General features: G+C 54.3%; 1 protein-coding gene across 1 annotated transcript; it reads left to right on the forward strand.

Annotated features, from left to right (window-relative positions):
* Window positions 1-46,335: 46,335 nt before the first annotated feature.
* On the forward strand, window positions 46,336-56,586 carry SMPD3 (sphingomyelin phosphodiesterase 3). The gene is made up of 7 exons (XM_068528991.1): window positions 46,336-47,655; window positions 52,644-52,719; window positions 52,836-52,991; window positions 53,787-53,876; window positions 54,136-54,199; window positions 56,075-56,237; window positions 56,485-56,586. Exons 1-7 carry the CDS (start codon window positions 46,336-46,338, stop codon window positions 56,584-56,586), a joined length of 1,971 nt encoding a protein of 656 aa, XP_068385092.1.
* Window positions 56,587-60,193: the final 3,607 nt, after the last annotated feature.

A 60,193-nucleotide genomic window follows, 5' to 3' on the forward strand; every position in this document is an offset into this window, starting at 1 on the left:
CACTCTGCTGAATGGCAGCCCCCACTCAAGCACTGCTGGGCTCCACAGACACCCACATCAGCCTCCATGACTTGCTTCATCTGTGTCAGCCTATTCCTCCATGCTCAGAGCTCCCCACAGAGCCTGGAATAGCACCAACCTTAGGAAATACTTGTTAGTAGGTAAACAATGGGGTGGGCCAAGGCCCCTTGTCCAGGCCTGAAGCAGAGGTCAGCATGCAGGGATAAGACCCCTAGGTACAAAGGCCCAACCCAGTTTGCTGTTAGCTCCCTGTGGTATGTCAGGAAAAGTCTCGAGCCTCGCTGAGCACGGTCACAGAACAGGGGTGAACACGATGATATCTGAGCTCCCTTCTGTGTCATAAAGGAGGCCAGAAAAGCTCAGTCAAAATCCTGCCTCTGACAACAAACTTGAACTAACCATGTCACCTCTCTGAGCCTCAGTTTGCTCAACTGCAAAATGGGACGATACCAGTTCCGGCCTCAGAGGTTGGGAGGATCAATGAGCTCATAACCTTGAAAATGACCACAAAGCCCCCCAGGACTGTATGAATGTGAGCGATCATAACTAAAGTCGTGTAAGCCAGGGCGGGTCTGTGTATATGTACAATGGTTAAAGAAACTATTCCTTGTCAAGGAAAATCTGACACTTTAAGCTAAAAAGGGGGTACTGCCCTGGCAGACCAATGGTTAAGACTCTGCACTTCAAATGCAGAGGACACGGGTTTGATCCCTGGTCAGGGAACTAAGATCCCAGATGCCGTGCAGTGCGGCCAAAGAAAAAAAGGAAGAATAAGCTGAAAAGGAGCCTCAGTGAGGCTCAGCCCAGGTGCTCCCAGCTCCGCCTCCCTCTCTATGGCAGATTCGCCCACAGGATGCAGAGATTCACCCTCTGTTCCCTGGAGGTTAAACTGAGGAGAAGCAATCTGCATTCATCTCAGATCTGTGCCTCAGGAGGACGTTCCCTCCCCTTTCTTCCCAGATCATCAGCGTCGTCCAACTACAACAGAAACCCTCAGCAGGAGGCAGAATTCCTCCCCACCCCTTCTCCCCTCACCGGGTCCCTCAGGCCGCTGGGGCTCCTACTTTTGTGACAACAGCGAAATTCTTGTTTTCCTCCTCAAGCACTTTCCTATCCTCTGCCTCCCACACTCTTCCAGCCCCTTTCCAGGAGTCTCATCCCTCTGTCTTGCTCAGGTCACAGCTTAAACAAGGACTGCACCCGGCATCTGTGGCTTCCCCAGTTCTGGACGAGGAAAGAGGTTGGTTCTGATTTTGTGAGGGCCTGGGCAGAATCAAGACAAACCTCTTCCCTCGCCCAGAATAAATTATACCTCCTACTGAGAATTTCTGATGTAGTTGGACGATGCTGAGGAATTTATTATCTTACAGTTTTGGAAGTCAGAAGCCCGAAATCAGTTTCACTGGGCTCAAATCAGTGTCAGCAGCCTGGCGTTCCTTCTGGAAGCTCTAGGGGAGAATCCATTTGCTTGTTTTGTCTAACTTCTAGAGGCTGCCTGTATTCCTTGGCTTTTGGAGCCTTCCTCCCTCTTTAAAGCACGTTGCTTCTGCTTCTATGGGCAAATCCCCTTCTACCTTTGGCGTTCTTGCCTCCTCTTATAAGGACCGTTGTAATTATTACACTGGGCCCACCTGGATAATGCAGGATAATCTCCCCAGCTGAAAATCCTTAACTTAATCACATCTGCAGAGTTCTTTTTGCCACATAAAGTAACATATTCACAGGTTTCAGGGATTAGGGCATGGACACCTTTCAGGGGCCACCATTCAGCCCATGCAGGCAGGTCACTTAACCCCTGAGCCTTGGTTTCATCAGCCAAGTGGGGAACAAATGCCCACCCCCAGACTCCCGTGGGTCAACTCAGTGGTGGCCTGGCATGTCTGTGGCCCAGGAATGGAGGCTGAGCTCTCAGTGTCAGGCCTTATTCCCTGGCCAAGCCAGAAAGGATGGTTCCTGGGAGATGGAAGGGGAGAGTGAGGGGTTTGGGTTTGGTTGTTCCCTCTGACAGAGCTTCTCCGGGGAAGCTGGGAGAGCCCGTCTGCACTAACATTGCCAAGTCGGTCACAATTTTACTGGCCCAGTGCTGGACCCAGAGGGCATAACTGCCCAGCAGAGTGGATCCAATAGCCGGGAGGGTCGTCTAGGGCTCCTCCTTCTCTCCCATGCCGCCTCCGGGTAGTCACCAAGTCCTGTCAATCTCCTCTAAACGTCGCTCAAGCTCCTTCTCTTCACCCCACTGCCACAGCCAGCAGGAGCCCCATCCGCGCTCCCCTGGCTCATTGCCTCCTCCTGGCCCCACCGCCTCAGGCCTCCCCATCCCGCACCCCACATACGCATCTCCCTGAAGCATCATCCCAAAGCACAAATCTGACCATGCCCCTCCCTTTTGTGGTCCCCCCACATCCTTGGGTGGAAACCCAAGCTCTTTACCCTGAGTTACGCGGTCTCTTCCCACCTCCCTGCAAGCTCTGGGACGTCAGAGCCGCAGCAAGCAAGTGGCAGATGTGTGAGGGCAGACCTGGGAATGGAGGCGAAGCAGATGAGGGATGGAGGATGGCGGATACTGTGCAGATGGTGTTGCAGGGACCAGCCTGACCCCAAAGGCCCCACATACGGGTACAGTAGGCTTTGCTACACTGGCAGGTGCAGGCCGTGAGCTACATCAGCTGCTATTTAACCTAGGTGGGCCAGTGGGTGGGCACCAGGTAAGGCCCAGCCATGGAGCTGTAGGCCTGGACCTAACTCAAATGCGAAATGGCTTCTGAGTGCTGCTTATTATTCTGAAGTCTGGAAGAACACGTAGGAAGTCTTTTCTCTGCGAATGATTTTGGCCAAACTCCAGGGATGAGGAATGCCCATTGGGGCCTGGCTGGGCTGAAGGCCATGGCTTACTGGGGGAGTGATTTGGTCTCTTTCTGCATCAGCTAAAGGCATGTAAACTGAATCCAGGGCCCCCACGTACCTGAGCCACAACCATGAAGCTTAATTAATGCTTGCAAAGTACTCTGAGGCCCTGGCTGAGAGGCCTCCCGTGAACGCAGAATATCCTTATTAATCACTGCTGCGGCGCCAAGTGGGCTGGCCTGTGGGGCAGTTGCCTCCACGCACAGAACAATGGACGCAGCGGAGCAGTTAAATTGTGATTTTGAAGAGCGGTCCTGATCAGCTGGCCCAAAAGTGGCTCAGCTGGGGCAGGCAGGCCTGTGTGGGAGCCACTTAACTCACCTAGCCGTTATCTCCGTGCATTAAGTAGAGGTGGTAGAACCTCCCACCTGGCTGGGCAGGGATAAAAGGGATAAGGGTGAAGCGCCGCTTATCATCCCGGGTAACCAGGCTGTACAGCTCTGCAAGGGTTAGACAGGCTCCATATCAGGCTGGGTATCTTTGGGCAAGTCCATCAACCTCTCTGAGCCTGTTTCCTCATCCGTAAAGAGTGATAATAATAATATCTTATCCGTTATAGGATTGTGAGATTCAAATGACACAGTACATGAAAAAGCCTTGGCCTACAGCAATGATATCAATAAAATAAGAATAATAATAGCAATAGCTGGTAAGAACGCTACCACGTGCCAGGCACCCATCCAAATACATCCCATAATTAGCTTCTCTGAGTCCCAATTTACAGATGAGGCAGCCTGGCACAAAGAAGTCAAGTGACCTCCAGTTTCCCATAGTCAGTGAGAGGTGGAGCCGGGATTTGGGCCCAGGCAGTCTGGCTCCAAAATCTGTTCTCTCCCCGACTCTCTGATGCTGCCTTTATCATTATTGTCATTATACTTATTTTAGGAATAAGGCTGTGTACTTCATCATCATCGTCATCATCATCATCATCCCACGGGGTAAATGCACTAGCCAGTGCTTGGAAACTGGACCCTGAGGCATCTGCTATGTGGAGCATGAGGGAAGGGTCCCTGGTCGTCTCTGACCCTCTATCTTCCATAGGAAGGGAAGAAACTTACTGTTATTGAGATGGAGGTGAAGTACGTGGATTTTCTCAACTCATCAAAATTCTGGAGGTGCAAGGAAATGTGTAGATAACAGTTTTTAAGGAGAAAAGTCAATAGATGCTGAAAGAGACTGAAAATGCAACCCTGCCCCGCCTCCTTCCTCAGGCTATGCACTGAGGGGGACATTGTCCCCACAGGGGATAGACAAGGGGCTGCCTGTGGGTGATAGAGTAGGAGGTCCCTGGTCCCCCAGGCATCAACTGTCCCTCTTGCATTGGTTGATCCCAGAAATGAAGGCTTCTGGGGCCTGACTTGAAGTCCTGAGGCCGGTTCATGTGCTCAGCCCATGTCCCAGAACTTCAGCTGGCCCAGCAGGGGGACCCTGGCTCAGGGCTGTCAACCCCGAGCCTCTCCCTCTCTCACTGGTGGCCATAGCAGCTCTGTGAAGCTTCCTCCCAGACTCACCTGGTTCCTCCCAAGCCAGCCTCAGAGGTGTGGCCTAGTACCCCTTGCCCCTCCAGGAGTAAATGCCCAGCCAGGCCAGCCTGTTCTAGATCTGCCTACAGATGGTTCCTGCTCCAGACCCCTCATCTCCAAGAAAAACCAGCAACTCCAGTTTCACACCCATTTTTGGATGAGCTCCAGGCCAAGGTTCAGGCCCATGTGGCATTTACGAGGGGACAGAGCCAGGGACCTGTTGACTTTAGGAACAAATAAAAGATAGATTTTCCTAAGCCACCACCCTCTTGAAATGGGCTTTTCTGTTCTAATACGGGTTCCAAACTGGTTTGCAAGGTGACTTGTGACATATGGGATGCTAGGACAGACTATAAAATGCGTAGGATCCTCCTAAGCTGGCTGGAGGGGGATATGATGCCGACATGGATTTATTCTTTGCCTTTTCCACTTGCCTTTTGGGGAACATGTCCCTGCAGGAAAGTGAGTCTCTCACCCGAGGAAAGATCTCAGCTTTAAAAAATTTAGTGCACTTCTTTTTATATCAGATGGTTATATTTAAAGTATTCAAAGGCCTAGATTTACATCATCTTGGTTAAATTACTCATCATATATCTCTCATCTACAACCTTTTTTTCATTTTCTGAAGGCTCAGTTTACATTAAGAGTTTTACTTTCAGTTTTTCTCCAGCCAAGTATGTGCTCATTTATATCATGATTGTTTTGTGTGTCCACCTGCGTGGATTAACAACCCGTGAACACCTCCACTGCCCCTGCTGCTGGTCCACACAGCCTGCTGGGAGCCGTGGATGCCTGGGTGGCCGTCCTTCTCCCACGAGAAAGTGAAACCCAAGGGCCCAGAAATGCCTCTTGGCTAACAGGCAGCATGTGACAGGGAGGAAGGAGGGAGATCAGACCACCTGACAGGGCAGGTTCATGAGAGCAACACAATTTCATTTAAAAAGTGTTATTAATAACGTCTTCCATTTATTGAGCACTTGATGTGTATCAGCCATGTGTTTACTGTATGTATCTTCAAAATAATCCTGTGATGCAGGCATCAGGCCCACTCCCTGGCTGAAGAAACTATGGTTCAGAGAAGTTGTGACTTGGCAAATGTCCCAGCTGGTAACCAGCAGCCAGGTCTGTCTGACAACACAGCCCTAACACTGTATGTATGTGTTTTCTCATTAATACCTCATCTCGTTCCAAACAGACTTTGAGGCAGCTCAGAGGGAGCTGTGTGATACAGCAAAGCAACACAAATAACAGTAGTGAGGAAGGTGTGTTAAGGGAACTCAGAAGGCACCAGGGTGTCTTGCAACACGGACTGAGCTCCAAGCTTCCTAGCAGCCAAAGCAGAAAGCCTGATCTCTTCCCCAATTGTTGGTGTAGGTAGCATAAACACAAATCAAACACAGACCAAGGTCCCAAAGAAGCACAATTTTTCCTAAGTTCTAGTCCAAAAACAAATATCTCCCAAGTAACCCTTAGGAAGGCTTGAGTGTAACAGTAGAACAATTGAGACATCTCAGCAGCCCCGGCACAGCATAGCCAGGCAGGATAGCTCTGGATTGGGAGTTTGAGGGGGTTGGGGGGTGCTGGGTCAGCCCTGCCTCTCTCTGAGCTCAGCCACGGCAGCTGTCTTAGATTGGTTTCCCCGAGTTGTGTGCAGACTTGACGGTGAGTGCAAGGAAGTGACGAAGGCAGGATTGGGGAGAGGGAGAAATTGAGCCAGACTGTGGTTGCACCTGAGGCCTTAGCAGTTCTACAGGGAATTCAGGAGCTGAGATGGCCCCTCAGAGTTGTCCCAAATGGAGGCCAAGGGGCCTGGCCTTGGTGCTTCCTCCCCAGGCCAACCTCTGGGAAAGGACTTAACCTTGAGTGAGGCAGTTCACCTCTGCTGAGGGCAATTCCAGGAAGGGACGCAGCTGCGAGATAGTCCCAGCATCTAAAGGATAGATGTGCCAGCCCTGAAGACAAGGTCTAGGCAGGCACCACAGCAGCCACTACAAAGAGCCCTTGGGTATGGCATTTGTTTGTCTGGCTTTTTTTTCTTCTTTTTGGCCGCGCCGTGCAGCATGTGGGATCTTACCCTGACCAGGGATCGAACCCCATGCCCCCTGCAGTGGGAACGTGGAGTCTTAACCACTGGACCACCAGGGAAGTCCGGGTACAGCATTTGTGACTGAGTGCCCCAGAAATCCGTAGAGAGCTCTCCAGCCATGGAGCTCTTACGGGGACTGACACATCCTCCAAGGACACAGGCCTCCCGCCTGGACTTGGACAAAGCAGGCCCTCGGACCAGCCAAGATGCCCCTGGAATACAGCATTGCCTGTGCTCTGGCACACCAAGTGCTGAAGCCCTAAGGGCTGTTCCGGTTAGCGTGGGGAGTAATAACTTCAGCCTGGAAACTGCTAAACACCCACCGAAGGCACACCTACCTACACACACACAACTTCAGAAATAAAAGATCCACCAAGCGCCGGGCTTTAGCAGTATTATTGCTTCCTGGTGAACTTGCCAAGGTAAACTGTTTGCTAGGCATACAAGGAGGAGGCAGAGTGAGGGGACGAGTTGGGTGATGCCTATAAGAGGAAACTGCCAGGGTTAGGGCAAGACAACAATGGCCTTAGACTTGCAGTTTGTTGGTGACGTGCTGCAGGAGGGATTGGGAGCAAGCCCTGCTGGGGCGGCTGCAATGACTTGGGGAGGGAACAGTGGGGTGGGAGTGTAGGCCTGGGACAGCTCAGGGTCTGAGGCCCCAGGGAGGGGGAGATGGGAAGGGGCTGGCAGGGGACAAGGGAGAGATGGGGGAGGGGAGGAGTGAGACAGAGCAAGAGGAAAGGGTCCAGGTCTGAGCCACGCCCCGTGACAGTTTTCATTCACAGCGAGGAGTCCTCCCTGACCGGGGCCCAGCAGGCAGCATCTGGCACCTGCCTGATCACCAGCAACCTGTAACTTTTCTTATTGGAGGTCTGCTCTCAGAGCCTCACGGAAGGCGGAATCCACAGCTCCATTCAGATTCCATTTGGTTCTGCCTGGCCTCACCTAGCTGCCCTTCAGCGCAGATGTTGTTGGTTTGTAGCTGATTCAATGAACTCTTTAAATAGCCACCCTAATGGATAACCAATCATTTCAGAACTTTAATACTAAATCAGGCTGTTGGACACATCTGGGGGCAAAGCTGCTGTATCCGAGCCAAAAACAGCCCTTTCTCTTTTACTTTGCAAAGCAGAGCATGTCACATTAAATACCTAATGGTCTAAGACAGGTCTCTTGTGACCTGAAAAAAAAGCTGAAGAGGTAGGAGGTAGACTCTCTCCAAGAGCCCACAAATTACGTATGTAATTTGTAGATCTTTTAAAATTAGGCACTCCATTTGAAGAGCATAAAGGATAGTAAAATAGAACCTCATGTTAACGTTTAAAATAAGTGTTTGCTGTAAGTATTTTGAAAGTCAAGATTAAAATAACATAAACACAGTAGCCCTGGTTACACTTTTATATAAATTAAAAAGATCCTGTCAGGGAGAAAATTTAAGATGTGGGATAAAGTTTCCACAGACAGATCTCCTGGAAACTCCCAAGGAGCCCACTTTGAACCTTCTAACCAGGAAAACAGACCATCTGCAGAGCTGGCTGAAACCACAGCATGAACCTCGGCATTGCTGGTCAGGCTAAATGCCTTTCAGTCACCCACAGGTTAACCCAGCCAGGAGTCCAGTCTCTCAGGCAACGCTCCCCATGGCCCTGACCCCTGTAGACTCTTGTCTCCGGGTCCCCCTGACTCCACATTCTCCCAGTCACCCCTCTGTCCACTCCTTAGGCTTCTCCATGGAATCTGTTTCCTTAAGCTCGAATGCCTGTCATTCCTGGAGCTTGTCCTGGCCCTCTTTGGGCCTCACCCTACACTCTCCCTGTGGGATCTCATCCGCTCTTTGGCTTCAGTTACCGGCCACCCGTCTGCTGGCCTCATCCACTTTTCTACCTCTGGCTTGACTTTCTCTCTAACTGCACACTTTTATGTCCTACAGCACCTCAGTCCACCTGGATGTCCCTCGGGCACCTCAGTTTCTACCTGCCCAACTCTGACTCACCGCTGACACCCACATGCATACCATCCCTCCCCCAGCTCATCTCATACCGAGCCCTCACATCCACCCAAGTGCCCAGGGCTCCTCCCAGGCCCACCTGTCCCTTGCCCTCCATGGCACACCAGCCCACCAGCTCTCCAGATTCATCATCTGTGCTTCCCTGCCACCATGTCCCTGGGTGACCAAGGCAACCGGGCCCTGCTGCCTCTGAGCCCTTCCCCTCCCGCAGCCCGTGTGACCTTTGTAGGACACAAACGAGACACGTCACTCTCTCCACCCGATGTCTGCGGGATCTGGCTGCTGCCAGCCTCATCTCCTGCCACGCCCCTGTTGGCTGGAGCCGAGAGCCGGCACTCTCCCCTACAGATTTTTACCCATGCCATTTCTTCTGTTCCTACTTGGACACAAATCAAGAAACAAAAGCCAGCTCCCGTTTGTGGGAGCCTCCCACGTCTTAGAGGGACTGCCACCAGGAAACCTGACTGCATCCCCCGGACCCCATGAGTCGGGCTGCTGGTGTGGGAGACCGGGCTGAGCCTACTCCACAGGCAGAGCTGCACAAAGCTGAGCAGAGAGGGAGCCTTGATTTGATAAAGGGGGGACACAGCTGTTCCTTATCTTCCCAAAGACGCCCTTAAAGATTTTCTCCAAGGTTTTAACAAAGAGGAAAGCCAGGATTTTCCTGTCCAGGCCGTGTTTTCAAAATACTCTCTCATTCCCCCATCACTTGCTCAGCTTCACAAAAGCAATTAAATTACCAAGTGCCCTTTAAAATGTCCTCATGACGGGAATCTCGCAGATACTTGTTTATCTTCCAGAGGCAAGGCCTTCACAGGTCACGCAAGTCCATGCGGCAGAGCCCTATCAGAGTCCGGGAATGTCCTGGGGCCAGAGGCGGGGAAGGAGGCTGGAGCAGGGGATCTGTCTCCGGGATGGGCCGTAGTCCGGCAGCGCCCTCCGCCCTCTGCCCTCCGTATGGCCAGCAGACGAAGCCAGGCCACACCTGTCCGCCTCTCAGGTGGAAGGCATGGATGGGCTGTTGGGAAGGTTCTCAAAGGCCCACAGGCCTACACCTTGCCAGGCAGCACCCCAGGCCAGTAGGAGAGCACCGAGACCAGAGATCTTCCCCATTTTACAGGCGAGGGAACTGAGGTTCAGGGGGTGAGGGTACTTGCTCCAGGCTTCACACTTGGTGTGGAGCAGCTGGTCAGGGATTCTGAGCCAGGACCCCAGTCTGCACAGCCCATGCTCCACCCACTCAAAGTCACTTGCTTCGTGTCCTTGAACTTAAAAACAGAAATTTAACACGCATAGGGGAGAGTAGAGAGGGGATTATTATGAGCTGTTTCCAAAGGAGGATTAAATCTTTTTTGGATTTTAATACACTGCCACGTTTTCATGACTAGCCTGGATTTCTCTGAGTCCACTTATCTTTTTACAGTTCGACCTTTAAACAGGAAAAACCTCAATGATTTTCCACTGTTTTGAATAAACTGAAATGGATGTATTTTTCTGAATGATTAGGGAATGAAAAACAGAGCCTGTCAGCATTAAAGTCCTTCAGGAGTGATTTTCCCTGGAGGACGGGGTTCACAAAACTACCCCTCATGATGGGGCTCTCGTAGCTATTTGTTTGCCTTCCAGCTGCAAGGACTTTACTGCTCATGGTCTACCCAGGAGGAGAGGAGAGCTTCGTCCTGGATTCAGAGGCAGGAGCGGGGCTGGTTCCCCCGCTGCCACACCTCAGAGTGACCAAAGCTGTGGAGGGTGAGGCAGGAACATAGGGCTCCAGAGTGAGCTGATGGGGCAGTGCCAGCATCAGCACTACCCTCAAGGGCATCACCGGGCTCCGGGCCAGTAGGTCCACCTGTTGTCAGAGAGCAGGCTTTCCACACAGGACACTGCCAGGACACTGCAGGGAAGCAGAGGGTGACGTGGAAAAAGCATTCTCAGTGTGGCTGGCACAAATCACTTCAGCTTTCTAAGTCTGTTTTCTTTTCTATAAAATGGTAAAGATAATAGTTACTTGCAGGACTGTTAGGAGGTAAACGTATTTAAGTTGGTGAATACATAGTAAGTGCTCAGTAAATCGGGTTCCATTCCCTGCTCAAGAGCCTAAACTTTTAAAAACACTACTTCCTAACATGTACCATACACTGCCCTACCTTCTTAAGCAATGGAGATGGAATATTATTCCACAATGTCTTCATAACTCAGGGATCCTCTTTACAAAAATGTGGGAATCATAGAATATCAGTCTTCAGTGGGAACCGAGAGCCTGTCCAGGCCAAGCCCTCCCTGCAGTGATCTCACACATTTGAGATTTGCACAGCCATTTACCTTGTGCTTTTTTTCTCGATTTTGATTTTTTTAAAAATTGAAACCAGGTTACAATGTTGATCAGAACTGTGTGTTAAATAAAAGCAAGTCGGCTCTGAGTGAGGGCTTCAGGGTCTCTCCTTACAAAGCAAAGCCCAATAGTATTGGAGGGGCGGTGGCAGCCATTTCTACTGCTTTCTGTTTACTTCTGGATTCACAGCTATGTTTTGGGAGGTAGACGTGGCTGGAAATCTGTTGAATGTCCTGATCTTGACCTTTTATATATGTTTGGTGTTAGGCGGTTTGGTCACTTGTGGGACTTGGGGGCTGTCATCCTGGCCATGGGCTTCCTCCCTGCCCACTCCCAAGGGCTGTGTCTGGCAGCCAGGAATGGCAGTGTATCTTGGCACTGGGCATTGGGCCAGTGGGGACTCATGGTTCCGAACAGGTTGCTGGTGGGGGGGACCTTGACAGTCAGTAAAATTTTCTTCCATGTCCTCACCATCCACTCATTCCTCGTAATCTGCACTTCATGCCCTCCCTTCCCTATTCCTTTTCCGGGAAGGTGCCTCAGTCTCATCCGACACTGCCTCTGCCACCCTAGCCTCCACGCAGTGTACTTTCCCAGCGTCCTCCCGCCTCCTCTCCTCCATCCTGTCACCTTGCTGCTTCTAGATGCCCACTCTCCCCACAGCACTATCTTTGGCTTGTTTCTCTGCTCAGCAAATGCCCCTTGGCTGCTCATAAACTTCCTGATGCAACTGACCCTCACCGGCCTCCTGCCTCTGGCTTCCCTGGTCCAGGCCCACCTTTGCAGCTGCTAGCCGCCTTCTCAAACTCAACACATTACAAAACACACATCCCCCATGCCCTCATTTCTGCTCAAGGCACACTGGCCTCCCAGCCACCCTGTCTCCAAACATGATGATCAGACTCCTGAATTCCTCTTGTCTATCATTTCCACTTCTACCCCCCAACTCCCACCCTCAGCACTTCTTGATGGCCATCCCACTGCCCTGGGGTCTCCAGGGTATCACAGCCACTTCCCCTGGGTGCCACCAGGACAAAGCAGGGAGGGAGCTCCATTTTACAGAGTCAAAAACCGAGATAAAGTTTGGGGCTTGCTTTAGTGACCCAACTGGTTTCATAAGGATGCTCTGCATGTCGGCTGCACCTTCCTCCACTGCTGTGCTCAGGCCTCATCTTCTTTGATCTTTATCCATCATCACTTCCACCTGCCCCGCCTTGATTCTTGTGGGCGGCCCAGCTGGCCATCAGCTCAGCCTCAGTCCATCCCCCGTCCCTTCCCCTCTAACCTTTCACTCCCCACCCTTCCATCCATGACTGCAGGGGAGGCGGGAGCGACTAAGCAGGGAGTCGAGACAGGGGCTCCTCTGGGCCCCACAAGCCCAGGCCGCCATCTTGAACTGTAGTGGTCACTTTCGCAGAGGATGGTGGAAGGTGTCAGGGAACTGCCCTTGCCCTCAGACCCCAGCTCTCGGCCCCCATCTGGCCAGGCAGCATGACCCCCGTAACTGGAGCTCCTCGCTCCAACCCCACAGCAGTGCCCCAGTACCAAGTACCCAAGGAGTTTGCCGGTTCTGATCACTGCATTGAGGTGGTCCTGGCAGGAGGACAGGCCTGGGGGAGCAGGGGGACTGGGTTGACCCAGGGGCGGCACACAGGCCGGCGCTGTCTGGACGCTGCCCCCCCCCCAACCATGCCCATGGGGGCACTCAGACCTTAAACCAGTTCAGCCACATGGTCTCCTCCTGCTGGCTTCTCGTTCTGGTCTCTCTCTTCACACCTTAATGCTGACAGCAGCCCTCACCCTCCCGCAGCGGCAGCCAACGATGGCCAGCGGGCTCCCTACTTGGGCAGAACTCACCAGCATCTGCTGCAGAGTCTGAGCGATTCCTGACCTGATATTTCAGATGCCGTGGTCCTGCCATTAAGAGTCTGCTCTGCCTAAATTCTCTCCATCCATTATAGGCTCAGGGCCCACCAAAGCTGCTGGTATCCCTATTACTGTTTATTTTACCTAAAGTACTTTTTGGGCCCTTCCTCTGACTTATAAGTCCTTTTCCACGTCTGGGAAACTTTGGAATTAACAAACAAAAAAACTAGGATCTATTCCAGTGTTTCCATCCATGGTGATGGAGAAACAGATAAAATGATTCTCAGTCAAACCTTGCAGCAAAATAAGGATTCATAGTTGGGAATGCTCGTGCACGCACAGCTGTTTTGAGTCTCGAGTGTCCAGTGTCAGGCTGATTTAAATCCTCTAGCCCACCCACTGTTTATTCTTAACCCCTTCGCTTAGGGATGCCAGATTTAGCATGTAAAAATATAAGACAGTCCTGCCCCTGAGGCTGGGGTGGCAGTGGTGAGACCCGCTGGGGAGTGGAATTCATGCGTCATCTGTGCCTGAACCTCAGAGCGGCAGCTGGGGTGACAACACCAACAATGTTCAGGTTGGTGGGGCCATCCGAGTGTGTGGACAGCAAGGGCCGCCCCGCAGCCCTCCCCTTCTCCTTCCCCCCAGGGGCATCTGCCCCCCCCCCCCGCCCCCGCCCCGGAGCCCCGTGCTTCCTAACACCCATGGAGCAACCACAGTGGCTAATACTAACACCGGCCCTCGTGGGGCATTTGTGTGTCCGGCTCTGGGCTGCGGACCTTCCGGGGACAGCACTTGATTCGCAGCCCTCGGGGGACAGGCGGAACGATCAGAGCTCCCCACTTCTCACACGGGGTCAGGCAGGCCGTGAGGCTCGCCCGAGTGGGCGATAAGCTCAGCGTCCTCTCCTGAGGGTGTAAAACTTGCTTCGAGGGAGTGAGGGCTTGGGGGACGGAGCTCCTTCAGCCTCCAGGGCAGGATAATCAGCCCAGGAATCACAGCCACAGGAGCACGTGCTCCGAGCCAGGCACTGCGACGGGACTTCGAGTTGCCTTTTACCTCAGGACACCCTGACCTGGTGTTACTGAGCTACTATTCCAACCCTCACTTCAGAGATGTGGAAAACTGAGGCCCAGAGAGGAAACCTGATTAACGCAGAGTCCCCCTGCCGTCGTGCCCGGACCAGCGCTCCTGCTGCTTCCCAGCTCCTCACTTCAGACACAACTGCCCCCAACACAGGCCCAGTGTGGGAGGACGTGAGGGACCCACACAGCCTGCCTCCGCCACACGTGATGTCTTGTGTGCAATGCATCCCCCCTCCTGGGGACTTGACGTCCAGGCCACGGCGCTCTGCCCTCACCGCACTGCCCACCCCGGCCCCCCAGCCCCCCATCCTCCCCGACCTCAGGAGCCTCCACGAGACCCTGCCCCCCTGAGCCCAGGGCTCCATCTCTCAAGAAAGGCATTCTCTGCAGGGCCGAAATGAGCCCTCTAGGGACATTTCAAAGAAAAGCGTGAAATACAAAGGCTCTGTAGAGAAGCACAGGAATCTGCACTAAGTGAGGATAAAAGGCAGCTGCAAACCAGCTGGTAAAATGCAGTGCCTGCTCGAATCCCACCCTAAAGCCTGCTGGGAGGACAGCTAGAGACAGGTCAGCATTGTCACTGAGGGTCCCTCCCCCACCTACCCACTAGCAGGGCCCTATGAGACCCGACACAGCCCGCAGAGCCCCACGGTGAGCGCGCCATCAGAAGGGCCACGACAGAGCCTTCTAAAAAGAAGTCCAGGACTTCCCCGGTTGGTGCGGTGGTTAAGAATCCACCCGCCAGTGCAGGGGACAGGGGTTCGAGCCCTGGTCCGGGAAGATACCACATGATGCGGAGCAACTAAGCCCATGCGCCACAACTACTGAGCCTGCGCTCTAGAGCCCATGCTCCGCAACAAGAGAAGCCACCACAATAAGCCCGCGCACCGCAACAAAGAGTAGCCCCCGCTCGCCGCAACTAGAGAAAGCCTGTGCCCAGCAATGAAGACCCAATGCAGCCATAAATAAATAAATAAATATATATATTTAAAATAAATAAATAAAGTAAAAGAAGTCCAACATCACAACTGTACCCACTCATCCAACACATCATAACTGCCCACCTGCTCCTGGGCAGGTCCATCCAGGAGTTCTCCACAATGAAAACCGGCAGATTTGATCATTGCCGGTTGAGTTATGAAAATGCTCCCACTAAGTTGCTTCCACTAATAGTGCTTGGCATTTTATGGTGCTTCTCCCATCTTTAGTTTGTGAGCTATTAGCATACAACTCCAACTGAATGGCTACTAGGAGCTGGCAGACACCCTGGGGTGCTGGGACTGTGTCCTTGCCCTCCTGGGGTTCTCAACCCAGGGGAGACAGAGCCATGGTTGAGTTCTTTATGTGCAAAATGTACCAGGCACTGGTAAAGAGAAATAGGACACAGCCTCTTCCCAAGGACGGGCCAGACACGCCAAATGCCTGGGTCCTGGTCATGGCCTTGGCTGGCTCACCAAATCACAAATTGTGATTTATTCAGCAATAAACTGATCGCAACAAAGCCACCCCAGTTTCACCCACCCAGATCTCAGTGAATGTGTCTGCCACTGTTGCCTAAGCTTTGCCTCTCACAAAAAAATTTCGATATCCATCTTTTCTTTTCTAAATATTTAAAAAATCTCTCCTCCATTTTCCTAGTTTCCTCTGCCTCTCTTGCTTTTATAAATTCACAAGTAATTAAATACTCATGAATTGACATGCTTTGTCCTAAATGTAACTGAACCTACATAACTGACTGTTTTCCCTTTTCACCTTGGATTCCAGGAAGCTCAAGGCTAAATTTAGACCTTGATCACAGAAGAAAGGTTAGTCATTGTAGTTAGAAATTTTGTATTCTCTTTTCTGACTGGGTTTTAATTTCCCATTTCTATTTTAATAACCTCACTGTCATATCTTTTGCTATAAGCCTCCAAAATCCTTTTTTGATAAGAGGAGGAGAATAAATGAAGTCAATTTTTAAAAAGGCATACTCTCCAGGTATTCTTTCAAGAGGTTATTGATCATTGAAATTATCCTTTTCTGAGGAAGATGGCTTTAATTTATGCCTATAAGCAGGGTTCTCTGCCCTTCCAGGATGCTGTCTCAGATGTGAATTTTACAAATTGATGGAGACAGTTCTCATTGCCTACGTTGTTTTCCCTAAATGCCTTTAGCAACCTGTGTGTGAATCAACGCATCCCCCCAAGCTACATTTATGATTAAGCAATAATTATAATGTGCCTGGACCTGCACCTCAAATGTTCACCTCAAGTCAAGATGTGTGTCCCCTTTAATCTTTTCCTGATCAAGCTTCTGCCTCATGTCTGGCCCCCACACCCCATTCTCCCTGGGAAGCAATCAGAAGACCACGTTAATGAACAAACAGGCTGGAACACCCATCTGATTTTAGAAGATTCCCTCAGGCAAACATTAAATCCTGTCTCCACCTCCCTGCCCCCCATGCCCTGTTGTGCTGCTGTGAGCGACTTTCATTCCTAACAGCTGATTCTGTTCAGCAAATGTTTGTAAATGTCGGTGGTGTGTCTCCTCCACGCTACAGTGAGCTTCCGCCCCCTGCAACTGTGTTTTCTGAGGCTTTTGTGTCTCCTAATGGTGCCTGGAACATTTTGAACATGATAAGGAACTCAAATAAAATGAACAATAAGCGTCCCCAACCAGCTAGAGCTTTCAACAAGGCCCTTAATGAAAACACTGAACCGCATCGACGTCTGATAAAGGCAAACATCTGGAGATGCCAGTGGCAGATGCCCGATTCTGCTGAGGCTGATGAATGGGCACCGAGTTATCTGGGGCTCAGTAGCGTCACTCAGCTGGGCCTGCTGCTACTTCGACGACAGGCTGCCCCCTTCCCAGGACACAATCCCGCCTGGAGAGAGTTGGGAATGCTTGCTTGTCCATTCACCAGCCTAAGCCATGCCAGCTGACCACCACCATGGGTCTGTTGCCCTGTCCGCACGGAAGAGAAGGACCAGGTTAAATTTATTTTCTCTTTCACTTTTCCATTTCACAGAAATACCATATTTTCTAGACGAAGGTGTTAATTATACCATAGGCACCATCACATGGCACTAAGTGATAACTAAATGTTCAGGAGGTTGACGTGTATATTGTTTCAAGTAGCTCTGTGATTCATTATCTAATTTAGATAAACGGCAAATAGTGGTATCATAATAGCCCCCTTTTATTCTGGTTTACTCCTCACTGTCTCTGGGTGTAGAATAAGAAATGAGTCATCAGACAGGCCCCGTGGGAAAAATGGCAGGCTGGCTAAGAGCATAGGCTCCAGCATTAGACCCATGGGGCTCGAAAACCCAGCCCTGCTGCTGACCAAGGGCAAAAGCTGTGACCGCTGAGGGCTTCTTGGATGGGATCAGGGTTGAGTACAGAGTGGGGTAAACCCCTTGGCACTGTGTCCAGCATAAAGAATGGGCTCCACCTGTGTTAGCTGTTGTTAAGTCCTGGGTTGAGGGCAGAGGGATGTCTCTGGATTTCCACTCTCAGGGGTGAGGGGCATGTGCCCACATGAGCCTCCAAACTGTACCCAGCGAGAAGGGGGTGTGAACCGAGGGTTGTACTGTGAAAGGGCAGCCCCTGAGGTGTGCCATCCTGCAGCAGAGCTGGCATCTCTCCAGGGCCCAGGCCATGTTTACTCACATTTCTGAAAGAGGAAGAGGGCTTTCAGCCTATATGTTTTACTCCAAGTCACCATTTTCTTCTGAGTGTAGCTTGGCTCTTCATGATGGGAGAGGAACATCAGGCCTCCCAGACAGAATGATTCTGTGCATCTCCTTTCATGAAGGCCGGCCAGGAAGCCAGCAGAGTCTTGGGAACAATGCAGTCCTGGCCAGTAGGACAGAAGCTACAGGGCAGCCATGAGTCCCAAGGATGTGACCCCAAACCTTTATCAAAACACCTGCCTTGGGGGAAGAAACCCAGCTGTCCCCACTCATAGTGCCTCAGAAATAGGTCTCCACCAAAAGCTACAGATTCCATAAATAAGTTAAAAATCAAATTATCAGAAGAGGAAAACCCCATTTTCCAAGAGTTACCAAATGTCTGGGTAAGAGCCAGGGTCTACCCCAGCCTGGCCCACAGGGCCTGGCAAGTCCGGACACATGTGACTAGGGTTACAGAGGCTGCCCCACTTCTGGTGTCGCCAAGAACAAGGTCTCCCACAGAGTGTGCCAAGTCACTGGAGTGGCCCCGCCAAGTACCAGTGCCTTTTCGTTTCCAGTTTGGGCAGAAAGCTTTCTTTTCTATGTTCTATTCTTAGAAACAGTGTGTCAGGCTGTCGTGATAGCCCCTGATTCTGCCCTGGGCTGGGCCACAAACAGTCTCTGGGGGCTGGAGCCTCAGTGACAGGTGGGCCAGGGACACAGGTGACTCCCCTCCTGCTCCCTGAGGGACCCTGACTCATCCTGCAGTCCTGCTACTAAAGGTTTCCCACCAGACCCTCCTTGTCTACCAGCACTGCACACCCACCCTTGCGTTTGCTAAGCTGTGGTCACGGGGATTCCGGGAGAAAACACAGACTGGTGCTCCCGGCAGAATAAAGCGCACAGGCTTTCTGACAGCTCCTCGAGGGCCTTGGCCCCTTTAGTCACAGGCGTTCTGTAAAAAGGGGAATCTCCTCTCCTCCGTTGTAGGAGGATCCAGTGGTGTATCCTTCAGGGTGCTGGCCAAGCCTCGGGGTTGAAGTGAGCCAGGGTAAATTATCCTGCAGGCGATCAAACATCAGCAAATCCATCCTAATTCACTTCATTTAAAACTTTTGTTTTCCATAAAGGATTAAGCCAGGAAAGAATTTAATCACATCAAATCCACTTCCAAAATGGTTACAGATCCCCCGATCAAGAGTAATGATTAGGGGTTTCCCTGGTGGTGCAGTGGTTAAGAATCCGCCTGCCAATGCAGGGGACACGGGTTCGAGCCCTGGTCTGGGAAGATTCCACATGCCACGGAGCATCTAAGCCCGTGCGCCACAACTACTGAAGCCCGCGCGCCTAGAGCCCGTGCTCTGCAACAAGAGAAGCCACCGCAATGAGAAGCCTGCGCGCCGCGATGAAGAGTAGCCCCCCACTCAACGCAACTAGAGAAAGCCCGCGTGCAGCAACGAAGACCCAACGCAGCCAAAAATAAATAAATTAATTTATTTATTTTTTAAAAAAAAGACTAAAAAAAAAAAAAATACCCGGATGTTGAGAACTCGTGTTTGGTACCTAATTGATGAAAGTAGCCTTCCTGACACCAAGAAGTAGCCTTCCTTCAGGTTAGGGGCAGGAAGACAGAGGAAGAGGTGAGGTCAGGACACTTTTCTTTACACCGAGCTCAGTTCTGACCTGCAGCAAATTTGCACTGGTGTCTGCTGTGAGCCGGGTGCTGTTCTGGGGGAGCAGCAGGGAACAAGACAGACACAGTCACTGCCTTTGTGGGCTTTACTTCCTAGTGGAGGAGGAAAGACAACACAGAAATGCATACTGTGTGAAGTGGTGATATTCAGGAAAGAAAAATGGAGCCGGGTAAGGGGACAGAGGGTGATGGAAATGGCGTTATTTTATACGGGGTGGTACAGGCTATGCCAAGGTGGGGGGGTGCCCTGAATAAAGCGGACGAGGGAGCCATGTGGATAGCAGAGTGTTCTGTAGGCGCAAAGACCCTGCTGGAGGCAGTACCCTGATGCGGCCGCTACAAATCCCTCTCCAGCCTCAAAGAGGCAAGCCTGGGGCTTCCCTGGTGGCGCATTGGTTAAGAATCCGCCTGCCAATGCAGGGGACACAGGTTCGAGCCCTGGTCCGGGAAAATCTCACATGCCGCGGAGCAACTAAGCCTGTGTGCCACAGCTACTGAGACTGTGCTCTAGAGACCTTGAGCCACAACTACTGTGCCCATGCGCCACAACTACTGAAGCCCCCATGCCTAGAGCCCGTGCTGCACAACAAGAGGGGCACCGCAATGAGAGGCCTGCGCACCGCAATGAAGAGTAGCCCCCGCTCGCTGCAACTAGAGAAAGCCCACACGCAGCAACAAAGACCCAACGCAACCAAAAAAATTTACAAATAATAATAAGAGCAAAGCTAAGTAAATGTCTTTAAAAAAAAAAAAAAGAGGCAAGACTAGCTCCTTATCAATCCAGGAACAAAGCCTCCTCACCAGCAAGTCAACAGAGTGGGCCTCAGTCCCAACGAGCCATTCTTGCCCTTCTCAGCAACTTCCTGGAAGCCTCCTAACTCAGCACACGCTGGCTTCCCAGGGGAATGACATGCCAACTTGGGGGTGCGTTCTGGACTGAGATACCAGCAGGAAAGGCTCTGACCAGCCATTGCTTTAAACTCTCAGTCACGGTACCCACCAGGCTGTACAACCAATCAGACCATTAGAAGAACACCCCACGCCTTCCAACACCAGCATAAACATGTCTGCTGACCTCATGTGGACCCTGCTCTGTGGGGCTCCCACCGCTGGTGCCAAGACGAAAAGCCCGACTAAGTCATGATTCTGGCCTAAAGCTTATCCTCAGATGATGACAAATGTACCTGCCAGGATCAATTCCAGGCTCACAGCCCTTAGCACATGGATGCAGTCCCCTTCCCAGGGCTGGTATATCTCACATCACCCCCATTTTATGGGGGAGACAAACTGAGGGTGCTGTATTGCTCAGGGCTCAGTCAGGGAGGCAGAACCATGCAAGCATGATGGCATAAGGAAATTATTATAGGAGTCAGACCTTACCAATTGTGAGAGGAGCTGGAGAAGCAATGGTCCAAAAGAGGGACTTGATGGACCAGAGGAAGGTCACTAGCTGGCCCTGGTGTGGGTGAGGGCGTGTCGGAGCTTGCAGAGAGGTCTGGAAGGCAGGCCCGTGCAGTGAAGGGAGGCTGTGGTAGGAGTCTGCGAAACGTTGTTGGCTCTTAGTGGCCACCACCTCCATGAGTTTGCAGAGAAGGGTCTGGGATCTCTGTTGGTCAGCTGGGCTGGCAATCGAGAAGGAAGAGGGGACAAAAATTTCAATCCAATCTGAAAGTAACAGATCCAATCACAATCCCCAATAATCTGATTATTATTTGGCCTATGTGACTCCCAAATCACCAGTTAGAAGAGAAATTCTCTCCCACTCAGAGCTGGTCAGAAGTTTTCCATGTCCATGAGCTCAGTGGCTGAGAGTTTTATGATCCTCAGGCACAGAAGGGGAAGGAAGGGCCAGCCGCACTTACTGGTTGATCTCCCAGCTTCGGTTTTGAACAGGGCAGTGTTCCAGGTGTCTAGGCACTTTTGTCAGGCCTTGAAAGATGTGACCATGGCAGGATGAGGCTGGCGGTGTGCACGTGGCCAGTCTGAAAGTTGCCCCCATCTATGTCTGGGACACATGACTGTGTGTACCTGTAATGTATGGTACTGAAAAAGTTTGTCTCTTCCACTTGATTTTTTCTTAATGCTGTCAGAAAGTACTGGTTGGTCCTTCTTGTCTGAGTCTAATCCAACCATCACTGTTGTCTAACTCACTGGACCAGCTTCTATATCTTGATAAATGTTGACAGAACCACTACATTGAATTAGCAGCTGATTATATCTGATTTACCCTGTAACAGGGTTAGGTCCATTTCCTGGGATGTAGCAGAAGGGCCCGATGGTCACCAAGATGATCCACAATTGCCTCTTAAAATTGCAGCCCAAATGGGTCATGCCAACAGGTCCCTCAACTAAGGGGGACACCCAAGCAGAGCTGGGCAAGACTGGACAAGAAGCACCATGGCTGCCAGTACCTCCATAAAGCCCTTGACCCAGGACACATCACCCCTAATGCTTCTGTTTGAGGGTGGCCCCTTCCAGAGGCCACTTGCCAAAGGCAAGAAATGAGACCAGGAGGCTCTGTGACAGGCTAGATTGAGAAGAGCTCTGGTTTCAGAATCACATGGACCTGAGTTCAAATCCCAGCTCCTCCACTGTGATCTTGGGCAGCACGCTTTACTTCGCTGGGCCTCAGTTTCCTCATCTGTAAAATGCTAACGACAATAGTAGCCACCCTGCTATGGTGTGGAATGGGGAGTTGTGATGATGTCAGGAACTCAGTGTAAGCCCCATGGAGCCGAGGGCTTCGGGGTATCATGGGTGTCACTGATGTGACTGTGTTTGTCACCAGGCACTCCTCTCTGGACGTGGGCACTACAGAAGCGATGTCGATACCTGGCAGCTGGCCAAGTCCTCTAATCAGTGAAGACAGGGAACCTGGCGGTCTGGGCAAGAAGCAGCTGACCGGGCTCTGAGTCACCCAGGAGGAACGGGGACCACCACCCTCCCCCCATATTGCAGTCAGCTACGTCTGGGGGAGCCTGGGCCTGGAGGGTCCTAGTACATGGGTGTCCCCAAGATGGAATGGATGGCACTTAGCTCTTCTGGACCCCACGGGACTAGAAGAGGTCCCCTCCACTCCCACTCCCCTCCATCCCACATAGCAGCCGTGCTGGGGGGAAGGAAGGCGGAGGCCACCACTGTTGTCCTGTTTACATCCAAAGCCTGTGAAGACCAGGGACCAGTCCTCATAAAAGAAGCGAGGTGGTAACAGACGTGCAGTGGAGCATCAGGCCACGGGGAAGTGGCAGCTGGATGGTAGCCCCTCCCACCTCACCTGCCGCCACTGCCCGCCGCACCTCCGCCCTGAACCCAGAGCAGGAGCCCACCTAGTAGGAGAGGCCAGAAGCCCCCACCTAGGCAAAGCCGGGCCTCACCCTTCAGCCCAGCCAGGCCTGATTTTGAATCCTGAAGTGACCTCCCCCCACCCACACACAGAGGGACAGTTTTCTTCCTTCAGTGTTTGAATGAGAGGCCAAGAGCCCGAGGAAGCTCAGGGAGAAGCTCCTCGGCCCAAGGAGGCCTGGGGGATCTGTTCTCTTTTTTCTGAGCCAACAGCTACAGGCTCGGTGTTTAAAAACGTTTGAATCAACAGAGGAACTGTTTATCAATATTTAAAAAAAGAAATGTAATTAGAGGTTGGCAAACCCCCAGGGCTCCAGGCCATAGGTGTCAAAGGCTTCCTTGACCTGGAGCCAGGCGGAGGGGTTGGGGGGAGACAGGGTGGAAAGCGACCGCAGACACGGGCTGCTCCGCCATAAACCCCACTGGGCAGGGCTCCCTGCTGAGGCTCGTGAAAGCCTCCGTGGCCAATGGAATGGCATTTCACATGCGTCCACGTTTTCCTTTCCTAGGTGGTTTTTCTTTCTAAACTTGGGAATACAGACATTCTATTTTAAGAACATTAATTACTGTCCAATTTTAATGTAACTAATGCGAGCAAAAAAACCAACTTTGAACCAAGGAAAGAAAACAATTTATGGGGTGATTTTATGTTTACATCCCTCAAGATTGCCTGAGAACATTTGTCTAATGCATTTATTTCTGGTCAAGAGAAGTGAATACCTGACTTTTTGGTGGTTTCTGGAGAACGAGGTGAGGGCTGGCCACATCTGCCTCAGAGATGCCGGCTCGGTCCACCTCAGGCCAGGATGCCTCCTCGGGGCTCAAAGAGGTAGCGTCAGGAACGTAAAAATAGAGAGGGATTCAGCAGCCGCCTTGACACACGGTGTTCTCATCCCAGGGACTGCCACGTAGGGCCCTCCTGTTCCAGCTATTCTAAGTGAAACAGAAAAAAAGTAAGACTATCTGAGACCTAAATAAAAACAGTGCTATATCTTAGCTACTTTTTTTTTTTCTGCATTCTTCCGCCTTTTCCCAAGTGCTCTTTTTGGCTCCTCTTTCCTCACCAAGCCAAAAATGGGATACGTCTCAAGGTTCTGTCCTTGACCCCTTTTTTCCCTCCGCCCGCCTTCCTTGAGAATGGACGTCCACAGCTGTGGCTTCAGCTTGGGGTCCACGTGGCCACAGCCCTGCACGTTCCAGGCACTGCCCGCCTCTTGGACAGCTCCCCTCCCAGTATGAGGCCCCAACATCCTGGAACCAGATTTGACATCTCCCTCTGGAGGGTCACATTTGGGGTATGTTGTCCCTCCTGGTCGTCAGTCCCCATGGCTCTGTCTGTATGCAGGTGGCCAGGTCCCAGCCCCTAGCCCCCCCAGAGCTCACCTCTGAGGCAGGGCTGGGAGCACCGGGTGCTGCCTGCAGGAGGCCCTCATACTGACCGCCGGGGAGATCAGGAAGGCTACCCTGAGGACGACTTCTCAGCTGAGACCTGAAGCTGAGGAGCAGCCAGCCAGGCAAGGGAGGGGGATTCCAGCATGAGGGGACAGCGTGAGGAAAGACCCTGCCTGAGAGAGACCAGGACCATGGAGGAAGCAGAAGGGCTCTGGAGGTACAAGCAGAGGAGGAGAAGACTGGCAAAGAATGAGACGTGAGAGGATGGTGGGCTCAGGGCATGGATTTTATTCCGGGGGCAATGAAAGAGTTTTAAGCTTGGAAGGCACTCAGGTTTGCACGCAGAAAGATCACTTTGGCTTCTGTGCGAGAACAGATGGTAGGGGCCAGGCTGAAGGACCAGGTGAGAGACAATGAGCTTGGCCAGCATGTCCTCACAGCACCTGCCCAGCCCCACGGCAACAGCTCTACCCGGTTCCTGCGGGTTCATACCTTCCAAGCCTCACCAGCATTCTGTCCAGAGCAGCAGCCCTTGGACCAATCCACACTCTGGTGCTAAGGACAAATAGTGGCAGCATCCACCTCAAGTCCCTCTGGGACAGGAGGGCGGCAGCAGAGAGGGAGGAGGGTGGTGGCTACAAGCCTTCCCAGACCCCTGGGGTGTTCCTCCCTGGTCTGTGGGTGCCTCCTGAGCATTAGGGAGCCCTGGAGGGTCAAAACCCTAGCCAGGAGGGGGCCATCGATAAGCCTTCCCCACAGAGTCGGGGCTCTGCCACTCTCTAGCCGTGTGACTCAGACAAGTCACTTACCCTCCCCGAGCCTCAGTTTCCCTCTCCGAGTATGGGAACAATAACACCCAAACTTTCCCAGGCTGTTCAGAGAATTAAACAAGAGGTTCTGCATGCAACATCCTTAACTTAGCACAGTTTCTGGCACGCAGCGGGTGCCCCCGAAAAGGTTGATGATGATGATGATGGTAGTGATCTCAGCCAGCTGCAAGCACTACCACCAACACACGTGAGTTCACACAGGTCTTTTAACATTTAAGGCTACATGTTTGCCTATCTCCCTTTATATAAGGCAGCCTAATGGATGCACTAGTTCAAACAATTAGGAGCAGTTTTCTCACAGCTCCTGCTGTGCCAACTGGTATGTACAGAGGGAACTGAACCTTTTGGTGACTAACTTTCTGGTCTGGCTAGAAACCATTTTATTAATTCAACCAAGGTTCCTTGAGGGCCTCTCAGGGACTGGGCTCCATGCTCTGCACTCGGGGGGCTCTGGGCTGCCAGCACAAAACCCGGTGGGTGTGCAATTGAAGGGAGGGGCTTGACAGCTGCCGAGCTGAGCCTTAGAGGCTGGGTGCCAGGTAGATGGACTGGGGAGGGTGTTCCAGACACAGGGGACAGCATGTGCAAAGGCACAGAGGCGTGAAAGAGCATGGCATGTTCCAGGAAAGAGGAAAGCTAGAGGTTGAGGCCATCAGAATGAATCACTGGGAGGAAGAAAAAGGCAGATGTGAGGCTGAGGAGGGGGGGCCCATCACCAAGGGTCCCCACGCCAGGCAAGGTAGGGGGATTTGTTCTGTGCACAGAGAGAGATCTGAGATGCTGGACAAGGGCAGGATGAACTCAGACTGCTTGTGGTGGGGATCACGGGCTTGGACATGGAGCATGATGGAAGGGGCCACACCCAGGCTTACTGGCTGTGCCACCATGCGGGCAAGAAATGAGGAGGCCTGAGGGGAAATGACAGCCAGAGAAGGGGGGCAGCAGGGACTGGAAATGGACCGCAGAGCTGGGAGGGACTGGCTCTGGACAGGACACGTTGAGGGTGAGGAAGAGGCCAAGGACAGAGCCTGCCCACCCGACTGAAGGGGCAGGGCCTGCCGGGGCTGGGAGCAGGGAGCTGCAGCAGAGAGGGCAGGGTGGTCCCTGGAGACAGGACTCTGACTCCTGCCTTCCCTCCACTGCTTTCAATCTCCTCTCTGTCTTTCTCTCTTCTTTAAGTGCCACCAGTAGAAAACCAAATCCTTTTTTTTTTTTTAATTTTTAAATTTTATTTATTTTTTTATACAGCAGGTTCTTATTAGTTACCTATTTCATATGTATTAGTGTATATGCGTCAATCCCAATCTCCCAATTCATCCCACCCGGAAACCAAATACTTTTAAATTGTTTAATATATTTCCTTGTTTTTACTCTAAAAAAAAAATGAGTAAGTGGAATGTTTTCTATTTCCTCCTCAAACAGAAAAGCAAAATTACCTATACATGAGCATTCATGTGCATGAATCTCTCAATTTTTATTCTCCCTGGATGTATTAAAAAAAAAAAAAGGCATTTCAGGCACCAGGATGTGGTCTGGCAACATCATTTGGTGCCCAGCTGGCCCTGGGTGCCCTCCACCCCACCACAAGAGAGGCTCAGGCTGGCGGCCACGACTGAGCTCATCACTCAAGGGCTTGAGTGAGACCCTGACATGACAGCTCTTTACCTGTAGGATCTGCACATCTTCCCTCAAAGCCAGAGGGCACGTTCTTAAACCCCCGGACAATGACATTTTGATAAAGTTTTTTTTTTTTAAAAATGATTTCACTTTGCAAGACAAACAGCTAATAAAATAGAATCTTTTTTGGTAACCACCCATACACCAATCAATCTGTCACTCGGAAAACTTTCCTGAGAGGTGTGAAATGAGGCCACTCTGGTGTTCTATGGGAACAGAGAGCCCCCCAAGAAGCCTTCTTCTCACCCAGATGACACCTGCCACCCCAAAACAGGGAAACAATCTGATTCAGAGCACAGGAAATACACAGCGAATTAGTTGCTCAATCAATATTGACTTTTGGAAGACGAGCAGGAGGCAACTGTTCCAGTGTTTACAGGCAGCCGCCCACACATCCACATCATGAGTGTATCTCACCTCTTGTTTCTTTTCAATTCCATCCCTATTGGGAACAAAACACAAAAGCGTTTCCCACCCTGGGGGCCTGCAGAGTGAGCTGCACCATGTGGCCTGTTCTGTGCTGCAGCCGTTCAAGTAAGAACTCAAAGGGTCAACACCAGCAAAAATCAAAAGGACAGGTTTCAGTCATAAAGCACATCTCCTTTGTGCCCATTTGAGGCTACCGTCAGAATCAAGACCCTCCCCTCACTCACTCCATCTTCCCATCTCTGCTTGGCTACTTCGTGTTTTTTCCACCTTTATTTTCCCTTAGCCCTAATTCTCTCACTGCTTAAAAAAAGAAGTATTATATTGTACATACAACACAGTTTAAGTCATCTTGAATTGTTTTTAGAACAAGATGGAATAAATCTTAATCAGAATCCCCCTCAAAGCAGCTCTAACTGCAGAATTCTCCTGAGTTAACCTTGGAAGGGAAGCAGGCACCACAGTGTTAGATACTAAGCAGCAGTGTCTGAACACAGTAGGCCCTCAAGGAATGTCAATTAATTTGTTTTTAGATGATGGAATCTGCAAAGCCTCAGGAGCAAGTAAGGTGAACTGAGTAATAACTACGTTGAAAGAAATAAATGACCAAAATACTACTAACAGGAACAGATCAGAACAACAACAACAAAAAAAATGGCTGTAATTCCATGACTGTAAAAGAATGGAGAAACATCTGGATGTAGTAGTTTGCCTAATTGAAACAACAGAACAAAGAAATCAGTGATGTTGAGGATAAAATAAAACATCCAACCAGAAATGGAGACACAGAAAACAAACAAAGGTGCAAATAACTGATCTGGAAAATGGGAAATGGGGACACAGCCCAAAAATAGGAGAGAGAGAGATGGATGGGATGAGGCATATGATGAGGAAAACATCTAGAAAGAAACAATACAAGAAAAGTTTACAGAGATGAAAAAACAGCTCAGCCTAGAACTAAAGTATACACACTGTGCCTTTCAAGTTTGACTCTCAGGGAAAGAAAGAAACATTTGCTAGTTCAATTTTTGAATGGTAAATTATCTGGCAAGCCAAAATGAAGGGAGATAGGTTCTTTTGAAATTAGAATGACAAGAGAGCTGACATCATGAGAGTAAAGATAAACCTCAGGAAAAAACGTGCAATTCCAACCACACGTGTATTCTAACCACACGTCAGTTATGCTCCTAAACAAGACCTGCTCTGTACAAGTAGAAAGAAACAAACTCCTCTCACCAGCCATTCCTAGTAGTTATTCTAGGATACTTCTGCATCCCCCACTAAGGTCCCAACCAAATGCACAGACTAGCCAGCTCAGCTTGCCTGTCCAGCCATGCCTCTTCCCTTACCTTGGTGCTGGGGTTCTAGGGGTAACTCCTTCACCAGAGTTCAGTCAAGACCTTTCCCCAAGGCCAGCAGTTGCTCCCCACCCTCACCTCAAGGGGCTTCTGCCAACCCAACTTAGTCTCAGGTCTGCATGAAGTCTGACCCTGACACTCAGCTGAAGGGCTGTGCGACTTTGTGTATGTTACCAAACCTCTCTCTGGGCTTGAACCTTGTCAAAGGTAACCTGACTCCAGCATCATCATGTGGATAAACAAACCAACCTTCTAGGTCCTAGGCCCTTTGCAAACATTATTTCTGGACCTATAAAGTCAGTGTTATTATCCTCATTTCAAGAAAGTAGAAACTGAGGCTTGGTGAGATGCCCTGCTTGAGGCCACTACTTACTGGTCTAGGGAGCAGGTCCGTCCAACTCCACAGCTGGTTCTGCTCTCCAGGCTGTGTCTCAGGACAGGTAGAGGCATCCAGGAACCTGGACAAAGCTCCGTGCGTCTGGGCATGTGGTCTCACTTGGAGCTGCACGTCCATCAGGGGTCATCCCAGGTGACGGTCTGTGGTCTGGGGGCCTGTGGGCTTGAGGCTCATGGTGGATAAGCAGGCAGGCGCGTGTTTAGGACCACTGCTGGCTCGGTGGACACTGCCTTGCTGTGCTGGGTAAACGGCCCACTTTCCATGCCCACCCCCCAGGCCCGCCCTCACCCCCTCCCACTGCCTATTTAAGCAACAGGGCCCAGCTCCACTGGCCCCAGACACCGCCAGCTTCCAGAGCTAGGAGAGCAGTGCTGCAGGCCTCGCTCACTCGGGATGAAAGGTCCTTCTGTTTCACCATTTCCTACTGGTGCGTTTTGAATGATGATGCTGAGCTGGGTTATAGTGGGAGCTGATTCTGCTCGCCTGGGAGCGTACTGAGATATATAACTGGCAGAGGGAGGCTCTGATTGAATTTTTCCCATTTCTAATCCCTGACTTGATGTGGTCTTATTTTCAAAGAGGGAGAAAGGCTGTAGTTTGTTGAAGGACAGAGGAGAGCGTATTTCAAAACAAGGTCTGGCTCAGAATATCAATGATCTTACATGTTTTTCTTTTCTTTTGAGAAGAGGAAAAGTCCTGTAATCTCAAGGTTGCAGAGATTCCATTTCCTATCAGGAACCCCTCCCTAAATAGTTCCTGTCATTTAATTTTATTTTGGAAAAACACACAGGGGATTTTTCAGAAGAGTCTGGGAGGGGAGAGAGACTATGCAGCCTACGGGGGATAGTTTGGGGAATATCTGAGGACAAAGACACCCTCCTTGGCAAATCTCTCATTGAGAGATGAGGTGTGAGCTCCTCACTGCTCTGGGAGAGCGCGGTGGGAGCTGAGAGCCGCAAAGGTCGGGATGGCTCCTTTATGTCCACTTTCAGATGTTTGCCAGCCTGTGGTCTAGGGGCAGGGTGAAGGTGGCTTACTGAGGGTGAGGAGGCAGGCGTCCCAGGCACAGGGGACAGGACACCCTCTAACGTCTTGGCAGGTTGGACTCCCCAGGCCATGGGTGGGGAGGGATGCCTGCCAAGTGCTTAACTCAGAGGAAATAAGCCAGGGTGTCCATAAAAACAAGGGCCCCCTCCTGTAGAGCATGTAGAGCGAGGACCTAGGGGCTCAGGCTTCCTTCTTCCCTCTCTGATCTGGTAACATCCAGTACCTGTGCTCACTTGGTCCTGGCCGTAGCCATCCAAGATCCTGTAGGGAACCCCAGTGTTACGGGGGAGGGGGCATCTGAGGCTCAGAAGTTAAATGACTTGCCCAAGACCTTTCAGCTGACTAGAACCCTTGTCTCACTGGAGGTTTTCTAATGGATTTCTAATCAGGAGGGCGCCAACTGTTTCCCAAGTGAGAAGACACTCCTTACAGCTCCTCTGCAACATCTTTGGCTTGAGGGCAGAGGGCTTGGGACTCAAATTTCAGATTCTTCTGAAACAGTTTGGGTGATTTGCAAAATAAGTGTATATACAGGACAGCGGCTGGTCGAGGGGCCCTGGGGAGTAACAGTTGCCTTGCCTGCGATGTGAGGGTGGTAAGAGGGCTCTGGGCCGGGCAGCAGAACTGGCTTGAAAAGGTGTAAAGCCAACGAGCTCCGCGCAGGGTTGCGCGGGTGCGGGCTGAACTTCCTGGGCCGAAATCCAAGAGGCCGAGCCAAAAGCCAGGGATTCGGCTGCAAACTCGGGGGCGTGACTTGGGACTGGCAGGAGGGACTAAAGAGCAAGGACTTTGCCTGAGGCCAGGGGGCGCGGCCAGAGAGCTGCCTGGGGCCAGGTTTCAGGAGGCGGGGCCGAGAGAGTCGAGGCCAGGTAGTGCCTGAGGCCCAGGGGCCTCGCGACCAGAAATCGGGGCGGATCCAACACCTGAGGCCGGGGCGGGGCTAGAAGGGTGGGGCGGGGCCAGAAAGTGAGCCGGGCCTAAGAACCCCTACTAGGGAGTGTCTGGGCCCGCCGATCCTCCGAATGGGTCAACGAGGAATGCGAGGAGCAGGTGGCTTCGTGTCCAAAGGTCTCCGCTCACACGAGCGCCCTCCCAAACGCCCCGCTCCGAAGACCCCATTGGGTTCACGAAGCGTCCCCGCTGAGCCTTTCCTCTGCCGGTCTGTCTACTCCTTATCTGCGGCCAAACGGCTTCCTCCCCGTGCCCCACCCCCGTCCCAGTAGCCACTGTCCCTCTTTCCGGGTCTGGGTTCAGCTCTCCCCCACCCTCAAGTGTCTTTGTGAGGCTGAGATTACACAACGCTCCTGCGGAGAACTCCGATTGTTCTAGGTTCGCCTATCAGATCAAACCCCTACCCCGCGGCCAGGGCTCCGAATTCGCCTCTCCCCGCCACTCGCCTGCACATCGCCGGCTTGGCCAGGGTCCAGACGTCCACGTGGAAGCCTCATGCCTCCCACCCACGGTGTCCTCTGCACCTGTCAACCCTCCTATCCCCCGGGCCTGTCTAGGTCTGTCCCACAAACCTCAGCTCCCACACCCTCTGGCTGAACTTCGTGGGGACAGCGGGGCCCACACCCTCTCCTTGGCGACGTGGAGGGTGTGGCGGTGCCTCCGGCGCGGGTGCGGCCCCTCGGTCTTTGTACCTGGCTCACTTGTACTGCGCTGTTCGGTGACTGTGGAGGTCCGGACACCTCTGTGAACCGCTCATCTACTTTCAGGTCCTTGAGTTCACGCAGGGAGTGCTCCCTCTTCAGCCAGAAGGACAAGAAGGTCCCCGCGGCCCCCTCCTCAGGTGAGAGGAGCTTCTGGAAGGGGGAGGGGGACGGGAGGGGGCGCTCCAGGCCTCCCCTCATAGGCTACTTATTAATGTTTTATATAAAGAGGTGCTGTGTGAGATTGTTTGAGAAAAGGTTCTGCTGCTTGGATAAAAAGTTTGAAAACACAGCTCTGGGGTAAGCAATCTGGAGCAAGCAGTTTGGTCCCATTCTGAACCCACCCTCATGTGGTTCAATGCCTGCAGAGGGGGTATGTCTGACACACCCGAATCTATGGAGAAAATTCGAACTCCTTCAATAAGTAGGAAAAGGATTGAGGCAGCACTTCACAATAATGAAGGAATACAATTTAAATATCCTGGAAATTGTAATCAGATATCATTACCCATTAAAGTATTTAAAAAAAATTTTTAAATGCTAAAACCCAGTGCATCTCACAGTAAGGATGCTGTGAAACAGGCACTCTCAAACAACCTTGGCGAAAAGCAGTTTGGCAATATGTATCAGAAGCTTTAAAGTTTACCTCGTAATTCTAGTCTCGAATCCATCCCAGAGAAATAATTCAAACTACTACAATAAAAGTGGAAACCAGAAACACATTTTCTGACCCCCTGACAGTTGGGAACTTCAGTCCAGGAGCCAGGACAGCAAGACCATTATAAGAACCTGCTTCCTCCCAAATACTGGCAAATTAGATGTTTTCGCGGTTTCTGGGGAGGTCATCAAGCTGGGAGTAGGGAGATTTGGGGGTCCAAGGTGAAGGTGACTGGATGGAAAAACAAAAGAGGAGCTGGATGAGGCCGGCAGTCCACAGGGAGGGAGGAAAATTATTAGGGTCTTCACTAAGGGCTCAGTGGGGGTGGGTGACAAATGTAAGCTTCAGAGACTGGAAAGACAGGGTGAGGATCTTGCTTGGTGGGAACTGAGGGGGAAGAACAAGCAAGACAAGGGGGATAGTGTGGGGAACTTGTCCTGGAGGTAGCGGGGCTTGGTGCTGGACAGTGCTCATTTGCATATTTTGCATATCATGTGTATTAAACTTTGGTGAGAAATGCAGAGAGGAAAGGGAAACTGGGGTCTGGTGACCAGGCTACACTTCTCGGGGACTGTCATTTACTTTTCTGAGTCTCAGTTTTCTCATCTGTAAATGGAGCCAACAATATCTGCTTGGGGTGGTTGTACAGTGTAGCTGCACCATCAGTGTCAAGAGCACATTCTATGAGATGTGTTCTGTGCAACAACTGCTCAGATGTCCCAAGAAGTGGACCTGTTAGTTCTGCTTTTCTGAGGCTCATTTCTAGTCTCCCTCATGTCTCTGCCATGGACTGGCTCGTAGTCCCACCTCACAGGGAGAGAGTGTGGAAGGGAGGGAGGGAATGAGTTTGAGGTCCTGAGCGGGCCACAGGTGGCCCCAGATGAGCTGGATTGCTGAAGCCGCCCTGGCTGGACTCCAGGTCTGCAGGGGGCAGGGCTGTTGCTTGTCAATCAGTCATCAGGGGCTCCTATTATCTGCCTACTCTGTGCCCAACATACAGGTGATGGGATAAAATACTGAGTGCCTGCAAGGGGAAAAAAGAACTTGAGTTCCCCAGGAGTGGAGGTCCAAGTGGGTGGATGAGCTCCAAAGCTGCTGGTGTCACCATGTGGGCAGGGTCCCTGGTCCTGCAGACACCCTATAGGGCCACACACATAAGGCCCTCCCTCCCTTTGTTTTGAGGTATGGAATTTGCCAACATTGCTCAAGCCTTCTCTCTCTCAATTCTGTGTCTAGTGTGGTAGATCTGAAAGTATGGGAGGCTGGTTACCTTTCTGGTGTGCAGACTGCAAACATGCAATAAATGCATGGAAACTACCAATGTCAAGAGAGAAATGGCTCAGTTGAGGCGGGCCAAAGGTCTCTAGTTATCCCTGGGGCCACAGAGGAGGGGACTGGCTGGGGTTTGGTGAAGAGACCATCACTGTGACTTGCAAACCCTGAGCGCCTCTGCTGAGGCCTCATCCCTTCGCACAGATGATGGCTGCAAGGAAACCGCCTCAGCAAAGGCATGGAGGGCTAGAAGGGCTTCGGGGGAAATTGCGCAGGTCAGGGTCCCCAGGACTTCAGAAGTAGGCGGGGACGCAGAGCAATCAGGCTGCTGGGCCTCACCCCCCCTTTCCTGTCCTTCCCTGCCAGGTGCATCTTCCTGGGGTCAGCAAGGGCCACTGAAGAGTTTAGCAGGGGAGCAATGTGGTCCAATGTGTAGTTTAGAAAGATGCCACCAGCTGCCATGTGGATCAGAGGAGGGAGGCCAGCTGCAGGGGGACCAGGTGATGGCTGTCACAGCGTCTAGGTGGGAGAGGGTGAGGCCTGAACTGGGCGTAGCCGTGGGAATGGATGCAAGGGGTTAGGGAGGCAGAACCGTGGGCTGGTGAGAGGAGGCGGGTATGGAGGAGGTCCAGGGGCCTAGGACCACTCAGGAGACAGAGCTGGTGTTGGGTAAGTAGGGGAAGACAAATGATAAACTTTTAGGGGAAGATAGAGAGCTGTCAATTAAATTCATGGGGTCAGAGGTCAGGAGAGACACCTGGGCTGGCTATCACCTGGGAACACGTGACCCATGAGAGATCAACCAAGAGAAGAAAGAGGAGGCAGGGGAAGGTCCAGCTCCTAAGGGGTGGGCCAGGGAGGAGGGGACAACAAAGGGCTCGGAGAAAGAGCAGTCCCAGGGGCAGGAAAGGGAACAAGAAGGATGGTGGCCCAGGACCAGGGGGAAGAGGGCTGAGGGAGAGATGAGGATCAAGCCGCTTAGGCCTCCTGTTGGACCTGTTTCTTAAAGCAAATCTGGTTGAAACTGCATAGACTGTTTTCACATTGGTGCTGACCTCTGTTCTGAAAATGTTCTTTCCAAATCTCTACCAGAAAGCCCGGTGAGATACCCTGTGCACCTTCTGTCTAGCAGTGGGGGGTGGTGCAGGTAGCATCAAGCTGGGTGGCTGCCCAGACCCGCAGCCAGCCAGAGGGTCACAGCCAGGGGGTCACTCAGTCCTTCCAGAGTGCAGCCAGCACACGCCAGGCTCTCACTGCTCTGAGGTCTGCGTGGTATGGGTGGGATGCTAACTGGACATTCTAAGCACTTAAGTTAAACAGAACCAACTAGGGGTGAACTGTAAGTGCATGCATCGGAGCCTCTTCTCAAGCCCATTTTCCACAGCTGCTCCTCCCCCGGTGTCTCCTCCTGGCCTGTAATCTGGGATCTGGCGGTCACTGTGGCCATCAAGGGCACAGGCTGGCAGGCAGGACTCCTGAGTGACACTGCCTTCCTCGTGCCTACTCTCAGCTCTCTCTGCCACCCCATCTTACCTCCCTCCCTTGCTCACTGCTTGCTTCACCCACCACCCACCACTTTCCTGTCTCCATACCCTCTAGGAGTACCCCCCCCCACTCTAATATACACCCCTAGAAAGCAAGGCTCTGCCCCCAGAAATTCTTGGGCCCTTGCTGTGAAATACCCCAAGCAGCATCTGACTCATAGGGAATGGATGCCAAGCACCCCCAGCCTCCCAGCTTGACAGCTGCTGCCCTGCCCCTGCCTCTGCCTCTGCCCCTCACCAGCCCTGGCAGGCACCAGTCAGCCAGCACGACCTGGCAGCGTCTGACCGCGCCTGGCCTCTGGGCTCTGACACCCCAAGCTGTTGGCTTCATCTCGAAGCTCCCTCCTCCCATCCCCTGCAGGCCCTGCTTGGCCCCTGGGACCAACCGCATATACCTGCTGTGAAGTACTCTGGCCCAGCAGTGACACACATCACTTTCACTCACAGCTTGTGGGTCAGAGCTAGTCACACGATACCACCCAACTGCAAGGGGACCAGGAGGTGCAATCTTGCCTCATGCCTAGAAAGTAGGCCCGCACTGCTCTAGGGGCCAGAGGAAGTGAGGTAAGAGACCTGTCCTAGGCTTGCAGGCAGATGTGGGCAAAAAGGGAAGAAAAGTCTAACCCGGATCTTCACAAAGGCAAAGCATGCTTATCTTTTTTTTTTTTTTTTTTTGCAGGGAGAGGAAGCTTTCTCTTTATTATGTTGTTTCATTTTTTATAATGGAAATATGTAATTTAAATTCCATTTTAGAATAAACTTACAGCTTTTCCTTTTAATCTGGAAATGCACACTAACATGTATGATAAGTTAAATTCTAAAACAAGCATGCTTATCTTTTTAAGTTAGTCACTCCTGAATGGAGACGCGTCACAGTCTACACCAGCAACCTGGGGACATGTGGTCTCCATCCAAGCGTTCTTGTCTCCCTTTTCAGAAGTGTAGGATTCAACAGCTAAGAGTAGGTATAGACAAGGCACCACTACCAGAGAGGCAGGGGTTAACTGGAACCTAGAGCCTCAGAAGACCCTTGGAAGCAGGTTTGGTGGCAGCAATTAGAGGGAACTTGGGGGGCTATAGATCCCCATGATGTCTTCCCCACTGGTCTTTGCTGTGGACAAATGACTAATTCACATTCTTATGCAAATGTAGCTCTAAGTCCCACTCCCCAGGGTAGCAGACGGCAGCCCCCAATCCCCTCCCAGTTATACCTTCTGGAGCAGGCCCAGGACAGCCCTGCAGGCAGGTCGGAGGCCTCCCCAAGCAAGCAGTCCATGGTTCGGCCTGAGCTGGGCCATCCTCTCTCAGGAGGTCTTCTGGCTGGTTCTCTCAGAGCCAAGGGCTCCTGTGGTACCGTGTGCAGAGGCAGGACCTGAGGATAGCAGTGGCCTGGTGTCCAAGATCTCTGAAAGGGCCCAGGACAAGGACCTCAGCCCTCAGTGGTGAGTGAGATCCAGTCTCGGTTCAGAAATGCAGCCCTCGGGCCCAGCTGCCCAGAGCTACAGGGAAGGTTGGTGAGATGCTGATGCCTGATTTTATTTACTCATTCACACTGATTTGCTTTTTAATCTTTGCATAAATTCTCTTCTAGGACTCAGTTTGTTAAATGTTCTTTGCATAGAAAACTTGAGGCTGAATGTGAAATGATTCCTTTCAGAAGAATTTTAGCAAGTGTATTCCGTTTTAGGGAGGTTTGTTGTCTTCATCTGTGTTCTCTGGTGCCTTGAAATGCCTACACACTGCTCTGCCAGCCAATCCATTCCAGGAGGAAAGGCTGTACTTGAAACGCAGCTGAACACTGAGTCTGCATAAATCCTGCCATTTGTGTGGACTTGTATTTAAAGTTCTACTCCCACAGAAAGTATGTTGTCATTTCTTCTTAAGTGAAGTAGGTTCCAAGCCTTGTTCGGCTCAAGGACCATTAACATCAGCTCTCATGTCAGGGAAGCAGGGACTTTGCTGGGACAAAAGCCTCAACAGCGGAGCCTGAGAGAAGCGAGATTCTTCCTAGTGTCCGTACCTGAGGAAGGACTCTCCTGAGCGGCGCTGGCCAGCAGGGAACTTGTTGGGGGCTGGCACTCAGCGGGTCACACAGCACACAACACAGGGCGTACCTGAGGCAGGTGACGTGACCTGCTAGGGAGTTCCAGGATGCCCGGCTTCTGGCCACTTGCAAGGCGAGGCTCAGGCACAAACCTCAGCACTTGGGCAGGCCCAGAGCTCTTGAAGTAGGAGGCCCAGGCCCGTCTAGATGCTCAGCTGTTGGCACGTGACCTCTCCAGTAGTCAACAGCTGCCTGCTCCAGTCCCGCCCTGGAGCTGCCCTGTCAATGCCAAGTGGAGCAGACCCTGTGAACAGGGCGATCTCAGACCTGATATTCATCATGCAGGAAGCCCTCACCCCCCAGCACCTCCCCACCGTGGGTTCAGCCGCTGTGAAGGCAAAGGGCTGGCAGGCGCCCTATGGGCTTCAGCCCTCAGCAGACTCTAGGCAGACAGATCTGGCTGCAGGCAGGTTCCTGAAACTAATACAAGGGTACATAGGAATGAGAGAAGATGCCGCTCAGGATGGCTCAGGTGTGGATTTAGGTATCAGCCACCATCCAGCCTTCTCCTTAACAGTCCCCATTTCAGTCACCAACAGATGATTCTGGAATGGCAGACCATAGAGGGGAGGGTGGCCAGATCTTCGAACTCAGCCCCACCCCATTATGGAGCCCACACTCCCAGGCAACTGGCCCACATCCCTGCTACACAAGGTCCTGAACCCAAAGGTCCTGCAACTCTAAACACTAGGTTGGTTGGGGCACCCCAGCACATATAACTTCAACCTGGCTTAAGATTTGCTTTCCGGTCACGCAGGAATTGGCTTTATCTGGGCTTTCTGAGTTCTGACGTGGAAATGCCGAGGCTGACTGATTGAAGGAGTGTCACAGAGCTGCTTGCAGCCTGTTCCTATTCTCAGAAACCACATGACACATTAATAGCTCCCATGGAAAATTTCGTTCTGAAAATTTTATGGCCCCACTGCCTGCATCTGGCTTCTGCAGAGGCCTGTGACTTGGGCTCGCACAAGCAGCCCACAACAGACAGTCCTGTCCGGAGATGGAGGCCCGGCATCCCCTGCACCATCCTTGCCCCTCATTTGGGATAGCAGGGCACGCTTTCTGTCAAGCAACCAAGCACACGAGGAGGAAACTTCAAAGGCTCCAGCTGTATCTTGAGGGCCTTTGCAACAGAGAAATTAACAGCAGTAGTAGTAGTAATAAACTAATATTACAGTTGTCCTTCAGTATCCACAGGGGATTGGTTCCAGGACCTCCCACAGATACCAAAATCCAGAGATGCTCAAGTCCCTCAGAGTCAGCCCTCCGTATCTGCGGGATCTGCATCCATGGATACGGAGGAGTGAGGAACCGCGGATTCAGAGGGCTGACTGTATGAGAGATGTGTCAGGCACCATGCTAAGTGCTGCCCATCCATCATCTCTAACTACCCTGAGATACTGTTACTATGTGTGCTTAACAGATGAGGAAACTATAGCTCAGAGAGTCAGTTAAGCACCTTGTCCAATATCAGAAGCAGGACCTGAACCTGCACTTCTGACACCAGAGTTTGTGCTTATCATGTCTGCACTGCTGTCTCCTGACGGATGCTCATGGGGCACAAACCACAGGCACCAGGTCTCACCAGGCCTTCGAGCACTCAGGAGGGAGACCCCCTTTGCCCAGTAGGCAAGCCAGGGGGTACCAAAGGAGGTTTGCACCGGAAGGGAACTGATAAGAATTAAGTCTTGGAAAAATCAAGTAGCAGGTATATATTAGTCAGGATCCTTTTGGGGGCAAATGACAGAAACCCAGATCAAAGTGTCTAGAGCAAAGACAAAGGTATTTTGCCAACTCGTTAGTTAGAAACTCTGGGGCTTGCGTTGGCCTCAGGCACAGGGAACTTGGAGCTCAAAGATGTCACCAGGACTTGGCCTCTCTCCTTCCAGCCCTAAGGTCTGTTTTCCTCTGAATTGGATTCACTCTCCAGGAAGGCTCCAGAAGCTTTAGGCTCTTAGTACTTCCATCTCAGAGAAAATGCAGGCCTCTTTCCTGAGGGGTCCAGGAAGAGCTAGGGTCGTGTGACCATTCAGTGGGGTCAAGAGGCTGCTGGGGTGCCGACTGGCCTGGTGTGGCTCACGGCCCTCCCCTTGCATTGGTGTGGGGCAGCAAAGTAGGTCTGCCCCATCCATAGCGCTGGAACAGGCTAGGATTCGGGCCTGTGCTGGTGCTTGAGACTCCACTGGGAGCTCCCAGGCTGGTGGGGGGCCTGATGTGCAAACCAGCAGGTACCCGATTAGAGGGACAGCTGGGGATATGCAAGGGAGGGAGAGGTGGGAGGGGTAGGGAGGCTGCGGAGGGCTTCAAGGAAGGGGAGGCAGGTGCTTTGGACATGGAAGGGTGAATAGACATTTACCTGGTACAGCTGTGTTGGTGGGAGTCGTTGCTACAGCACATGTGTTCACACCAGATCCTGGACCCCGGTTCGGCTTCTGGGATGTGGCTTTCAGGGATTAGCCTGGATTTGTCTGACCTGCGTCGCACGGGAAAGCATCCTCTTCCGTCGTTCTTTCTGTCCTCCCAGCTACGAGTTGACTCCAAGTTTCAGCAGCTCAGAGCCCATGTTGCCATGCCAACCCCTCCCCAGCAGGCATCCAGGCAGAAATGGGCCGGCCCTGATCTCAGTGCTGCCGGCGATGCGAGCACATTCTGGTCATTGGATTGGAACAATCCTCTCCGCCTTTCCTGCGGAAACCTGGGGCTTGGCCCAGCTCCTGCTAGACGTGAGCCTTTGGAAACAAAGACGATGAGAGGAAGTCCCTCTGCTCCAGAACTCCCAGCCCTGCTGCCGGGATGAGAGTGCTCAGCAGGCATGAGGACCAGATGGAAGTGGTGTGAGGGAGGGCCAGGGCCCATCCTAGCCCAACATGGGGTAACACCTGACCCAGATTCCCAGAAGTTCCCAAAGTAAGGCTTAGAGATCCCAAAAGATGGTGTGGGCTTCCTCAGAGGAGCCAGGGCTTGCCTTCGCCAGTAGAACTGGTCTGGCTTACTCACTTTCATGCTGCAGGAGAAATTTAAATTCAAAGTCAGCACCCCTAGGACCCTTTGGGCCTCTGTGCAGCTCATCTTGGGGACCAGCACACATGCCAGGTCCACTTCCCAGGGAGATGGACGTGGGATGGCGTCTCAGCGCCAGTGTTATTTGGCATCCAGTAAGCAGAGATCCTGTCCACTGCAGCTCGCCCACGAGGGCTGTTGGGGACCCATCTCTCTACCCCGCCATCTTCACTCAAACAGGACCAGGCCTGGCCAGGCCCTATTCCTGAGGATGCCCCCCACCCCAGGGGACGGCAGATTAGCCAGCCCTGGAGCTCTGAGGACAGTGACTTTGATCAGTCCGAGTCCCCACTTCTCATGCTGTGGTGGCTGCAGGTCACAGGTTAGCAACCGGGGGTCTCCGTGTTGACGGGTCACCACAGATCATCAGTAACCTGCAGAAGCAAGTGCGGTGTGAGCTGCTTGCTCTCAATGGCCCAGGCATTGCCTGTCTGGGAGTGGCTGGGCCTGTGACCTCCCAGGTGCTGTCCAGGACCTGACCAGCCGCCTCTTCCTCTCCCATCTGCAAACTGTGGAGCTCTCTGCTCCTCTGTCCATCCTGGCTCCACAGCCCGGTCTCCTTGTCGCAATCAGACCCAGTCCAGTCCTCGCCGCAGGGGGAGGAACAAGTTAGTGAAGGCCAGTGGCTCCGACCTAAAGAGTGTGGAGGCATCTCTGAGGATCTGAGGGCTCTGCAGGTCAGTCCGGGGCCTAGAAATACAGTGGGCAGGCTCGAGCTGCCCCCAGAACAGCACACAGAACCAGCTGGTCCTGTCTGCAAACTCCACTGAGTTTACAGGTCGGGGAGAACAAACAGGGGCCAGCCTCAGGGGAGGGGGTGGTCAGGGAGGTCCTGCAAGGAGCGGGGGAGGTAGGGAAGGAAACAGGGCCAGCCATGTTAGCGGCCTGGCCCCCTTTAATCCTCGTGATAGTCCTGGGAGGAAGGTATTGTTACTCCCGTGATGAGACAGAGGCTCAGTGAGCCTGACTCCAGTGCCAGGATTTCATTCAGGTCAGCCTGACCTTTGAGCCCACGCTGAGCATTGAGCAATGCAGCCGGGGGTGAGGGAGTGAGTCTGTGGTCTCTGCTTCTAGAACAGAGCGTTTTGAGTCCTGGGAGCCCTCTCTTGGGCACTGTGTAGACCCCCACTCCTGAGCCCAGGACCTGAGGGTGTCTGGGACTCCAGGCCAGTTCTGAAAACCATGGTATTGGGGCAGAGGTCATCCCAAGCAACCCTAGAAGCCACACACCAGGATTCACAATAGGGATAAGCCCAAGGGTGATGGTCTGCTTTAAAATAGGAACCTGAAAGAGCAATCCTGCCTGCAGGGTTGACTGGTAACAGCTCAGCACACAGGGCCTTTGAGGGACCTGTCAGCCCCACCAGAAATGCCCATGGTGGACTTTGCTTGGCAAAGGTGCCAGCCCCAGGACACGGAAGCAGAGAACTGCGGCGGGGAGGAGAGGCAGGTGTTCCTGCCTAGGAAACAGAACCCGGGCCGGGCCAGGCGAGAGAAAGGGCCGCGACTTGGGGCGCAGGCTGGGCGCCTGTGCACCACATCCTGCCCTGCCAGCCCTCCGAGGACTCTCGGGTTCTCTGAGAAGCTGCCAGCCTCCAATGTTTAACTTTGCTCTCCTCTTTCGTGGAGAGAATGTAGATCAGACTAATTAATGTGTTGTTGTTTGTTTACCCTCCTTTCATTTCACTGAGACAAAATAATTAACCACAGAGCTTTAGAAACCAGCTCCATTGGTGGCAACCCCTTTTGTGTCAATTGCATCAGCAGCTTCTGTGCGTGGATGCAGGGACTGCACATGGCAGCAGGGCAGGTGGGCAGCACCTGAGGCTCCTTATGTCCAGGGCACCGTGGAAGGAGAGGCAGGTGGAGGGGTTCTGAACAGGGGACCTTGGAGAGTCGTGAAGGGCCAGGATGGCAGGCAGGAAGGACCGAGGTGCTCGGATCTACCACACCTTGGAGAACCGCTGTGGTGGCCACCGCTGCCCATCGGCCCTCTGGGCTGCCAGCCCCCTCAAATCCATCGATGCCTGAATGGGGACAAAAAACATTCCTATGACCAGCCCAGGGGAGGCAGAAAAGTCACACCTACCACTGCAGGCAGGGCTGGGGAGGGAACTTGCCGAAAAGGGTTTCTGGGGCCACAGCAGAAGTGAGGAGGACCCAGGGGAGCTGAAGAAGGACACTCACCACCACCCAATAGCCCTGTCCCAGCAGATCCCAACCCTGATCAGCCAGCTGGGGATGAGCCACACAGAACCGAAGGTTTAAGAATTTATCTCAGGAAGCCTTTTATGAAGCGAGGCTGCATTTACCTCTGACCCATGACGGAGCTATGGCCACCCCACGGAACACAGGCCAGTTCTGCTTGGAGGGCAGCAAGGCGTGAATAGAACAGACCCTCTCCTCTCCTCCCAAATCCTTCCTCCAGAGCTGTCATCACAGCCAGGGCCCGGCCACGCCTGACTCCTAACACAGTGTGACAGTGCTCCTTGTGGGGCAGACAGCCCCACCCGCTCCACCTTCCCAGCCTCTCAGCCTGGACACAGCAGGGCCCATCCCTTCCTCAGGCACGCCCTGAGCTCAGCCAGATAGTCCTGACGGAGTTCCGTTTGTGGGATCCAGATGTTAAGCCACTCCAGTTCCTGCCAGGATGACAGCACAGCGTGGAGAGGGTTTGGGGGTCACAGGCAGCCCTGGGTGGGTCAACGAAGACCCCTCCTGCCCCCCATCCCACCCCGCAGGAGGCGGCATATCAGCTGGGCCCTGAAGAGTAAGGAGGAGCTGATAAGAGACAAGGCAGGAAACGAGTCTCAGGCAGAGAGCCCGGCAGGGGCAGGGGCCTGGAGGTTAGACAGCAGTGGGCATCAGAGGTGGTGGAGGAGCCCAGGTGGAGGCTGGGCGGGGAAAGAGGCCAGTGAGGGCAGGAGCACAGAGGACCCTAGACAGAGATTGGGAGACTGGACTTTGTCCCCCGAGACGATGAGACCACCAAAGGGAGAAAGAGTCTAATCAGATTGTTTCGGAAGCTCCTCCGGACCGCGGTGCAGACTGTGGGTCTGGGGCCTGTGGCCTGCTACTGAGCACAGGGGAACGGTGCCGGGTGGGGCAGGTGCTCGGGGGAAGATGGTGTTGGCTGGGCTGGGCTGATGACCTCAGGCTACAGAGAAGAGGAAAGAGGGGAGGGGGATGTGGGAGGGGGTCTGTTCTGTGACACTGGGGCAACATCCAGGGCTCCCCAGGTGTCTGGCCTGGACCCCAACCCCGAGCACCTTGGTACCAACCACGGGTGCTCCTGGCAGCTGGGGAAGCTCCAGACACCCCACCCTGCAGGGACAGGACTGCAGGCTCTTCCTGGGGGCCCAGATGGTTCAGGCGGCTGTGTGCTCTCTTGCAGCTCTCGCTGCAACCAGCCTGAAGCCAGCGGGCTCCTGTAGGTGTACGCTCGGTGTGCCGTGGGAGAGGGGAAGGCAAACCCATCAGGCTACGTGGGAGTGCGAGGGGGCTGTCACCCCAACTCCAGGTTAAACTCAAATGAAACTGCTGGGATTTAAAGAAAGAACAAGTGAGTATGTCAGACGGCAGGTGTGGCCTCCTTGGGTAGCCACCAGCCCCTCCAAGCCTGAGCTGCGAGCCCTGAGCCACAGAGGTGACACAGCCCTGCTGTGGGGTTAGAGGAGATCATGGCACAGAGGGTCAGCACACTTGCAGCAAGTCCTCCAATTTCAGCCACTGTCATTATGAAATTGGTCTTGGGGCCCCAGCCCACCAGCCCGGCCTGAGTTCACAGGGCCCTTGAAAGAGCCAATCACAGGACCAAGGCCATCAGGGTTAGGACATACCCGACCCGGGGTCTGGCCCTCGGAGGCCAGGATTCGGGCTGGGTGTGGGGGAGGTGGTGAAGGCCACTGGCTGAGTCTGAGGCTCCAGGACAGCACGTGGCGGGGAGGATACTGGGGCCGGCTCTCCGGCCTCACCACCAGTGAGCCTCGTTGCTCACACCTGAGTGAGGGGCTCCTGGTCAGATGGCTGTGGTCTGAGTAGACACACCTGCTTCGAAACGTAACCTTCCAGTGTTTGCTTCAAAGTGATTTCCTCTGAAGAAAGTAAAATCTTTGTGAAACACATTCTCCAGAACCAGACACAGCCACCAGCTTAAGTTCATCTTCCGACATTAAGCTCTGTTCCAGGTTGAGCACCACACCCCGACATCAGATGGTGGCCGCAGGAGTGCGACTGGGTGACTGAAACTCCCCCTCCTTACACCGTGAGGCAGATCGACCAACGTTTACTCACTCATTTCCTGAGATCCCGCTGCTGGTGCAGCCCGGGGAACCCCGGCGCCCTCAGTGCAGCTCCTCCTTCCAAGAAGCCCCCAGTTCTGCAGGGAGGTAGCCTCACCCCATGAGCGTTTATGATCTAGAATTGCAGAGATCAGGCCATGCCCAAGGGGGACGGGAGCCCCCAGAGAAGGTACCTAAGCCACCTGGCAAGGGGGACAAAAGGGCCTGTCTGAGGAGGTGATTTCTAAGCTGAGTCTTAGAAGAAGAAGGGTGAGCTGGACGAGGGGCAGAGAAAATAGCAAGGCGTGGACAGGAAACCACATCCAGAGACTGGGAGGTGAACACAAAGCGGGCTGGGGCTGCAGACATGGGTGGGCCTGGCTGGGGAGATGCAACGCCCAATAAGTGCTGAGCAAGGCCTCAGTGGGGCTGAGGCGTCTGTGATGTGATCAGATTAGACAGAGTCTCTCCAGCCATCGTGTGGAGGACGGCCTGATGGGGAAGAGGCCGGGAAAGTGGGTGACATGTGATGCAGTCCTGGACCAGCACAGGGGCTCCACGGGGGCTTGGGTGGGCAGGAGGGACTGATGGGATGAGGGGACTGAGGGAAGGCAGAGTCCAGATGACACCCAGGTCCTGGCTGAGGTGACCAGGAAGGCAGGAGGAAGAGAGGGTGTGGGACCAGGACAGATGGCCCTGTGGACGCAGACCCCCAAGGGGCCATGGCAGAAGCAGGGCTGGGCCCGTGAGACATCAACTCGTAAAAACTCTGCGTTATGTTTATACCAGCTGCACCACAGAATGATCACCCCTTGGTCCCTGGAGGCTGGGTAAATAGTCCAGACCCTTGTCTTTACTGATTCTACGTTCAGTACAATGAATGCACCTGCGACCTCTCCTGGGCGGGGCCCTGGGCCTGCTCTGAGACCCCCAGCAGCTCCCGCACGGGCTGGGGTGGGGACCCGGGGTGGACTCATTCTGGCAGCTGTGAGCCTCAGCTGGGCCCTGGGGCTGTGTGGCGGGGGGCTTAGGGGAGAAGCTTGGGCCAGACCCTCAAAGCTCCAGGGAGCTTCTTCAAAGGTCACAGGGACCATCAGGGTCCCCTGTAACTGGGTAACTCTGATCATTCTAGAACTTGGGAAGGCCCACACAGTGCCCGGGTCCTCGTCAGGCGGATATTTCTGCTGGGGCTCAGCAGGAGCGGGACGGCAGAGACGGTCTGATGCTGCAGGCTGGGGCACAGTGAGAGCCTCTCCCCTCCGGGGCCCCGCCAGCCACACTGTCCTCTGCCCCAGGACCCTCTGGCCCCTTTTCGGCACTCAGTGACAGGCGGCTGTGTCTGCGGCTCCTCTGACTCAGGCTCACCCCTCGCCTGTTCTGAACACACCGCTGGCTCCTGACGGGCTTCAGGCTGCTCCAGGCCAGTGTCAGGCCCAGGCATCCTCTAGGACACCCCATGTCCTGCATGCCCACCAACTGTGCTCCTCAAATCCTGGGCCAGTTTCCAAGCAATTAGCTTACAAGGTCAAAATGGTCAGCTAGGGAATTCTCTGGCGGTCCAGTGGTTAGGACTCTGAGCTTCCAATGCCAGGGGCCCAGGCTCGATCCCTGGTCGGGGAACTAAGATCCCGCAAGCCACACAGCGCAGCCAAAAAAAAAAAAGGTCAGCGAGAGGCAGTCAGGTCACCAGGCAGTTTCCTCGAAGAGAGCCTAACACACAGTCAAATGCAGCGTGCCAGGCCCGCTCCTGGTCCCAAACGCCCCACGTGAGCCTGCCGGCTCCGGCCTGGTCCTCAGAACAGTCCTGCTCACGTCAGAGGAGGCAGGAACGGGGTGAGCAGGGCAATGGCCCCAGCATCCGACCTGCCCCCCTAAAGATGAATAAAAGCCCCCTCACTTTCTGTCTTGCAGGTTCTCCAGCAGCCTTTGGTGGCCCAGCATGGCCCACTGAGGGGAACCATGACTGGCTGGCTGACATGCGCCGCTGACCACCCACAGTCGTGTCTCACCAGCAGGTGACCCTCCTCTGGCCGCCCCCCACTCGCCTGCCCCGCCCAGGAAAGTGCCTGCACCGCCAGGGACATCATGTAGTAGGGCCGGCCGCGGCGCCCAGTGAGCTGCAATGGTTTTGTACACGACCCCCTTTCCCAACAGCTGTCTGTCTGCCCTGCACGCCGTGTCCTGGGCCCTCATCTTCCCATGCTACTGGCTGGCGGACCGGCTCCTGGCCTCCTTCATACCCACCACCTACGAGAAGCGCCAGCGGGCGGATGACCCGTGCTACCTCCAGCTGCTCTGCACCGTGCTCTTCACGCCCGTCTACCTGGCCCTCCTGGTCGCCTCGCTGCCCTTTGCGCTCCTTGGGTTCCTCCTCTGGTCCACCCTGCAGTCGGCCCGCCGGCCCTACGTCTACTCCCGGCTGGAGGACAAGGGCCCGGCCGGCGGGGCGGCCCTGCTCAGTGAATGGAAGGGTACGGGTCCTGGCAAAAGCTTCTGCTTCGCCACTGCCAACCTCTGCCTCCTCCCGGACTCGCTGGCCAGGCTCAACAACGTTTTCAACACCCAAGCCCGGGCCAAAGAAATCGGCCAGAGAATCCGCAACGGGGCCAGTAGGCCCCAGATCAAAATCTACATCGACTCACCCACCAACACCTCCATCAGCGCGGCCAGCTTCAGCAGCCTGGTGTCACCGCAGGGCAGTGATGGCGTGGCCCGGGCCGTCCCTGGGAGCATTAAGAGGACGGCCTCTGTGGAGTACAAGGGTGACGGTGGGCATCACCCTAGCGACGAGACCGCCAACGGCCTGGCCTCCGGGGACCCAGCCGACGGCGGCAGCCTTGAGGACGCCTGCATCGTGCGCATCGGTGGCGACGAGGGGGGCCGGCCCCCCGAAGCCGTCGACCCCCCCGCTGGGGGCCAGGCCAGGAACGGGGCTGGTGGGGGCCCACGGGGCCAGACGCCCAACCAGAGTCAGCGGGATGGGGACTCGGGGAGCCTGGGCAGCCCCTCGGCCTCCAGGGAGTCCCTGGTGAAGGCGCGGGCCGGGGCCGACGGCGGCGGTGGGGAGCCAGGCGCCAACAGCAAGCTCCCGTACAAGGCCTCGGTGGCAAAGAAGGCAGCCGTGCGCAGGAGGCGCCACCCGGACGAGGCTTTTGACCACGAGGTCTCAGCCTTCTTTCCCGCCAACCTGGACTTCCTGTGCCTGCAGGAGGTGTTTGACAAGCGGGCGGCCGCCAAGTTGAAAGACCAGCTGCACGGCTACTTCGAGTACATCCTCTATGACGTCGGGGTCTATGGCTGCCACGGCTGCTGCAGCTTCAAGTGTCTCAACAGCGGCCTCTTCTTTGCCAGCCGCTACCCCATCATGGACGTGGCCTATCACTGTTACCCCAATGGGCGGTCCTCCGACAGCCTGGCCTCGAAGGGAGCTCTGTATCTCAAGGTAGGAGGCCTCAGCCAGCAGGTCCCAGAGCCACGGGGGGAGGCAGGCTGCAGCCGGGATCCTCGCTCTCTTGGAGGGCAGGGGGCAGACAAGGCCTTTCATGGAGTGGAACCGGGGGTCCTCCAGCTCAGGGACAAGGGAAATAAGAATGCAGGGACAGGAGCCGAGGCTTCAGGCTGGGTGATCTCAGGCAAGTTCCTCAGATCTCTGAGCCACCATTTCCCCATCTGTAAAGCGGGGGCAACGTAGAGCCTACTCACAAGGTGGGGAGCGGCACAGGCGCGGCGAGGCCTGGGAGGTTCTCACGGTGCCGGTGGTGAAGGTGGTAGGCGGTGGAGGCAGGGAGCCCCTTCTCTGAATCATTGCAGACAAATGGCTGTAGGCTTGCAGGCAGGCCTCTCAGGCCCTGGCCGTTACCACACCCGCTCCCTCAGGCCACCAGCCTCACTGGCCAGGACGCCCTCTCCCTCCTGGCTGTCACGCAGCTGCCACACCAGGCCCTCTGCCCACCAGCCCGAGGCTTCACTTCCACAGTCACTAATTAAAGTGAATCATAATTATTTCTGCTAATTTGGGTGCAATTGGGGGAGTTTTTAGACCATGGTAATTTGGTCATTACGCATTTATCTTCTTCTGAGCCTGACACGCTCAGCATGTTGACTTTCTGCTCCCCATCCAAAAGCTGCTCTTGGTGCTTCCAGAGTTTTCCGAAGCACCATTTGGCCAGCTGCTACAGAACAGGGCTTTCCGCCCCCAGAGGCAGCAGCTGCTTCGGGTGCGGATCTTCTCTGTATTCCCCTCAAGACTTCTCAGTTCTCCTAGAAGGAGTTCCGTGAACGGAGGGGGCTGGTGCGGCTACTGTGGAGGCCCAGTGTGGTGAGGCGCTCATGCCCAGGCCTCAGCTCTGACCGTGCTCGGCCCGTCCAGGGAAGTGCCACCTGTCGGTCAAGCTCCTGCCCCAGGAGCGAGGGCCCAGGTGGATGGTCCACACGGAGCCTGCGGGAGCCAGGGCCACACCCCAACGCCCACAACTCCCCTCCCATCGCTCAGGCCTCTTGTGTGGCTCAGCCGGCGCAGATCTGTGGTCCCTGGCTCTCCTGAGACGCTGAAATTGAAGGCACTCCTCTTACAGGAGACCAACCTCCCCATTTTGGCATATGGTTTGTCAGTGTTCTGTCTCAGCAGCCAGAGTGACCTTCTGGGGAAGGAGGGGACATGTCAGTTTGTGGGTGGGAGGGAACGCACCCTCTCCCTCCCGCCTGCCCTACTACAGACGGCTCAAAGGCCAGGGCCCCTTCAAGCCTTCCCCCAGCCCACACGCCCCCTCCTCCTCTCTTTCCTCAGCCTGGCACCCCAACTATCATGCCCACCAGGGTCACAAGTCTCCTTGGGACAGCCCCTCCGACGTGGGCTTCCCTCCCACCCCCTACCTCTCTGGCCGTTCCTTCCAGGATCCTTGTCGCCTGCCCATCCTTTAAATGCTGAAGAGCCCTCTACCTCCTGGATCTAAAACTAGTCTTCAGATATGTTTAATTTGGTCCACACCATTAAAAAATTTCTTGTGTTGGCCAACATTTAAGAATCAAGCAATTTCACATGAAACTCAGTTTGCAACTTCTCTCCCCACCTTGGCAGATCTGGCAGCACCAGGCCTGCTGCATTCTGTCCAGCTCTCAGCCTGAGCTGGGGGTTGGCAGCCCCCAGAGCAGGTGACCCCACTTGGCCAGCCCTCTTCATTTCCAAGCTGTTACCATGGCCAGCCGGCCCCAGGCACCTGCCCGGGGAAGTGGCTCCACAGCCTCCATTTCCGCACGTGCTGAGTACTCTCTTGCCCTGAGCCCAGTCAATCCACCCGGGCTCCCACTTTCACTTTCCAGATACCTCTGGGTCCACCCCGTATGTCCAGCTGCAAGATCACTGTCCAGGCCACCATTCCTCTGCATCCACCCAGATGTTTTGGGCTGTCCTCCCACTTCTAACCCGTCCTCCTCATGTCCCAAGTCTTGACTCCTTTTACCATCTTCCTGCTGCCTCAGGGAGAAGTCAGCCTTCACCTGGGCCCTTCCAAGCTCCCTGGGCTCTGCTCCGGCCGCACCCTGAGGGGCCTCCATGTGCCGATCCCCCTTGTCTTGGCTGCCCCACCTCAGTGGAGCTCTCCTCAGCGGCGTCCAGCACAAGCCAGCTTTCCCTCGGGGGTTCCTCAGCCCTGGCCCCAGGTGTCTTGCTGCCCGCCTCTCCCGTCAGACAGAACTCGAGAGCAGAACCGTTGTGCCCGGCACAGCAGACCCAGCTCGTCTCTGTTGGCGAGAGTGTGCCTCTTTCTCTACGTGGAAGAGTGAAATAAGCGAGGTTTCAGGAGCCAGGCCAGCCCCGGAAGGGCCCAGGGGCTGGAAATGTGCTAGCCTGGCTGCTCCCTTCCCCCCGGGGCTCCCTGTCCAGCCCTGCCTACCCATTTACTCTGCAGAGCTTCTCATCCTCGAGGAAAGTGTGCTTTCCTGCTACCGAGACGCCCGGAGAAGGGAGGGAGGGAATGGACTGGCTTCTGCCTCGGGAGGGAGAGAGCCTGATTCTGGGCCCTGCTCTATTGACAGTCTGTCCACCAGGACTAACGGCACAACCTCTCAGAGTGACTGTTTGTTTTTTGCAAGAGAAACTCGAGCCTCTGAGGCTCCCGAGGACTCAAGCCGGGAATCAGTTAAGTCCCAGCACATAATAAAGTGGATCTTGGTGAGCTCACAGGACTGATGGAAGGAAGAGGGCGGGGGGCTGACATACCTCGTGCTGCGTGTCTTCCCTCCGGGCGGGTTCTCCTCAGCAGCAGCGCCGAGGGGTGCCTCCCTGCACTTGTCTCCGTCCCCACCCAGGATTCAGCACAGGCAGGTGACATGAAGTGCTGAGCGAGTGAGGGGCTTATGCACTAAAAGCCTCAAATGGGCAGCTGCTGAAAAGCGTGGCTCAGTCACCAGGAGCTCAGAAAGCAGTGTAGAGCAGGGGGAGGAACTGGGCATGAGCCAAGAACGTCAGATTTGAGCATCAGATTTGAACCGGCCTCCGCCACCAGAGCCTCATGACCCCGGCCACCGATGGCGTAATTTTAGTATAATCCTCATAGTTGTTGTGAGGCTCTAGTAAGGCCGCATCTGTGAAGCACTAGGCATGGTGCTCACAGCGTGAATATTATAGAGGAGGGAACAGACTCCTGGCCTGAGGATGCAGACAGCACCATCGTGTGGCCTCTGGGGGCACTGTGGTTTTAAAGCTGTGTTGTGTTTTTGCAACAGGGGGAACCAATGGTGTGTAATTTCCAAGGGATTCCAGGGTTGGGGGTACCATTGGGCCAAGGTCTGGGCCTGGAATATGGGCAAGAAGTGAATGGGGAACATATGAGCTTATAAACAGCCCCAAATCCAGGCCCATTATCAAGTAACCAGACATTCATCTGCCTGGGCACTGGAAAAGGAAAGATGTGCATCTATCCAGGCTGGGAAAGGGGATGAAGAGCTGTAGAAAGCTAAGGGTGTTTGATGACGAGAAAGACCTCATGGAGGAGAATAATACCAACCTGACTTCAGCAGCAGAAAGAAGGATGGAAGCCTCCCGAGGCTCTCAGAGCGGAGGGCCCGTGATGAGTCCAGGCCACTGTTAGCTGGAGGACGGGCAGAGCTATGCTCAGCAGAGGCCAGGAGCACCCGCGCTGCTGCTGCATGCACCTCAGCCAAGAACTGGCCTCTACAGTCACCCTCCCTGGAGACTTCCCGAGGTCCAGGGTCTCATCATCATACGAAACCCAGTCTGAAATAGATCAGTGAAATATGGGGAAGACAGCTGAGGCTCAGATGGGAGGAAAGCCCAGAGAGGAAGAGGATGTGGATCCAACCAGAGGCCTCTGGGAAGGGCACCCGAGGACGGTCTGGGGAGCACGCCAGGAGGGACTCTCCTGTCACAGCCTCCAGCAGAGGGCCTGAGAACCCGCAGGCTGGGTGGCCAACCCTCCCCTCCCCGACCACAGCCCGACAAGGGCTCAGGCTTGCACCAGGCTCACCACTGGGGGCCGAGTTGTCTGTGCTGTACAACTGAGATGCTCGTTTTCATTACGCCAACCCGTGGAAACAGTCTGCCAGGGTCACCTGCAATTGGGCAGGGAGTCAGGGAGGAGCCCTCGGCCCCACTCCACCTGCCAGGGACGCTGTCTCCAGTGAAGGAGGTGAGCAGGAGGCAAGGGCCGAGGTTGGGGAGGGTACAGCGTGAAGAAGCCCCTGTGGAGGAAGGAGGACTGGGCTCAGGATGGAGGCCATGGGGTGCCTGGGGTCAGCTATGACATAGGTGCCATGGTGACACCGGCCACAGCTGTCATCCCAGATCTGGGGACTAACAGGGGACCACAATCAAAAAGCAGCTAAAACGACTGCTCATGAAGCCAGAGAGGCAGAGACTGGGAAGACAGAGCCGAAGGCAAGGTCCAAGGCCTCTCACAGTGGAGGAGGGTGGTGGGCTTTGTGGCTGCACCACATCCCAGAGGGGAGCCTGATTCAGACTTCACAGGGATGGGCTCCAAGCCATGATCAGGTCCAGGGTGTGACCAAGGGGAGGAGGAAAGAGCCACCAGGCAGGAGTGGACAAAGAACCAAGGGGCTGGCACTTGAGGGTCATCCATGTGGACCTTCTGGTCACCAGGAGACAGCAGGGGTGTGGGGAGCAATTTCTGCATCTCTCCTCCTGTAAAACCGTGCCTGAATTGTCGGTGGCACTCACCATGCCACAGGCTGGTACTTCTTCAGGCATCTGCCTCCCACACTGAAGCAGAAGCTCCTAGAAGCAGGACACGTGCTGTTCTTCCCGGGGCCCCAGTCTAGCCAGGAGTCGACAGAGCTGGGCTTCTGAGGGTTTGACCTGGCTGGGGGCAGGAGTCGCCAGTGTCCCCTTGTGCTCAGAGCAGTAACTCATAACTCATAGGCCTCATCGCCAACACCTCGCTTCCTCCCCTACAGGTGCAGGTAGGAAATACACCTCACGACCAAAGAATTGTCGGGTACATCTCCTGCACACACCTGCACGCCCTGCCAGGTAGGGTCCAGGGGCCCGAGCTTCAGCGGGTGGGGAATGTCCCCTCAGAGGGTTGGGACTGGCCCGGCTGGGGCCTGGCAGCAGCTTCATCATCTCTCTGTGGTTCTGCCGCACAGAGGACAGTGACATCCGGTGTGAGCAGCTGAACATGCTTCAGGACTGGCTGGCTGATTTCCGAAAATCTACCTCCTCGTCCAGCGCAGCCAACCCCGAGGAGCTGGTGGCGTTTGACGTCGTCTGCGGAGATTTTAACTTTGACAACTGCTCCTCTGGTGAGGCGTGCTCCTCACCATTAGGGTCGGCCACTCGGGGAGGCGTGGGCTCCAGTCACAGCTGGAAAGACCGGGGTTAGGCAGCTCAAATAACTTCCTGCTCCTCCAGAGCGTGGGGGTGGGACATTTAGCAAGACTATGATTTCTCTGCCCCCGAGAAATCCTAGAATAAGAGCCCTTTCTCTCCCTAAATAGCTCAGAGGCCACCTTGCTGGAGACAAAGAGATGCCCCACAGATGAACCTCTGGCAGGGAAGGCTGGGAGCCTCTGAAACCCAGACTAATGGGGTTAGCTAATGATACTCACCAAGTCTGTATTCAGCTCTTGCTTTGCACCAGGCACAATTTTTTTTTTTTTTAAAAAACATTTATTTATTTGGCTGTGCCGGGTCTTAGTTGCGGCACGCGGGATCTTTGTTGCTGCGTGCAGGATCTTTTTTTTAGTTGTGGCATGCAGGCGCTTTTAGTTGTGGCATGCAGGATCTAGTTCCCTGATCCGGGATTGAACCTGGGCCCCCTGCATTGGGAGCGTGGAGTCTTAACCACTGGACCACCAGGAAAAGTCCCACCAGGCACAATTCTGATGGCTGTTGGAGGGGGCATTCTCGAGGACACAGACGCCCAGTGACAGATGAACCACAGATCCATCTGTCTGGGGACACAGACCCCACCCAGAGGCAGTTACCTGAGGGACAGGGACCTGGTGACTCTGGTCAGACCGGAGCCAGGGGCAGGTGGCCCTCCAGGACAGGCCAGACGCCCGGAGCCCCTCAGCACTCCCTCCCTCCCTGCACAGACGACAAGCTGGAGCAGCAGCACCCCCTGTTTACACGTTACAAGGACCCCTGCCGCCTGGGGCCTGGGGAGGAGAAGCCGTGGGCAATCGGTGAGCCGGGGCTGGGCACGGACTCTGGGGCGGGAGGGGAGGGGGGACGGGGGCAGGGGAGGGGCACTGCCGAGGCCCGATACCCCACGGGCTTCCCGGAGAGACCTGCCCCCAAGACCCCACTGCTGGGGGGAGGGGGGGCGCTCAGCTGCCCAGCCCACAGAAGCCCTGGCCTACCCCTCCTGCCTCAGGGAGGCAGCCCTCCTTGAGGCTGGCTGGGCCCTTCCCGCAGTGACCACTCTCACCCCCTTGTCCCCAGGTACCCTACTGGACAAGGACGGTCTCTACGACGAGGAAGTGTGCACCCCTGACAATCTGCAAAAGTAAGCACCCAGCACCCGTGCTGCCATGGTCAGGCAGGGTAGGCAGATCCAGGCAGCTCCCAGGTCTGGGATGAGCACCAACCCAGAAACAGGTGTGGAGAGATGGGCTCTGCGGGCAGACAAGAGCGCACAGCCCCATGGGATGACGCCTGTGAGAGCCTCAGGGATGCAAGCTGGGGCTGGGCAGACGCTGTGGTGGACCTCACGCCCCAGGGGTATCCTTACCAAGAAGAAGCCTCCGAGTAGGCCTGGGGCCTCAAGGTGGTGTTTCCTACACCAGCACCCAGAGTCCGGGTCCACTCTACCAGAGCTTGGCCTGCCCTGAGCCCCAGCCTGCCTTGGGCACAGGAAAAAGGACCAGAATCTCCCAGGGCGAGGCCGAGCGCTGCAGAGACCCCTGCCGAAGAGCCTTGGGGCTGGCGTCTGCTGCAGGAGCCCGGCAGCTGGTAGCCACCCATTAGGCAAATAAAAACACGAACAGAGATAAGACAAGCCAGTCCTTTTCAAAGTAGAGACAGTTCCATCCCAGCCAAACCGCATTCTTGAACCTGAGACTTCCAAAAAAGGACACAGTTGAGAGGCCAGCAGCAGAGCCAATTTATAATTCACAGCCCGAGACTGCACAGAGCCACGGCAATGGCTCCTTGCAGCTAATTTGAGCCAATTAATTAGATTATAGACTAAATTTGAAACATCATCCTATGCCTAGAAAATTATCTTTTTATGAGATGATGATTTAAAAATGACTATCAGTAACTCTTACATCATTGATGCTGGAATTAATTATCAAAGGCAAAGGACAGTAATGGATTACATTTCTGAGATATAATGATGTTCTGCATGTCATTAGTGTTATTTATCTCAAGGCTGATAAAGACACTGCAGAAATCCATGTTTGCTGGCTGTGCCTGTCCAGGTGCCCTGTCCGTTTGTCCAGGCGTTAGCCGGGCAGGCAGGCCTGTGTAGTGTCTCTCGGTGGCTGCACCTCTCACTCCCAACATTGGCCTGCATCTGCCCACTGAGATGGGGTGTTCCTTGAAGGCTCCTTCCCACTGATATTCAGGCTCTGGAGGAAACCTGGCAGGAAGCAGATGGCAGTCAAGGAGTCAGAAGACCCAGACTCAGGGCGTAACATTCCACCTGAGCGCCCTGCCCTCCCTGTAGATCCTTGACCAACACATACGCATTCCTATCAGTTTCCTTCCACTGAGAAATGGGGCGACAGCCGCATCCTACCTTGTTCCTTTCTTGACACACCTTGTCCCCAAAGTGTTCTGGGGCCACAGTCATCATTCTTGTGTTAGAGGGGACAATGGAGGCTCAGAGGTTTGATGGCACAGCCACTCAGGGACAGACCGACACAGCAGTCCAGTCCTGGGATGGGGTCTGGTTGCTCTCCTGGCTCCCCTGGCCCCCTGCTGACCTGAAACAAGAGTCATGGGAGGCCTGGGGACTTCCAGAAGAGGAGGGTCCCTGAGGCTCACTGCAAAGATCAAGTTCCCCACAACAGGACACTCTTAGCTCAGAGCAGAACCCATCCTGGAGAGGGGCTGGGCAGTTCTGTCCCCAACTTGGTCACTGGGGCTCTGGGTGGTGCCAACGTTCTGGTTCAGAAAGGGAAAGCGAGTGCTGCCAGCCCACAGTGGACACGGGACACTCCCAGGCAGATTCTGGAGTGGCCCAGGTCGGTCACGAACTCACAGGCTCGGGCGTGGTCTCTGTCCATCCCAGTCCCTTTTGGGGCTCACAGGGAAGACAGATCTTAAATGCAGGGGTTTGGTCTGACTTGTGGGCAGAACGTGGCTCCACATTCAGGACCTGGACCGCAGCGGGGGCGGGGCTCACCTTGCCTTCCTGTGCCTTCTGTGTGAGCAGGGTCCTGGAGAGCGAGGAAGGTCGTCGCGAGTACCTCGCTTTCCCCACCAGCAAGAGCCCCGGGGGAGGCCAGAAGGGACGCAAAGAGCTGCTGAAGGGCAACGGCAGGCGCATTGACTACATGCTGCACGGGGAGGAGGGGCTGTGCCCAGACTGGAAGGCCGTGAGTCTGGGCTGGGCTGGGCTGGGCAGGGCAGGGCAGCCAGGCCGTGTCTGTAGATAGGGGACCCTAGCCCTGCACCCCTTGGCAGCACTGAGCTCTCCTCTGGAAATGGGACGTGCCCATCCAGGAGGCCTTTGGGGCCCATGGATCCTCCCGCCCCTCTGCCTTCAGGAAGGTCCGGGCCAGGCCTCTCCTTTACAGGATGCCCTTTGGGTCTAACTGGGATGTTTCTCCTCCCCCCGCCCAGGAGGTGGAAGAATTCAGTTTCATCACCCAGCTGTCGGGCCTGACAGACCACCTCCCGGTGGCCATGCGGCTGATGGTGTCTGCGGGGGAGGAGGAGGCATAAACGAGCCAAGTCATCACGAGCAGCAGGGCCTCCGCCAGCCCCCTGAGCCGCAGTCCCTCCCTGGCCATGTCCCCTCCAGCAAGCACCACCCGTGCTGGGGGAGGGGGGCAGGGGCCTGGGAGAGCTGCAGCCAGTCCTGGGTGAGCTGGAACCAGCGCTGCCCAGCACCTCTGGGCACTCGCCATGGACAGGAGTCAGGCTGGCCTTGGGAGTCCTGGCTGCCCAACCAGTGCCATTCTTTCAAATCGTTATTTTCTACAAATCTACAGCACAACCTAGTTTGTAACCCGTGGGTTAGTACGAGAACCGGGTTTCTGTACTCTTTATATCTCTTCTCAAGCTTCGTCCAGGGTTCATTATTTTTGTCTGCTGCCATGTTGTCTCGCATGCCTGCACCCTCGCATGCACGCTGCCCGCATGCCACGTGCCACGCTGTAGCCACAGACCCCTCACTCAGGCCTCACCCAAGGCCAAACTCCAAACACAATCAGAACCAGCCAAAGAAGCATTCCTGGACACACGGCCGCCGGCTCGCCACCTCCAGCCTGGACAGCTCACGAGCAGGGACCGTGAGGGCTGTGTCCAGTTACCAGCGAGCCCGGGCTCTTCCCCAGGGTCTTGCATTCAAGGGCGATTACATTTTAAAAAGAAAATCAAAAAAGTTAAGAACAAAAACAACCCTTCACTTTAAAGGGTCTGCAAGCCACGAGGGAGAACGCTGCTCTTCCTGAGACAGGCACAGCAGAGCCTGGAGCCTCCCTTGGAGACTCCAATCTGGGCAATGAAGCCATAGACAGGAATCCAAGGAAAGAGCATCACTTTTTTACAGGAAAAAGGGCAACTCATGGCATTAGGGGGGAGGGGGACTTCTGGTTTTGAAAATGATAGATTTGTAGCTTCTCTTCTGTCAAAACCAACACATCCTCTTTCTGCCTGATCCTGTCTCCCCTCCGGACACCCTTCTGGTTTGGGACCAATCTTCCTGGGGACTGTCCCCATCCACGTGCTGGCTGAGCTCAGGAACCGTCCACCTGCCTCTGGGTGGGGCTGAGGCTCTGTCCTCCCAGGCCCACCCTCAACAGCAACCCGATCCGGGGGCGCTGGACAAAGGGGCTGGAAGCCAAGGCACAGAGCAGCCTGTCCCCTCACCAGCGTGCAGGCTGGGGGTGGCAAGGCCAATGGCCACTGCTCGCCCCAGGCAGGGAGTGGTACTGGCTGGCATCCACTCTGCCACCATGTGACCAGGGCCAGCCCTTGGCACATGCGCACAGCATGGCAGAGTCTGCAAGTGAAGCCCACAGCTCCTCTTCCCACGGCAGCACTGCCTCTGCCCACCTGCCTTTTTAAACTCACCTGGGGACGCCCCCCAGAGTCACGCAGGGAGGGTTTTGTCTGCTTCCAGGTGTGAGGCCCCTTCGACTCTGGGAGCTGTTACTGACAACTCCCAATGGTCTCCCCTCCTCACAGCGCCCCAACCAATGTGCACGCCTGGCTCGAGGCCAGTTCTGCCCAACGAGGCTGGGGACACACCGGGACCATGCTGCCAGGAGCCTCCTGGTGCCTATAAGCTGACGCTGTGCCTTGTCACCCACTGAGCTGCAAGAGGGACCAAGAGGGGGCCAAGGCCAGAGGCCAGGCCTGCGCTGGAGTAAGACACTCCTGAGAGCCACACTCACAGTGGCACTGGTTGGTCTGCATGCCCCTGGCTGGGGCAGCAGCTGAGCTGAGGGCCTCACTGCCTGGAGCACTTCGCTGGCCAGGCCCCCAGTCCCACCCCTCAAGTCAAGACAGGAGGGGCTGCTCACCATCTAGGGTGTAGTCCTCCTTGGGCTCTCTGCTGCACCCCTCCTCCAAGGCTGTGGCTCTCGGGGCCCTGGCTAGGCTTCACTGGGTCAGGGGCCTCCAATCCCAGGAGCAGCCAGGAATCTGCTCACAGGTGGAGCTCAACGGGGCAGATGTGATGCCTAGATGTCTGGGCCTGAGCCGAGGCCCCTAGGCTGCGGGTCAGCTGTGTGCCCAGGACAACAGCGGAAGCAGGGCCAGGGCTCCTGAAGCAGAGCGACTCCAGCACAGCTTCCATCCTTCAGAAGGGCCGCCTGCCTCCCAGGGCAGCTGGTGGGGAGCCAAGGCACAGGGGGCCATGCTTCTCTCCCTACTCACAGGGCAGCCTTAGGCAAGTCATACCTCCCTGTGCCTCAGTCATTTCCTGTCCTAACAAGGTCACCTCTGCCCAGCCTGCCTAGTGTCCAGAGCAGAACTGGCCTGGCTCCCCGCTCCCCTCGCACCGCCCTCTGGCAGGGCCTCAGCGCTGAGGCCGCCATCGCCCAGCCACGAGTTTCATCAAGCCTGTGCACCCCCGGGGCTATGTACAAGCCAGACTTTTCCATTTCGATTTTTAAAAAAGAAAGAAAAGAAACATCTCAGATGTTTCTGTGGCATCTAGGCCTGGGAAGGACAGACCAGGGGTCACCCAAATCCCCAAGGCCCCGCACCTGCCCCGGGCCCAGCCTCCTCCAGAGGAGGCAGGAGGCAGGGGTCAACTTCGGAAGAAAACGGTCATTTCATTTGTCCAGACCACCTTGAGTTTTAAGTATGGATATTAATCTTGATGCTTTTTAACTATTGTATTAACTTGCTGAGATTTAGAAATACTGTTTTAAAAAAGAAAAAAAAGACTTTTTTAATTTCTGTATTTTTTTCTGTATTGTATCCTCATGGGACATTAGGGGTTTTATATGGTAAGCACACCTGAGGTTTTGGTAAGAACATTATCAAATATATATCCAGACGATTCTTCCCTAGAAGAAAAACAATCTTTACACCTGATAAAATATTTTGAAAAGAGAGGTGTTTTTTTTTTTTCCTTTACTGGTGCTGAAAGGATGGATAATGAGGAAAAAATAAAACTGTGAGGCTCAAGGCTGGTGTTCTCCACTCATTTAAGTGAAAAGCTGTGCTGGGCCCTGCTCTGACTCCAAGGGGCTAGGCGGCCAGGCGGGGCTGTGGCGAGACCACTGTGGGGGGCCTGCCTTTCCTGCCTCTCCCCACAGGATGGGCACAGCCTGAGTCTGCCCTGAACCACCAGGGAACCAGGCCCCTTGGGTTCTCTTACTCCCTCTGGAACTGGGAGTAAACAGCAGAAGGGCACCTCGAGTGTGGGAAGAAACAAGGCTGGGGCCTCCTTGGGACTCTCTGACCTTCCCTGGCAAGGCAATGTCGGGGTGACTGCACTCATACCCATCCGCCCCAGACTTCTAGGGAACGAGGTCCTTCTGCTAGAAGGGGGGCACACGGGAAAGGGCCATACCTCCTGGCTCCCTTCTGATGGCTGGTGTCCTGGGTCTGCCTCTGAGGAACTGCTTTGGGGCAGCCTCCTCCCTATCCTCTGAAAAGCAGCCTGGTGTCCAGGTGCTGGTCTTGGTCACCTGCTGGTGCTGCACATGGAGGCCAGACCCTTACAAATGCGGATTGGTGCCACTACTTAGCAAGTGAAAGGGTCTGAACTCGGTCCTCAGCCTGGCCCTGCCAGGGTCTTCAAGGCCTGCGGCCCAGCCATAAGTCAGCGACTCTGCCCCCAGAAGCCCCTCCTAGCTGAAGCAGGCAGGTG

Source organism: Eschrichtius robustus, chromosome 19 (genome assembly GCF_028021215.1).
Source record: "Eschrichtius robustus isolate mEscRob2 chromosome 19, mEscRob2.pri, whole genome shotgun sequence".
Classification (NCBI taxonomy): domain Eukaryota; kingdom Metazoa; phylum Chordata; class Mammalia; order Artiodactyla; family Eschrichtiidae; genus Eschrichtius; species Eschrichtius robustus.

What these genes read in the sequence shown, in the direction of transcription:
- SMPD3 (XM_068528991.1), top strand. Translation starts at nt 46,336, where the DNA reads ATGGTTTTGTACACGACCCCCTTTCCCAACAGCTGTCTGTCTGCCCTG. An exon ending in AGGGAGCTCTGTATCTCAAG is followed by an intron (nt 47,656 to 52,643) that starts GTAGGAGGCCTC and finishes CCTCCCCTACAG; the next exon opens with GTGCAGGTAGGAAATACACC. An exon ending in TGTGCCCAGACTGGAAGGCC is followed by an intron (nt 56,238 to 56,484) that starts GTGAGTCTGGGC and finishes CCCCCCGCCCAG; the next exon opens with GAGGTGGAAGAATTCAGTTT.